General features: G+C 45.0%; 3 protein-coding genes across 10 annotated transcripts; 1 reads left to right on the top strand and 2 right to left on the bottom strand.

The window, feature by feature from the left end:
- The first annotated feature begins 36909 nt into the window (after positions 1-36909).
- LOC100383403 (uncharacterized) lies at positions 36910-54045 on the top strand. Of its 7 annotated transcripts, none has more exons than XR_002263328.2 (12): positions 36910-37448; positions 38186-38358; positions 39241-39346; positions 46648-47757; positions 47828-47933; positions 48014-48218; positions 49052-49184; positions 49899-50003; positions 50812-50932; positions 51874-52079; positions 52162-52208; positions 53792-54045. XR_002263328.2 is itself a non-coding variant. In NM_001176058.1 (10 exons), the coding sequence occupies exons 1-10, from the start codon at positions 37074-37076 to the stop codon at positions 51897-51899; spliced, it is 2460 nt and encodes an 819-aa protein (NP_001169529.1). In that variant the 5' UTR covers positions 37023-37073; the 3' UTR covers positions 51900-52196. The 7 variants fall into 7 exon arrangements, 1 of the variants encoding a protein (NP_001169529.1); XR_002263327.2 differs by having other exon boundaries at positions 53788-54032; XR_555504.2 differs by lacking the exon at positions 53792-54045 and adding an exon at positions 53196-53664.
- Positions 54046-57901: 3856 nt separating this feature from the next.
- On the bottom strand, positions 57902-58989 carry LOC100276284 (uncharacterized). The gene is made up of 2 exons (XM_020541029.3): positions 58654-58989; positions 57902-58525 (listed from the first exon to the last, which is right to left on the bottom strand). The coding sequence occupies exons 1-2, from the start codon at positions 58727-58729 to the stop codon at positions 58398-58400; spliced, it is 204 nt and encodes a 67-aa protein (XP_020396618.1). The 5' UTR covers positions 58730-58989; the 3' UTR covers positions 57902-58397.
- Positions 58990-61568: 2579 nt separating this feature from the next.
- LOC100275698 (uncharacterized) lies at positions 61569-63726 on the bottom strand. Of its 2 annotated transcripts, none has more exons than NM_001149724.2 (2): positions 63135-63726; positions 61569-63051 (listed from the first exon to the last, which is right to left on the bottom strand). In NM_001149724.2, the coding sequence occupies exon 2, from the start codon at positions 62802-62804 to the stop codon at positions 61950-61952; it is 855 nt and encodes a 284-aa protein (NP_001143196.2). In that variant the 5' UTR covers positions 62805-63051; positions 63135-63726; the 3' UTR covers positions 61569-61949. The 2 variants fall into 2 exon arrangements, with proteins under 2 accessions (NP_001143196.2, NP_001335846.1); NM_001348917.1 differs by having other exon boundaries at positions 61605-63044.
- Between the last annotated feature and the right edge of the window lie 8043 nt (positions 63727-71769).

The raw sequence follows: 71769 nt of genomic DNA, 5'->3' as shown, positions 1-71769 counted from the left end.
AGTAGCCCGTGAAGCTTGCCAAGCCCTCGGACCCGGCCAGACTTCACCGGAGGCCCGAGATCGACCTCACCGGACTTCGGTCTTCCGCCGCCGCACGTGGACCGAGCTATCCAGTGAGTCTCCGTCCAATCCCTTGCGCTCATATCTTCTCTGGCATCCCGTGAACCTCCCTGACCCATCTAGTTGAACTATATCGCCATGACCAGGCCGGTCTCCTCGCCGCCGATGAGCATCCCCGCCTGCGCGCGTGGACCGACCGACTCCGGCCATCTCCGACGGCGACCCGCACACCGTTGTGATCCCCGAGACCTCCCCTTCGTCCTCGACCACTTCACCGGAGCAATCTCGCCGCCGGTAAGCCCCTCCGCCCTTTCTTCCGCCGCGGTTACTGTTTGAGGTAGAAGAAGGACCTCGGGTTAGGATTTGTAGAACCCGAGGGGTTTTCTGTAACGTCAGTGACTCATGTGAATAGTAGCCTAAGGACTGATCCACGAAGAAAACTTAAAAACCCGCCAGGGACCCCAGTGCAAAGTGGATTTCCATTAAACCAATTCTGTTATTCTTTTTTTTTAATGACCAGAGAACTTAGAAAACCCATAACTTGATGAATTCTTCATAAAAAGTTGTCAAACCAATTTTGCTAGCTCCTGAATATTATGAACCATCATTTAAAAATAATAAACCCTATGCTTTCTGTTCTAGTTTTTAGAGTTTTAAATTAAAAACAGAAACCTACCAAACCTTGCTTAATTAAGGAAAATTAGTTTTTCTTCTGGGCTGAACTTAAGAAAATTTGTAGATGATCAAACCTCATTTAGACACTGTTTAAAAATAGTAGGAACCCCAGCATTAGAAATTATGATGTGCTTATTCATTTAAAGCTATTTTGCTTAAAACTTAGAGAAAATCAGAAAGGCATTGGAAATAAATGAACAGTGATTAAGATTATTTTTCCTAGTTTACTTATGTAACAGAGAACCTAGGAAAAATACAGAGACCATTAATTTGGACCAGTTTTAAATTAAAATGTTTTATTTAGCCTTATATGGACTGAAAATCAATTATTAGAGTAGCAAAACTATAACCAAAATGATTAATAAAAATCCAGTGGACTTACAACCACCAGAGCCCCACTACAAAAATAAAGAGCACCTCAGCCCAACTTTTTAAGTAAGGAAAATAAATATAAAGTGATAATAAGGCATTTTCCAAATAAATCATGAACAACCCCTATTAATGTGATAATGGGCAACCAAAAATTTGCTAAATCCATAATGAAATAAACTACCAGATAAAAATGCAAACCCATGAAAAAGAAGCAAACTCACACCTATTGCTAGTGTTTTATGAGAAAGGCCACTTAATTCAAATAATGCATACCACCCCTTCCCTTAAGCAAAAAGAGACCAAACTTCAGAATGATTGCTCTTGCACAAAATAATAACCAATAAAAATAAGAACTCTGTTGTTTGATGTTTTTCAAATATAGTGGTAGTAGAAAGCACCCATTTGGCTAGAAACTTGAGAAAACCATAGAAAAATATATAAAAAGTATTAATGACTAGAAATTTGTATCAAGTCATGTTATAACACCTAAAAGCCAGCAAAAACAAGTTCTAGAGAATTGCTCACTGTTAAATAGTAGTTGTAGTTCAAAGCACCCCTTCTGCCCTAGGATTTGATAATTTTGTCCAGAGAAAACTATTCACTTTCTGATCCCCAAATTTTGCGACAGAGAAACATACACCAGTACCAAGCCACAGTAATTTTTGCAGAATTTTTAGAATTTTATAAAGGCAACTTGTAGTTCAAACCCACTCCAAAACATTAAAGAAAATAAAAGAAAAGGAAAGAAGAAATAAACCCCACCTCAATAAATCTAACTTGAGTACTTATCAATTCTCCCTAAGACTTAAAAGGAATTCAGTGGAACCCCAAAAATAAACCTACTACTTACCTTAGCTAAGTTTAAACCAATTTACCAAGTATACCACCCAAGGGTCTTACATAAGTAAAGTTAACCTTGTTTAACTCAAGAAGATCATGCACCTTTGAAGTTGTGATTTCTAAAAGCACATATCATATCATGCATATATCTTACGCATTGCATTCATTAGATTGTAATCTTGCTGACGGAGAGTACGTGCTCATCCCCGAGCAAGGACCTGTCCAAGAGGAGGACCAGGAGCAGGCTTCAGAGGCTGCTATTGAGGATCTCCCTGTAGCCCCAGCAATTGAAGGCAATCCCCGGTTTTTATGCATAACCTGTTAATTATGCTATTTTACTACACTTAATGCTTGTAGGATTGCAATGTGCACTTAAGTGTAGGAGTTGCTTGAAACCTCTAGTTGCATGAACTTAGGATTCCTTTTTGAGATGAATACTAGTATGCTAGGTCGAGTAGCTGCTTGCTAATCAGGATCTCGGTAGAAGTCGAGTGATTTTTCTAGCACTCGCGCGAGGTCAGGAATTGATTGTATTCATCTTGATAATGGGATATGTTGGTCTATGGACTTGGATCTAGGGAGGATGCCTTGTCCATGAGACGGGATAAATGAATTAAGGATTCATGTGTGGATACCTGAGTCAAGCTTTTGAACGTACTAAGCACATGCCGGGAAAAATGGTAACCGGTAAACCTAGTACCTGAGTGAAGCCGGGCGCGGACTTTATCCCTCATGCGACCTGAGACTGGGTCTCCCATGCTAGCTATGGTGGGTACAAGTGCGGTCACTGCACGGCGGCAGCCGGGGTCAGTGGAGCATTGTATGCCAAGGCGGTGAGGCCTGGACGCGAACGGGGAATCGATGGGGACGATTGTCATGTGTGGGGTCAGAGTACCCTGACATGCCGTGTGTTTAGGTTTACCTTGCAAGGTTAAAACTCGATTCGAATCGTCTGCTTCTCGCAGGTAATGAGACTGCTTGATTCCTTGTACTGCATCGAGTAAGAAGTGAAATGTGGTTACATGAGATAAATTGTTGATTGAACTAATTGATTGTTACCATGTATGCTTAGAAGGAGCAAATCTAGCTAAGTTAATGATGATAGAATTTGAAAGGCTATAATTTGCTTTTAGAAACAGCTAGTGCTTTTGGCAAACCAAACCCCTCAGCCAAATAGCTGCATAGTCTAGAGGTAGAGGAGTAGACTCCTCACACCGGTTAAGTCTAGCTGAGTATTAGTATACTCAGCCTTGCTTGTGGCACAATTTTTGCAGGTACCATTCAGGAAATGGTTGATGGTGTGACTTGGCCTACCACCCTGCCACCGGGTTGGACGGTCGAGTGGGATGTTGCTCCGGCAGGAGAGGAGCATGAGGAATAGTGGGCTAGGCCTTGCCCATTTCCTCATTACCGATGACATCGATTATCCGCTCCACTTTATTTTGTGAACTTTATTTGCTACTCAAAAACTCCGATTTATGTAATAACTCCGCACTTAATTTGAGGTTTCATGTTTTATTGTATTTCTTCTGTGACTCACCTTCGAGTGAGATTGTGGAATTTGATCCTGGTTAAGTGGCTCTATTAGACTAGATCTGAGGGACTGACGGGTTATTCCGATTTAAGTGTGTTATGGCCCCTAGGGCGTGACTTAGGCACTTAAGCTGGAATAATTCGGGCGGTTCTACCACAGCTGGTATCGGAGCAAATTCCACCACAGAGAAGGACAATAAACCATGAATACCAATTTTCAAAATCTAAAACTTGCCTAGAAACTGCTATGGATCGTCAGGACTAGATCGCTAGACCTAGGACGAAAGGCCTTAGGCATAGAGGGAGAAATAGGTGGCTAACTAATTAGGCCCCGTGGGCCAGTACTTATATTTTTAAGGATGCCCTAAAAAGGCACCCTATTTTCTTTTGAGAGGCAACGTTTCTTCCAGCATGCATGCATTATAAAACACCAAGAAAAATTAAAATTTGAGCTAACCCCCTTTCTTTAAAGACCATCCGGGCTCTCTTTTTCTTTTTCCTTCCACCATAATCTTTACCATTGATTCCCTTCCGCAGATGAATTCACCCACCCCCGCCAGTGGAGGAGACTCTCATTTCAGCTCTGACTTCTTTTCTCGTGATGGTTTTCCTTCCATCTTGTGGGAAGTGCTTAACTCCGTCGGTTACCCTACGCCCCCTTTGTACACGGTGCAGTTGTATGAGGAGCATCGGGTACCTCGTTGTCGGGTCTGGCTGACTTTGGAGGCTCATCCCCTTCAGCCGGGTTGGCGTTCTCTTGATTCTGAGACGATTGGACTCAGGACGGACGACACCGTTGAGGCAGCAGCCATGAAGACTCTGACGACTTTCTATGGCTACCATCCCCTGGAGATGGTGATGCACCCCTTGGGGCTCTTCCCTGCTGAGAAGAAGGATGATCCCATGTGGTGTAACCGCGTGAGCCATGTAAAGGACGTGTGGGCAATGTATCCTGACTTGGTTGGTAGGGTCACCGTTCAGTGCATGAGTGCGCTGTACCGCCTTCAGGCCCTTCAGAGCGATGCTATGGCACTTCTTGCTAACACCGCTCAGACTGCCAACCTCACTCTCGACAGTCGGGAAGATTTTGTGGTCGACCTATCCACAGAGTTGGTGGAGAAGGATCTGCAGGTGGAAAGGCTGAACCAGCGCATCACCACCTTGGAGCAGTAGGTGGAGATCCGAGACAACACTATCGATGTCTTGGAGAACCAGCTTCACGATGTGCAGAGGGAACTCGAAGAAGCAAATGACCACTTGGACATGCACCACCTAGAGATGGAGGCCAATGAAGCAGGAAGCGAGGGAGAAGAGGCTCCCGAGGAGCTAGGACCAGCCCCTGGTGCCAATGGGACTACCTCCGCGATGCCTCCTTCACCCGTATCCAGTAGGTTTGCAAGAACCGAACCTCGGTAAAACAAATCACTGTGTCATCCATTCTTATTTGCTTGTGATTTGTTTTTGCCCTCTCTTTCGGACTCGTTTATATTTCTAACGCTAACCCCGGCTTGCAGTTGTGCTTAAGTTTATAATTTTCAGATTCCGCCTATTCACCCCCCCCCTCTAGGCGACTTTCAATTGGTATCAGAGCCCGGTGCTTCATTAGAGCCTAACCGCTCGAAGTGATGTTGGGAGATCACGCCAAGAAGGAGATGGTGACCGGCGAGAAGCCCGCTACAAGCCACAGGAAGGCTCCATCGGGAGAGTCCCGCAACAAGAAGAAGGAGGAATCACCTCCTCACAAGTCGCATCGAAGTAGCGAGAAGAAAAAGAAGATGAAGAAGGTGGTCTACTACGAGACCGACTCTTCGTCGCCATCTACCTCCGGCTCCGACGCGCCGTCCGTAACTTCTAAGCACCATGAGCGCAAGAAGTTTAGTAAGATCCCCTTACGCTATCCTCGCATTTCCAAACAAACTCCATTACTTTCCGTTCCATTAGGCAAACCACCGGCTTTTAACGGTGAAGATTATTCTAGGTGGAGTGAAATGATGAAATATCACCTAACCTCACTCCACACAAGCATATGGGACATTGTTTAATTTGGAGCACAGGTACCATTCGTGGGGGATGAAGATTATGATGTGGACAAAATCGCCCAAATCCAACACCTCAATTCCCAAGCAACTACTATACTCCTCACCTCTCTAAGTCGAGAGGAGTATAATAAGGTGCAAGGGTTGAAGAGTGTCAAAGAGATTTGGGACGTGCTCAAGACCGCGCACGAAGGAGACGAGGTGACCAAAATCACCAAGAGGGAGACGATCGAGGGGGAGCTCGGTCGTTTCATGCTCAACCAAGGAGAAGACCCGCAAGCCATGTACAACCGGCTAAAGACCTTGGTAAATCAAGTGCGCAACCTCGGGAGCACCAAATGGGATGACCATGAAATGGTCAAGGTTATTCTAAGATCACTAGTTTTTCTTAATCCTACTCAAGTACAATTAATTTGTGGTGATCCTAGATACAAACTAATGTCTGCCGAGGAAGTGATAGGTAAATTTGTGAGCTTTGAATTGATGATCAAAGGCTCCAAGAAGATCATCGAGCAAGGCGCCTCCTCCTCCGTACTCGAGGCACAACCCGTTGCATTCAAGGCAACAGAGGAGAAGAAAGAAGACTCTACACCAAGTAGGGTCCCCATCGACGCCTCCAAGCTCGATAATGAGGAGATGGCGCTCATCATCAAGAGCTTCCGCCAAATCCTCAAACAAAGGAAGGGGAAAGATTACAAGCCCCGTTCCAAGAAGGTTTGCTACAAGTGTGGTAAGCCCGGTCATTTTATCGCTAAATGTCCATTGTCTAGTGATAGTGACAGGGATAACGACAAGAGGGGGAAGCAGAAAGAGAAGAAGAGGTATTACAAGAAGAAGGGCGCTGATGCCCATGTTTGTCGGGAGTGAGACTCCGACGAAAGCTCCACCGACTCCTCCGACGACGAGGACGCCGCCAACATCGCCGTCAACAAGGGACTCCTCTTCCCCAACGTCGGCCATAAGTGCCTCATGGCAAAGGACGACAAGAAGAAGAAGGTAAAAATCAAGATCCTCCACTAAATATGCAACATCTAGTGATGAGGATAATTCTAGTGATGAGGAGGATAACTTTCTTACTCTTTTTGCCAATCTTAATATGCAACAAAAAGAGAAATTGAATGAATTACTTAGTGCTATTCATGAGAAGGATGAACTCTTGGATAGCCAAGAGGATTTCCTTATTAAGGAAAATAAAAAGCATGTTAAGACAAAAATAGCTTATGCTCAGGAGGTAGAGAAAAATGAAAAATTAACTAGTGAGCTTAGCATTTGCCATGACACTATTTCCAACCTTAGAATTGAGAATGCTAATTTGATTGTTAAGGTTGAGAAGTCAAATATTTGTGATGATTCAATTGTTAATCTTAGAAATGATAATGCTAATTTGATTGCTAAGATTGATAAATTGAATGCCTCTCTTTCTAGCCTTAAGATTGAAAATGAAAAATTAATTGCTAAGGCTAAGGAATTAGATGTTTGCAATGCTTCTATTACCAATCTTAGAGATGAGAATGCCATTTTACATGCTAAGATTGTTGAATTGAATGATTGAAAACCCTCTACATCTACCATTGAACATGTTTCAATTTGCACTAGATGTAGAGATGTTAATGTAGATGCTATCCATGATCATCTTGCTATGATTAAACAACAAAATGATCATATAGCAAAATTAGATGCTAAAATTGTCGAGCATGAACTAGAAAATGAGAAATTTAAATTGCTCGTAGCATGCTTTATAATGGGAGACGCCCTGGCATTAAGGATGGCATTGGCTTCCAACAGGGAGACAATGTCAAGCTTAATGCCCCTCCTAAAAGATTGTCTAACTTTGTTAAGGGCAAGGCTCCCATGCCTCAGGATAACGAGGGTTATATTTTGTATCCTGCTGGTTATCCTGAGGATAAAATTAGGAGAATTCATGCCAAGAAGACTCATTCTCACCATGCTTTTATTTATAAGAATGAGGCTTCTAGCTCTAGGCGTTCTACACATGTTAAATTGCCTAAGAAGAAAACTCCTATTGCATCAAATGATCATAACATTTCATTCAAGACTTTTGATGCTTCTTATGTGTTTACTAACAAATCAGGCAAGGTAGTTGCCAAATATGTTGGGGGCAAACACAAGGGGTCAAAGACTTGTGTTTGGGTACCCAAAGTTCTTGTATCTAATGTCAAAGGACCCAAAACTGTTTGGGTACCTAAATCAAGAGCTAAATTTGTTTTGTAGGTTTATGCATCCGGGGGCACAAGTTGGATCATCGACAACGGGTGCACAAACCACATGACTGGGGAGAAAAAGATGTTCTCCTCCTACGAGAAAAACCAAGATCCCCAACGAGCTATCACATTCGGGGATGGAAATTAAGGTTTGGTCAAAGGATTGGGTAAAATTGCTATATCACCTGACCACTCTGTTTCCAATGTTTTTCTTGTAGATTCTTTAGATTACAACTTGCTTTCAGTTTCACAATTATGTAAAATGGGTTACAACTGTCTTTTTACGGATGTAGATGTTACTGTCTTTAGAAGAAGTGATGATTCAGTAGCTTTTAAGGGAGTGTTAGAGGGTCAGCTATACTTAGTTGATTTCAATAGAGCTAAACTTGACACTTTCTTAATTGCTAAGACTAACATGGGTTGGCTCTGGCATCGCCGACTAGCTCACGTTGGGATGAAGAATCTTCACAAGCTTCTAAAGGGAGAACACATTTTGGGACTAACAAATGTTCATTTTGAGAAAGACAGGATTTGTAGTGCATGCCAAGCAGGGAAGCAAGTTGGTGTTCATCATCCACACAAGAACATCATGACTACTGACAGGCCACTCGAGCTACTCCACATGGATTTATTCGGACCGATAGCTTACATAAGCATCGGCGGGAGTAAGTACTGTCTAGTTATTGTGGATGATTATTCTCGCTTCACTTGGGTATTCTTTTTGCAGGAAAAATCTCAAACCCAAGAGACTTTGAAGGGATTCTTGAGATGGGCTCAAAATGAGTTCGGCTTGAGGATCAAGAAGATAAGAAGCGACAACGGAACGGAGTTCAAGAACTCACAAATAGAAGGCTTTCTTGAGGAGGAGGGCATCAAGCATGAGTTCTCTTCTCCCTACACGCCACAACAAAATGGTGTAGTGGAGAGGAAGAATAGAACTCTATTGGACATGGCAAGGACCATGCTTGATGAGTACAAGACTTCAGATCGGTTTTGGGCCGAGGCGGTCAACACCGCTTGCTACGCCATCAACCGGTTATATCTTCACTGAATCCTCAAGAAGACATCATATAAACTCCTCACCGGTAAAAAGCCCAATGTTTCATATTTTAGAGTCTTTGGTAGCAAATGCTTTATTCTTGTTAAAAGAGGTAGAAAATCTAAATTTGCTCCTAAGGTTGTAGAAGGCTTTTTACTTGGTTATGATTCAAACACAAGGGCATATAGAGTCTTTAACAAGTCCACTGGACTAGTTGAAGTCTCTTGTGACATTGTGTTTGATTAGACTAACGGCTCTCAAGTAGAGCAAGTTGATCTTGATGAACTAGATGATCAAGAGGCTCTGTGCATCGCGCTAAGGAACATGTCCATTGGGGATGTGTGTCCTAAGGAACCCGAAGAGCCTCCACAAGCACAAGATCAACCATCTTCCTCCATGCAAGCATCTCCACCAACTCAAGATGAGGATGAGGCTCAAGATGATGAAGGAGAAGATCAAGAAGATGAGCCACCTCAAGAGGACGACAATGGTCAAGGGGGAGATGCCAATGATCAAGACAATGAGGATGAGAAAGATCAAAGACCGCCACACCCAGGAGTCCACCAAGCAATTCAACGAGATCACCCCGTGAACACAATCCTAGGCGATATTCATAAGGGCATAACCACTCAATCTCGTGTTGCTCATTTTTGTGAACATTACTCTTTTGTTTCCTCTATTGAGCCACAAAGGGTAGAGGAAGCACTACAAGATTCGGATTGGGTGCTGGCGATGCAAGAAGAGCTCAACAACTTCACGAGGAATGAGGTATGGCATTTAGTTCCACGTTCTAACCAAAATGTTGTAGGAACCAAGTGGGTCTTCCGCAACAAACAAGATGAGCATGGTGTGGTGATATGGAACAAGGCACGACTTGTGGCCAAGGGGTACTCACAAGTCGAATGTTTGGATTTTGGTGAAACCTATGCACCCGTAGCTAGGCTTGAGTCAATTCGTATATTACTTGCCTATGCTACTTACCATGGCTTCAAGCTTTATCAAATGGACGTGAAGAGTGCATTCCTCAATGGACCAATCAAGGAAGAGGTCTATGTTGAGCAACCTCCCGGCTTTGAAGATAGTGAGTGTCCTAACCATGTCTATAAATTCTCTAAGGCGCTTTATGGGCTCAAGCAAGCCCCAAGAGCATGGTATGAATGCCTAAGAGACTTTCTTATCACTAATGGCTTCAAAGTCAGCAAGGCCGATCCTACACTCTTTACTAAAACAATTGAGAATGATTTGTTTGTATGCCAAATTTATGTTGATGATATTATATTTGGGTCTTCTAACAAATCTATTTGTGAAGAGTTTAGTAGGATCATGATTCAAAAATTCGAGATGTCTATGATGGGGGAGTTGAAGTACTTCTTAGGATTTCAAGTCAAGCAACTCCAAGAAGGCACCTTCATTAGCCAAACGAAGTACATTCAAAATATACTCACCAAGTTTAGAATGAAGGATGCCAAGCCCATCAAGACACCCATGGGAACCAATGGGCATCTCGACCTCGACACGGGAGGTAAATCCGTAGATCAAAAGGTATACCGGTCGATGATAGGATCTTTACTCTATTTATGTGCATCTCGACCGGACATTATGCTTTCTGTATGCATGTGTGCAAGGTTCCAAACTGACCCTAAGGAAGTTCACCTTAGGGCCGTGAAGCGAATCTTGAGATATTTAGTTCAAACACCTAAGTTTGGTCTTTGGTACCCCAAGGGATCCTCTTTTGATTTATTAGGATATTCCGATGCTGATTGGGCAGTGTGTAAGATTGATAGGAAGAGCACATCAGGGACTTGTCAGTTTCTGGGAAGATCCCTGGTGTCCTGGGCTTTAAAGAAACAAAACTTAGTAGCTCTTTCCACCGCCGAAGCTGAGTACATTGTCGCAGGCCATTGTTGCGCGCAATTGCTTTGGATGAGGCAAACCCTCAGTGACTATGGCTACAAATTTAGCAAAGTCCCTCTCCTATGTGATAATGAGAGTGCAATCCGCATGGCGGATAATCCTGTTGAACACAGCCGCACTAAGCACATAGCCATTCGGTACCACTTTTTGAGAGATCACCAACAAAAGGGGGATACCGAGATAGCCTATATAAACACCAAAGATCAATTGGCCGATATCTTTACCAAGCCTTTAGATGAGAAAACCTTTACCAAACTTAGGAATGAGCTAAATATTCTTGATTCTAGGAATTTTGATTGATTCTTTGCACACATAGCTCATTTATATACCTTTGATCATATCTCTTTTATGACTATGACTAATGTGTTTTCAAGTGTAATCTTATGCTTAGTCATAGAATTGAAAGGAAAATGGAGTATTCGGCAACAACGATGCTTCCACTCAACTCCATTGGTATTTGTCGGTACTCCGCATCATTCTCCACTTTGGTATAATCTTCACTTATATCTATTTGTTTGCCATTTGGGAGAAAGTAAAAGGGCTTGTATTTCACTCACAAGTATCCGTTTCTGGCGATTCATGCCAAAGGGGGAGAAAGTATGAGCCCAAAGCAAAAGGACCGCACCACCACCAAATTTTTAAAATGAAGTTTTCAAATTGATATCTTATTGTGTTCAAAAGGGGGAGAAAGTAGTATCTTCAAAACTTGCAAAACCCTCTTGAATACTAAGAGGAGAATTTTATCTAAAGGGAGTTTTGTTTTAGTCAAAGGAAAAGCATTTGAAACAGGGGGAGAAAATTTCAAAATCTTGAAATTGCTTCTTTCAATCTTATTCATGTACCTTTGACTATTTGCAAAATGTTTTGAAAAGAATTTTACAAAGGATTTACAAAAACAAAACCCGTGGTGCAAATGAGGTCCAAAATTTTAAATACGAAGAAAACCATCCATGCATATCTATTGAAATAAGTATATTGGTTTCAATTCCAAGCAACCTTTGCACTTACCTTTATGCAAACTAGTTCAATTCTGCACTTTTATATTTGCTTTGGTTTGTGTTGGCATCAATCACCAAAAAGGGGAGATTGAAAGGGAAATAGGGTCAAACCTTTTCCAATATGAATTTTGGTGGTTGAATTGCCCAACACAAATTATTGAACTAACTAGTTTGCTCTAGAAAATATGTTCTACAGGTGCCAAAGGTTCACAACAAACCAATACAAAGATAAAAGAAAGGGTTCAAAACAAAGGAGCAAAGTATACCGAAGGCAGCCCTGGTCTGGCGCACTGGACCTATCCGGTGTGCCACCAGACAGTGTCTGGTGCACTAGGGAGGAACGACTCTGAACTTGCCAGCTTCAGGAATTTGGGGAGGCCGCTCCGCTATAATTCACCGGACTGTCCGGTGCAGCACCGGACTGTCCAGTGTGCCAGCGGAGCAACGGCTACTTCGCACCAACGGTCGTCTGTAGAGAACATTAAATGTGCTACAGTGCGCGCCTGCGCGCCGGACAGTCTATAGGACCTGTCCGGTGGCCCCAATTGTCAGAGCTCCAACGGTCGGAACCCAACTGAAAGTCGCCTAGAGGGGGGTGAATAGGGCGAAACTGAAATTTACAAAATTAATCACAACTACAAGTCGGGTTAGCGTTAGAAATAATAATGAGTCTGAGAGAGAGGGCGCAAAACAAATCGCAAGCGAATGAAGAGTGTGACACACGGATTTGTTTTACCGAGGTTCGGTTCTCGCAAACCTACTCCCCGTTGAGGAGGCCACAAAGGCCGGGTCTCTTTCAACCCTTACCCTCTCTCAAGCGGTCCCGTGGACCGAGTGAGCTTCTCTTTTCAAATCAAATCGGGAACAAAGCTTCCCCGCAAGGACCACCACACAATTGGTGTCTCTTGCCTCGATTACAAGTGAGCTTTAATCACAAGAACAAGTGAGAAAGAAAGAAGCAATCCAAGCGCAAGAGCTCAAAAGAACACGACAAATCTCTCTCGCTAATCACTAAAGCCTTGTGTGGAATTGGAGAGGATTTGATCACTTGAGTGTGTCTAGAATTGAATGCCTAGCTCTTGTAAGTGGTTGAGAAGTGGAAAACTTGGATGACTTGAATGTGGGGTGGTTGGGGTATTTATAGCCCCAACCACCAAACTAGCCGTTTGGTGGAAGTTGTCTGTCGTATGGTGCACCGGACAGTCCGGTGCACACCGGACATGTCCGGTGCGACAGCCACGTCACCAGGCCGTTAGGGTTCTGACCGTTGGAGCTCTGATGCTGGGCCCGCCTGGATGTCTGGTGGCGCACCGGACATGAACTGTAGGGTGTCCGGTGCGCCAGCATGGGCGTGCCTGACCTCTGCGCGCGCTGGCGCGCATTTAATGCGCTGCAGGTAGCCGTTGGCGCCTGAAGTAGCCGTTGCTCCATAGTTACACCGGACAGTCCGGTGTACACCGGACACGTCCGGTGAATTATAGCGGACTAGCCGTTGTGAATTCCCGAAGCCGACGAGTTCAGAGTCTCTTCATCCTTGGAGCACCGGACACTGTCCGGTGTACACCGGACAGTCCGGTGATTTATAGCGGAGAGACTCTGCGTTTTCCCGAAGGTGAGGAGTTTGGCTTCAAGTCCCTGGTGCACCGGACACTGTCCGGTGCGCCCGACCAGGGTGCCTTCGGTTGCCTCTTTGCTCCTTTGTTTGAACCCTTTCTCTTGATCTTTTTATTGGCTTATTGTGAACCTTTGGTACCTGTAGATCTTATAGACTTGGGCAAACTAGTTAGTCCAATTATTTGTGTTAGGCAATTCAACCACCAAAATTAGTTTAGGAAATAGGTGTAAGCCTAATTCCCTTTCAATCTCCCCCTTTTTGGTGATTGATGCCAACACAAACCAAAGCAAATATAGAAGTGCAGAATTGAACTAGTTTGCAAAATGTAAGTGCAAAGGTTACCTAGAATTTGAGCCAATAAATATCACTTACTAGATATGTATGGATTGTTTCTTTATTTTTTAACATTTTGGACCACGCTTGCACCACATGTTTTGTTTTTGCAAATTCTTTTTGTAAATCCTTTTCAAAGTCTTTTTGCAAATAGTCAAAGGTAAATAAATAGGATTTTGAGAAGCACTTTCAAGATTTGACCCTTGTTTCAAATGCTTTCCTTTGACTAAACAAAACTCCCCCTTAATAAATTCTCCTCTTAGTGTTCAAGAGGGTTTTTAAGGTATCAATTTTGAAAATAGTACTTGCTCCCCTTTTGAACACAATAAGATACTAATTTGAAATTTACTGAAAATCATTTTAAAATTAGGGTGGTGGTGCGGTCCTTTTGCTTTGGGCTCATACTTTCTCCCCCTTCGGCATGAATCGCCAAAAACAGATACTTTGAGTGAGATATAAGCCCTTTCCTAACTACTTTCTCCCCTTTGGCAAATAAAACATATGAGTGAAGATTATACCAAAGACGGAGAGTGAAGCGGAGCGACGGCGAAGGATGAGTAGTGGAGTGGAGTGGAAGCCTTTGTCTTCGCCGAAGACTCCAATTCCCTTTCATACCTATGACTTGGTTTGAAATACACTTGAAAAACACATTAGTCATAGCATATAAAAGAGACATGATCAAAGGTATATTTATGAGCTATGTGTGCAAGTTTAGCAAAAGAAATTCCTAGAATCAAGAATATTGAGCTCATGCCTAAGTTTGGTAAAAGTTTGTTCGTCTAGTGGCTTGGTAAAGATATCAGCTAATTGATCTTTAGTATTAATGTATGCAATCTCGATATCCCCCTTTTGTTGGTGATCCCTTAGAAAATGATACCGAATGGCTATGTGTTTAGTGCGGCTATGCTCAACGGGATTATCCGCCATGCGGATTGCACTCTCATTATCACATAGAAGAGGAACTTTAGTCAATTTGTAAACATAGTCCCGCAGGGTTTGCCTCATCCAAAGCAATTGCGCGCAACAATGGCCTGCGGCAATATACTCGGCTTCAGCGGTAGAAAGAGCAACCGAATTTTGCTTCTTTGAAGCCCAAGACACTAAGGACCTTCCCAAGAACTAGCAAGTCCCCGATGTGCTCTTTCTATTAATCTTACACCCCGCCCAATCGGCATCCGAATAACCAATCAAATCAAATGTGGATCCCCGAGGGTACCAAAGCCCAAACTTAGGAGTATAAGCCAAATATCTCAGGATTCGTTTTACGGCCGTAAGGTGTAATTCCTTAGGGTCGGCTTGGAATCTTGCACACATGCATACGGAAAGCATAATGTCCGGTCGAGATGCACATAAATAGAGTAATGAACCTATCATCGACCGGTATACCTTTTGATCCACGGACTTACCTCCTGTGTCGAGGTAGAGATGCCCATTTGTTCCCATGGGAGTCTTGATGGGCTTGGCATCCTTCATTCCAAACTTGGTTAGAATGTCTTGAGTATACTTCGTTTGGCTAATGAAGGTGCCCTCTTGGAGTTGCTTCACTTGAAATCCTAAGAAATACTTCAACTCCCCCATCATAGACATCTCGAATTTGTGTGTCATTATCCTACTAAATTCTTCACATGTAGATTCGTTAGTAGACCCAAATATGATATCATCAACATAAATTTGGCATACAAACAAATCATTGTCAAGAGTTTTAGTGAATAAAGTAGGATCGGCCTTGCCGACTTTGAAGCCATTAGCAATAAGGAAATATCTTAGGCATTCATACCATGCTCTTGGGGCTTGCTTGAGCCCATAAAGCGCCTTAGAGAGCCTATAAACATGGTTAGGGTACTCACTGTCTTCAAAGCCAGGAGGTTGCTCAACATAGACCTCTTCCTTGATTGGTCCATTGAGGAAGGCACTCTTCACGTCCATTTGATAAAGCTTGAAGCCATGGTAAGTAGCATAGGCTAATAATATGCGAATTGACTCAAGCCTAGCTACGGGTGCATAGGTTTCACCGAAATCCAAACCTTCGACTTGGGAGTATCCCTTGGCCACAAGTCGGGCTTTGTTCCTTGTCACCACACCATGCTCATCTTGCTTGTTGCGGAAGACCCATTTGGTTCCTACAACATTTTGGTTAGGACGTGGAACTAAATGCCATACCTCGTTCCTCGTGAAATTGTTGAGCTCCTCTTGCATCGCCATCACCCAATCCGAATCTTGGAGTGCTTCCTCTACCTTGTGTGGCTCAATAGAGGAAACAAAAGAGTAATGTTCACAAAAATGTGCAACACGAGATCTAGTGGTTACCCCCTTATGAATGTCGCCGAGGATGGTGTCGACGGGGTGATCTCGTTGGATTGCTTGATGGACTCTTGGGTGTGGCGGCCTTGGCTCTTCATCCTCCTTGTCTTGATCAGTTGCATCTCCCCCTTGATCATTGCCATCATCTTGAGGTGGCTCATCTCTTTTATCTTCTCCTTCATCAACTTGAGCCTCGTCCTCATTTTGAGTTGGTGGAGATGCTTGCGTGGAGGAGGATGGTTGATCTTGTGCATTGGGAGGCTCTTCGGATTCCTTAGGACACACATCCCTAATGGACATGTTCCTTAGCGCGATGCATGGAGCCTCTTCTTCACCTATCTCATCAAGATCAACTTGCTCTACTTGTGAGCCGTTAGTCTCATCAAACACAACGTCACAAGAAACTTCAACAAGTCCTGAGGACTTGTTAAAGACTCTATATGCCCTTGTGTTTGAGTCATATCCTAGTAAAAAGCCTTCTACAGTCTTAGGAGCAAATTGAGATTTTCTACCTCTTTTAATAAGAATAAAGCATTTGCTACCAAAGACTCTAAAATATGAAATGTTGGGCTTTTTACTGGTTAGGAGTTCATAGGATGTCTTCTTGAGGATTCGGTGTAGATATAACCGGTTGATGGCGTAGCAGGCGGTGTTGACCGCCTCGGCCCAAAACCGATCCGGTGTCTTGTACTCATCAAGCATGGTTCTTGCCATGTCCAAGAGAGTTCGATTCTTCCTCTCCACTACACCATTTTGTTGTGGTGTGTAGGGAGAGGAGAACTCATGCTTGATGCCCTCCTCCTCCTCAAGGAAGCCTTCTATTTGAGAGTTCTTGAACTCCGTCCCGTTGTCGCTTCTAATTTTCTTGATCCTTAAGCTGAACTCATTTTGAGCCCGTCTCAAGAATCCCTTTAAGGTCTCTTGGGTATGGGATTTTTCCTGCAAAAAGAACACCCAAGTGAAGCGAGAATAATCATCCACAATAACTAGACAGTACTTACTCCCGCCGATGCTTATGTAAGCGATCGGGCCGAATAAATCCATGTGAAGGAGCTCCAGTGGCCTGTCACTTGTCATGATGTTCTTGTGTGGATGATGAGTGCCAACTTGCTTCCCGGCTTGGCATGCGCTACAAATCCTGTCTTTCTCAAAATGAACATTTGTTAGTCCTAAAATGTGCTCTCCCTTTAGAAGCTTATGAAGATTCTTCATTCCAACATGAGCTAGTCGGCGGTGCTAGAGCCAACCCAAGTTAGTCTTAGCAATTAAGCAAGTGTCGAGTTCAGCTCTATCAAAATCTACCAAGTATAGCTGACCCTCTAACACTCCCTTAAATGCTATTGAATCATCACTTCTTCTAAAGACAGTGACACCTACATCAGTAAATAGACAGTTGTAGCCCATTTGACATAATTGCGAAACGGAAAGCAAATTGTAATCTAAAGAATCTACAAGAAAAACATTGGAAATGGAATGGTCAGGAGATATAGCTATTTTACCCAAACCTTTGACCAAACCTTGGTTTCCATCCCCGAATGTGATAGCTCGTTGGGGATCTTGGTTTTTCTCGTAGGAGGAGAACATCTTCTTTTCCCCTGTCATGTGGTTTGTGCACCCGCTATCGATGATCCAACTTGAGCCCTCGGATGCATAAACCTACAAAACAAGTTTAGTTCTTGACTTTAGGTACCCAAACGGTTTTGGGTCCTTTGGCATTAGACACAAGAACTTTGGGTACCCAAACACAAGTCTTAGAGCCCTTGCGTTTGCCCCCAACAAACTTGGCAACTACCTTGCCGGATTTGTTAGTCAAAACATAAGATGCATCAAAAGTTTTGAATGAAATGTCATGATCATTTGATGCATTAGGAGTTCTCTTCTTAGGCAACTTAGCATGGGTTGGTTGCCTAGAGCTAGATGTCTCACCCTTATACATAAAAGCATGGTTAGGGCCAGAGTGAGACTTCCTAGAATGAATTCTCCTAATCTTGCTCCCAGGATAGCCGGCAGGGTACAAAATGTAGCCCTCGTTATCCTGAGGCATGGGAGCCTTGCCCTTAACAAAGTTAGACAATTTCTTAGGAGGGGCACTAAGTTTGACATTATCTCCCCTTTGGAAGCCAATGTCATCCTTGATGTCAGGGCGTCTCCCATTATAGAGCATACTTCTAGCAAATTTCAACTTTTCATTCTCTAAGTTATGCTCGGCAATTTTAGCATCTAATATTGCTATATGATCATTTTGTTGTTTAATTAAAGCCACATGATCATGAATAGCATCAATATCAACATCTCTACATCTAGTGCAAATAGAAACATGCTCAACAGTAGGTGTAGAGGGTTTGCAAGATTTTAATTCTACAACCTTAGCATGTAATATATCATTCTCACTTCTAAGGTTAGAAATAGTAACATTGCAAACATCAAAATCTTTAGCCTTAGCAAATAATTTTTCATTTTCAATCCTAAGACTAGCAAGAGAATCATTCAATTCCTTAATCTTAGCAAGCAAACCATCATTATCATTTCTAAGATTGGGAATTGAAACATCACAAACATGAGAATCAACCTTAGCAATTAATCTACCATTTTCATTTCTAAGGTTGTCAATAGTCTCATGGCAAGTGCTTAGCTCACTAGACAATTTTTCACATTTTTCAACTTGTAGAGCATAAGCATTTTTGACCTTAACATGCTTTTTGTTTTCCTTAATAAGGAAGTCCTCTTGAGAGTCCAAGAGATCATCCTTCTCATGAATAACACTAATCAATTCATTTAATTTTTCTTTTTGTTGCATGTTTAGGTCGGCAAAAAGAATGCGCAAGTTATCCTCCTCATTGCTAGCATCATCCTCATCACTAGAGGTTTCATATTTAGTGGAGGATCTTGATTTTACCTTCTTCTTTTTGCCCTCCTTGGCCATGAGGCACTTGTGGCCGACGTTGGGGAAGAGAAGTCCCTTGGTGACGGCGATGTTGGCGGCGTCCTCGTCGGAGGAGGAGTCGGTGGAGCTCTCGTCGGAGTCCCACTCGCGGCACACGTGGGCATCGCCGCCCTTCTTCTTGTAATGTCTCTTCTTCTCCTTTCTTCTCCCCTTCTTATCGTCGCCCCTGTCACTATCACTAGATAAAGGACATTTAGCAATAAAATGACCGGGCTTACCACATTTGTAGCATACTTTCTTGGAGCGGGGTTTGTAGTCTTTCCCCTCCTTTGCTTGAGGATTTGGCGAAAGCTCTTGATGATGAGCGCCATCTCCTCGTTGTCGAGCTTGGAGGCGTCGATGGGTGTTCGACTTGGAGTAGCCTCCTCCTTCTTTTCTTCCGTCGCCTTGAATGCGACCGGTTGTGCCTCGGGTGTGGAGGAAGTGCCTTGCTCGATGATTTTCTTTGAGCCTTTAATCATTAGCTCAAAGCTCACAAATTTTCCTATCACTTCCTCGGGAGACATTAGCTTATATCTAGGATCACCTCAAATTAATTGAACTTGTGTAGGGTTAAGAAATACGAGAGATCTAAGAATAACCTTGACCATCTCATGGTCATCCCATTTTTCGCTCCCGAGGTTGCGCACTTGGTTCACCAAGGTCTTCAAGCGGTTGTACATTGCTTGTGGATCCTCCCCTTGGTGAAGCATGAAGCGACCGAGCTCCCCCTCGATCGTCTCCCGCTTGGTGATTTTTGTCACCTCATCTCCTTCGTGCGCGGTCTTTAGTACGTCCCAAATTTCCTTCGCACTTTTTAACCCTTGCACCTTGTTATACTCCTCTCGACTTAGAGAGGCGAGGAGTATAGTGGTTGCTTGGGAGTTAAAGTGGTGGATTTGGGCCACCTCGTCCGAGTCGTAATCTTCATCCCCTACGGATGGTACCTGTACACCAAACTCAACAACATTCCATATGCTTGTGTGGAGTGAGGTTAGATGATGCCTCATTTTGTCACTCCACATATTATAATCTTCACCGTCAAAAACCGGTGGTTTGCCTAATGGAACGGAGAGTAAAGGAGTATGCTTTGAAATGTGGGGGTAGCGTAGGGGGATCTTACTATACTTCTTGCGCTCTTGGCGCTTAGAAGTTACGGATGGCGCGTCGGAGTCGGAGGTCGACGTTGATGAAGTGTCGGTCTCATAGTAGACCACTTTCCTCATCCTCTTGTGCTTATCGCCTCTCCGATGCGACTTGTGGGAAGAGGATTTCTTCTCCTTCCCCTTCCCTTTGTTGGAGGAGCTCTTCTTCTTCTCCTTCCTCTTGGTGCGGGACTCTTCCGATGAAGTGCTCCCGTGACTCGTAGTGGGCTTGTCGCCGGTCTCCATCTCCCTCTTGGTGTGATCTCCCGACATCACTTCGAGCGGTTAGGCTCTAATGAAGCACCGGGCTCTGATACCAATTGAAAGTTGATAGTCGCCTAGAGGGGGGTGAATAGGGCGAAACTGAAATTTACAAATATAAACACAACTACAAGCCGGGGTTAGCGTTAGTAATAATAAATGAGTCCGCAAGAGAGGGCGCAAAACAAATCCCAAGCGAATAAGCAAGTGAGACACGGAGATTTGTTTTACCGAGGTTCGGTTCTTGCAAACCTACTCCCCGTTGAGGAGGCCACAAAGGTCGGGTCTCTTTCAACCCTTCCCTCTCTCAAACGATCCCTTGGACCGAGTGAGCTTCTCTTCTCTAATCAAAGCTGGGAACAAAACTTCCCCGCAAGGGCCACCACACAATTGGTGCCTCTTGCCTTGATTACAATGGAGTTGTGATCTCAAGAACAAGTGAGAAAGAAAAGAAGCAATCCAAGCGCAAGAGCTCAAATGAACACGGCAAATCACTCTCACTAGTCACTAGGGCTTTGTGTGGAATTGGAGAGGATTTGATCTCTTTAGTGTGTCTAGAATTGAATGCTAGAGCTCTTGTAGTAGTTGAGAAGTGGAAAACTTGGATGCAATGAATGGTGGGGTGGTTGGGGTATTTATAGCCCCAACCACCAAACTTGACTGTTGGCTGGAGGCGTCTGCTCGATGGCGCACCGGACAGTCCGGTGCACACCGGACAGTCCGGTGCCCCTGCCACGTCATCACTGCCGTTGGATTCTGACCGTTAGAGCTTCTGACTTGTGGGCCCGCCTGGGTGTCCGGTGCACACCGGACATGTACTGTTTGATGTCCGGTGCACCGGTATGGGCGTGCCTGCCGTCTGCGCGCGCTGCGCGCGCATTAAATGCACCGCAGGGAGCCGTTGGCGCCGCAGGGAGCCGTTGCTCCGCTGGCACACCGGACAGTCCGGTGCACACCGGACAGTCCGGTGAATTTTAGCGGAGCGGCTGCCGCGCGAACCCGAGGCTGGCGAGTTCAGGAGGCCGAGCTTCCTTGGAGCACCGGACATGTCCGGTGCACACCGGACAGTCCGGTGAATTATAGCGCGCCGGCTTCCGAGAATTCCCGAGGGCGAAGAGTTTGAGTTTGAGTCCCCTGGTGCACCGGACAGGTGCTGTTCACTGTCCGGTGGCACACCGGACAGTCCGGTGCGCCAGACCAGGGGTGCCCTCGGTTGCCCCTTTGCTCCTTTATTGAATCCAAAACTTGGTCTTTTTATTGGCTGAGTGTGAACCTTTTACACCTGTATAATCTATACACTTGGGCAAACTAGTTAGTCCAATTATTTGTGTTGGGCAATTCAACCACCAAAATTATTTAGGAACTAGGTGTAAGCCTAATTCTCTTTCAATCTCCCCCTTTTTGGTGATTGATGCCAACACAAACCAAAGCAAATAGAGATGTGCATAATTGAACTAGTTTGCATAATGTAAGTGTAAAGGTTGCTTGGAATTTGGGCCAATATAACTACTTACAAGATATGCATGGAATGTTTCTTTCTTATTTAGTATTTTGGACCACGTTTGCACCACGAGTTTTGTTTTTGCAAATTCTTTTGTAAATCATTTTCAAAGTTCTTTTGCAAATAGTCAAAGGTAAATGAATAAGAGTTTGTAAAGCATTTTCAAAATTTGAAATTTTCTCCCCCTGTTTCAAATGCTTTCCTTTGACTAAACGAAACTCCCCCTAAAAGAGATCCACCTCTTAGTGTTCAAGAGAGTTTTGATATACCAATTTTGAAATACTACTTTCTCCCCCTTTTGAACACAATAGGATACTAAATGATAAATACTTTTTGGAAAGCACTAAGTTTTTTGAATTAGGTGGTGGTGCGGTCCTTTTGCTTTGGGCTCATTTCTCCCCCTTTTTGGCATGAATCGCCAAAAACGGAATCATTAGAGCCCTCTTTAGTGTTTTTCTTCCTCTTTGGTCATAAATGAATGAGTTAAGATTATACCAAAGACGAAGTCCGGTCCTTTTGCTTTTACTCTCTCCCCCAGGGATGAAGTCCTTTTCTTTGATGCTCATTTCTCCCCCAAAGAATAGAGAGTTGCTCGGAGTGATGGCGAAGTATGAGTTACGGAGTGGAAGCCTTTGTCTTCGCCGAAGACTCCAATTCCCTTTCAATATACCTATGACTTGGTTTGAAATAGACTTGAAAACACATTAGGCATAGTACATAAAAGAGATATAATCAAAGGTATTCAAAAGAGCTATGTGTGCAAGCTAGCAAAAGAAATTTCTAGAATCAAGAATATTGAGCTCATGCCTAAGTCTGGTAAAAGTTTGTTCATCAAGAGGCTTGGTAAAGATATCGGCTAATTGATCTTTAGTATTAATGTAAGAAATCTCGATATTCCCCTTTTGTTGGTGATCCCTAAGAAAATGATACCGAATGGCTATGTGCTTAGTGCGGCTATGCTCGACGGGATTGTCGGCCATTTTGATTGCACTCTCATTATCACATAGCAAAGGGACTTTGGTTAATTTGTAACCGTAGTCCCGCAGGGTTTGCCTCATCCAAAGCAATTGCGCGCAACAATGGCCTGCGGCAATGTACTCGGCTTCGGCGGTGGAAAGAGCGACCGAATTTTGCTTCTTTGAAGCCCAAGACACCAAGGATCTTCCCAAGAACTGGCAAGTCCCCGATGTGCTCTTCCTATTAATTTTGCACCCCGCCCAATCGGCATCCGAATAACCAATCAAATCAAATGTGGATCCCCGAGGGTACCAAAGCCCAAACTTAGGAGTATAAGCCAAATATCTCAAGATTCGTTTTACGGCCGTAAGGTGGGATTCCTTAGGGTCGGATTGGAATCTTGCACACATGCAAACAGAAAGCATAATGTCCGGTCGAGATGCACATAAGTAAAGCAATGACCCAATCATCGACCGGTATACCTTTTGATCCACGGACTTACCTCCCGTGTCGAGGTCGAGATGCCCATTAGTTCCCATGGGTGTCTTGATGGGTTTGGCATCCTTCATCCCAAACTTGGTTAGAATGTCTTGAGTGTACTTCGTTTGGCAAATGAAGGTGCCCTCTTGGAGTTGCTTGACTTGGAATCCTAGAAAATACTTCAACTCCCCCATCATTGACATCTCGAATTTCTGGGTCATGATCCTACTAAACTCTTCACATGTAGACTCGTTAGTAGACCCAAATATAATATCATCAACATAAATTTGGCATACAAACAAGTCATTTTCAAGAGTTTTAGTAAAGAGTGTAGGATCGGCCTTGCCGACTTTGAAGCCATTAGAAATAAGGAAATCTCTTAGGCATTCATACCATGCTCTTGGGGCTTGCTTGAGCCCGTAAAGCGCCTTAGAGAGCCTATAGACATGGTTAGGATACTCACTGTCTTCAAAGCCGGGAGGTTGCTCAACATAGACCTCTTCCTTGATTGGTCCGTTGAGGAAGGCACTTTTCACGTCCATTTGATAGAGCTTAAAGCCATGGTAAGTAGCATAGGCCAATAATATGCGAATTGACTCAAGCCTAGCTACGGGTGCATAGGTTTCACCGAAATCCAAACCTTCGACTTGTGAATACCCTTTGGCCACGAGTCGAGCTTTGTTCCTTGTCACCACACCATGCTCATCCTGCTTGTTGCGGAAGACCCATTTGGTTCCTACAACATTTTGGTTAGGGCGTGGAACTAAATGCCATACCTCATTTCTAGTGAAGTTGTTGAGCTCCTCTTGCATCGCCACCACCCAATCCGAATCTTGAAGTGCTTCCTCTACCCTGTGTGGCTCAATAGAGGAAACAAAAGAGTAATGTTCACAAAAATGAGCAACACGAGATCTAGTGGTTACCCCCTTATGAATATCGCCAAGGATGGTGTCGACGGGGTGATCTCGTTGTATTGTTTGGTGGACTCTTGGGTGTGGCGGTCTTGGTTCTTCCTCATCCTCCTTTTCTTGATCAATTGCATCTCCCCCTTGATCATTGCCATCATCTTGAGGTGGCTCATCTCCTTGATTTTGCCCTTCATCAACTTGAGCTTCATCCTCATTTTGAGTTGGTGGAGATGCTTGCATGGAGGAGGACGGTTGATCTTGTGCATTTGGAGGCTCTTCGGATTCCCTAGGACACACATCCCCAATGGACATGTTCCTTAGCGCTATGCATGGAGCCTGTTCTTCACCTATCTCATCAAGATCAACTTGCTCTACTTGAGAGCCGTTAGTTTCATCAAACACAACGTCACATGAGACTTCAACTAGTCCAGTGGACTTGTTAAAGACCCTATATGCCCTTGTGTTTGAGTCATAACCAAGTAAAAAGCCTTCTACAGTTTTAGGAGCAAATTTAGATTTTCTACCTCTTTTAATAAGAATAAAGCATTTGCTACCAAAAACTCTAAAATATGAAATGTTGGGCTTTTTACCGATTAGGAGTTCATATGATGTCTTCTTGAGGATTCGGTGAAGATATAACCGGTTGATGGCGTAGCAGGCGGTGTTGACCGCTTCGGCCCAAAACCGGTCCGGTGTCTTGTACTCATCAAGCATGGTTCTTGCCATGTCCAAAAGAGTTCGATTCTTCCTCTCCACTACACCATTTTGTTGTGGCGTGTAGGGAGAAGAGAACTCATGCTTGATGCCCTCCTCCTCAAGGAAGCTTTCAATTTGAGAGTTCTTGAACTCCGTCCCGTTGTCGCTTCTTATTTTCTTGATCCTTAAGCCGAACTCATTTTGAGCCCGTCTCAAGAACCCCTTTAAAGTCTCTTGGGTTTGAGATTTTTCCTGTAGAAAGAATACCCAAGTGAAGCGAGAATAATCATCCACTATTACAAGACAATACTTACTCCCGCCGATGCTTATGTAAGCAATCGGGCCAAATAGATCCATGTGGAGTAGCTCAAGCGGCCTGTCGGTCGTCATGATGTTCTTGTGTGGATGATGGGCTCCAACTTGCTTCCCCGCCTGGCATGCGCTACAAATCCTGTCTTTCTCAAAATGAACATTTGTTAATCCTAAAATGTGCTCTCCCTTTAGAAGCTTATGAAGATTCTTCATCCCAACATGGGCTAGTCGGCGGTGCCAGAGCCAACCCATGTTAGTCTTAGCAATTAAGCATGTGTCGAGTTCAGCTCTATCAAAATCCACTAAGTATAGCTGACCCTCTAACACTCCCTTAAATGCTATTGAATCATCACTTCTTCTAAAGACAGTGACACCTGCATCAGTAAAAAGACAGTTGTAGCCCATTTGACATAATTGTGAAACAGAAAGCAAGTTGTAATCTAAAGAATCTACAAGAAAAACATTGGAAATAGAATGGTCAGGAGATATAGCAATTTTACCCAATCCTTTGACCAAACCTTGATTTCCATCCCCGAATGTGATAGCTCGTTGGGGATCTTGGTTTTTCTCATATGAGGAGAACATCCTTTTCTCCCCGGTCATGTGGTTTGTGCACCCGCTGTCGAGTATCCAACTTGAGCCCCTGGATGCATAAACCTACAAAACAATTTTAGTTCTTGACTTTAGGTACCCAAACGGTTTTGGGTCCTTTGGCATTAGACACAAGAACTTTGGGTACCCAAACACAAGTCTTGGAACCCTTGTGTTTGCCCCCAACAAACTTGGCAACTACTTTGCCGGATTTGTTAGTAAGCACATAAGAAGCATCAAAAGTTTTAAATGAAATGGCATGATCATTTGATGCATTAGGAATTTTCTTCTTAGGCAACTTGGCACGGGTTGGTTGCCTAGAACTAGATGTCTCACCCTTATATATAAAAGCATGATTAGGGCCAGAGTGAGACTTCCTAGAATGAATTTTCCTAATTTTGTTCTCAGGATAGCCGGCAGGGTACAAAATGTAGCCCTCGTTATCCTGAGCCATGGGAGCCTTGCCCTTAACAAAGTTAGACAAGTTCTTAGGAGGGGCATTAGTTTTGACATTGTCTCCCCTTTGGAAGCCAATGCCATCCTTAATGCCAGGGCGTCTCCCATTATAGAGCATACTTCTAGCAAATTTGAATTTTTCATTTTCTAAGTTATGCTCGGCAATTTTAGCATCTAATTTAGCTATATGATCATTTTGTTGTTTAATTAAAGCCATATGATCATGAATAGCATTAACATCACCATCTCTACATCTAGTACAAATAGATACATGCTCAACAATAGATGTAGAGGGTTTGCAAGATTTTAATTCTACAACCTTAGCTTGTAATATGTCATTTTTAGTTCTAAGGTCGAAAATAGTAGTATTGCAAACATCAAGATCTTTAGCCTTAGCAATTAAATTCTCATTCTCTAATCTAAGGCTAGCAAGAGAAATGTTTAATTCTTCAATCCTAGCAAGCAAATCATCATTATTATCTCTAGGATTGGGAATTGAAACATTACAAACATGAGAATCAACCTTAGCATTTAAACTAGCATTTTCATTTCTAAGGTTGTCAATCATCTCACGGCAAGTGCTTAGCTCACTAGATAATTTTTCACATTTTTCTATTTCTAGAGCATAAGCCTTTTTAACCTTAACATGTTTCTTGTTTTCTTTAATTAGACAGTCCTCTTGGGAGTCCAAAAGGTCATCCGTTTCATGAATAGCACTAACTAGTTCATTTAATTTTTCTTTTTGAGCTATGTTAAGGTTGGCAAAAAGGGAACGCAAATTATCCTCCTCATCACTAGCATTATCATCACTAGAGGATTCATATTTAGTGGAGGAGTTAGATTTAACCTTTTTCCGTTTGCCGTCCTTTGCCATGAGGCACTTGTGGCCGACGTTGGGGAAGAGGAGTCCCTTGGTGACGGCGATGTTGGCGGCGTCCTCGTCGTCGGAGGAGTCGCTTGAGCTTTCGTCGGAATCCCATTCCCGACAAACATGGGCATCGCCGCCCTTCTTCTTGTAGTACCTTTTCTTCTCCTTTCTTCTCCCCTTCTTGTCGTCGCCTCGGTCACTGTCACTAGATATAGGACATTTAGCAATAAAATGACCGGGCTTACCACACTTGTAGCAAACCTTCTTGGAGCGGGACTTGTAATCCTTCCCCCTCCTTTGCTTGAGGATTTGGCGGAAGCTCTTGATGACGAGCGCCATTTCCTCATTGTCGAGTTTGGAGGCGTCTATTGGTTGTCGACTTGGTGTAGACTCCTCCTTCTTTTCCTCCGTTGCCTTGAATGCAACGGGTTGGGCTTCGGATGGGTCGCCAAGCTCGTTGATTTTCCTCGAGCCTTCTATCATGCACTCAAAACTTACAAAATGCCCGATAACTTCTTCGGGGGTCATTTTAGTATATCTAGGATTGCCACGAATCAATTGAACTTGAGTGGGATTAAGAAAAATGAGAGATCTTAAAATAACATTTACCACTTCGTGGTCGTCCCACTTCTTGCTCCCGAGGTTGCGCACTTGGTTCACCAAAGTCTTGAGCCGGTTGTACATGTGTTGTGGCTCCTCCCCTTTGTGAAGCCGGAACCGACCGAGCTCCCCCTCGATCGTTTCCCGCTTGGTGATCTTGGTGAGCTCATCTCCCTCGTGTGCAGTTTTGAGCACATCCCAAATCTCCTTGGCGCTCTTCAACCCTTGCACTTTGTTATACTCTTCTCTACTTAAAGAGGCGAGGAGTATCGTTGTCGCTTGAGAGTTGAAGTGCTCGATTTGGGCCACCTCATCCTCATCATAGTTCTCATCCCCTATAGATGGTACCTGCGCACCAAACTCAACAACATCCCATATGCTTTTGTGGAGCGAGGTTAGATGAAATCGCATTAAATCGCTCCACCTAGCGTAATCTTCACCATCAAAAGTTGGTGGTTTGCCTAATGGGACGGAAAGTAAAGGTGTATGTTTGGAAATGCGAGGGTAGCGTAGGGGGATCTTACTATACTTCTTGCGCTCTTGGCGCTTAGAAGTGACGGAGGGCGCATCGGAATCGGAGGTCGATGTTGATGAAGTGTCGGTCTCGTAGTAGACCACCTTCCTCATCCTCTTGTGCTTGTCGCCTTTCCGATGCGGCTTGTGGGAAGAAGATTTTTCCTTCTTCTCTTTGTGGTGAGAAGAAGATTTCTTCTCCTTCCCTTTGTTGGAGGAGTTCTTCTTCTTCTCCCTCCTTTTGGTGCGGGACTCTTCCGATGAAGTGCTCCCGTGGCTTGTAGTGGGCTTTTCGCCGGTCTCCATCTCCTTCTTGGCGTGATCTCCCGACATCACTTCGAGCGGTTAGGCTCTAATGAAGCACCGCCCTCTGATACCAATTGATAGTCGCCTAGAGGGGGGGTGAATAGGGCGAAACTGAAATTTACAAATATAAACACAACTACAAGCCGGGGTTAGCGTTAGTAATAATAAATGAGTCCGCAAGAGAGGGCGCAAAACAAATCCCAAGCGAATAAGCAAGTGAGACACGGAGATTTGTTTTACCGAGGTTCGGTTCTTGCAAACCTACTCCCCGTTGAGGAGGCCACAAAGGCCGGGTCTCTTTCAACCCTTCCCTCTCTCAAACGATCCCTTGGACCGAGTGAGCTTCTCTTCTCTAATCAAAGCTGGGAACAAAACTTCCCCGCAAGGGCCACCACACAATTGGTGCCTCTTGCCTTGATTACAATGGAGTTGTGATCTCAAGAACAAGTGAGAAAGAAAAGAAGCAATCCAAGCGCAAGAGCTCAAATGAACACGGCAAATCACTCTCACTAGTCACTAGGGCTTTGTGTGGAATTGGAGAGGATTTGATCTCTTTAGTGTGTCTAGAATTGAATGCTAGAGCTCTTGTAGTAGTTGAGAAGTGGAAAACTTGGATGCAATGAATGGTGGGGTGGTTGGGGTATTTATAGCCCCAACCACCAAACTTGACCGTTGGCTGGAGGCGTCTGCTCGATGGCGCACCGGACAGTCCGGTGCACACCGGACAGTCCGGTGCCCCTGCCACGTCATCACTGCCGTTGGATTCTGACCGTTGGAGCTTCTGACTTGTGGGCCCGCCTGGGTGTCCGGTGCACACCGGACATGTACTGTTTGATGTCCGGTGCACCGGTATGGGCGTGCCTGCCGTCTGCGCGCGCTGCGCGCGCATTAAATGCACCGCAGGGAGCCGTTGGCGCCGCAGGGAGCCGTTGCTCCGCTGGCACACCGGACAGTCCGGTGCACACCGGACAGTCCGGTGAATTTTAGCGGAGCGGCTGCCGCGCGAACCCGAGGCTGGCGAGTTCAGGAGGCCGAGCTTCCTTGGAGCACCGGACATGTCCGGTGCACACCGGACAGTCCGGTGAATTATAGCGCGCCGGCTTCCGAGAATTCCCGAGGGCGAAGAGTTTGAGTTTGAGTCCCCTGGTGCACCGGACAGGTGTTGTTCACTGTCCGGTGGCACACCGGACAGTCCGGTGCGCCAGACCAGGGGTGCCCTCGGTTGCCCCTTTGCTCCTTTATTGAATCCAAAACTTGGTCTTTTTATTGGCTGAGTGTGAACCTTTTACACCTGTATAATCTATACACTTGGGCAAACTAGTTAGTCCAATTATTTGTGTTGGGCAATTCAACCACCAAAATTATTTAGGAACTAGGTGTAAGCCTAATTCTCTTTCAAAAGTCGCCTAGAGGGGGGGTGAATAGGGCGAAACTGAAATTTACAAAATTAATCACAACTACAAGCCGGGTTAGCGTTAGAAATAATAATGAGTCCGAGAGAGAGGGCGCAAAACAAATCGCAAGCGAATGAAGAGTGTGACACGCGGATTTGTTTTACCGAGGTTCGGTTCTCGCAAACCTACTCCCCGTTGAGGAGGCCACAAAGGCCAGGTCTCTTTCAACCCTTACCCTCTCTCAAGCGGTCCCGCGGACCGAGTGAGCTTCTCTTTTAAAATCAAATCGGGAACAAAGCTTCCCCGCAAGGACCACCACACAATTGGTGTCTCTTGCCTCGATTACAAGTGAGCTTTGATCACAAGAACAAGTGAGAAAGAAAGAAGCAATCCAAGCGCAAGAGCTCAAAAGAACACGACAAATCTCTCTCGCTAATCACTAAAGCCTTGTGTGGAATTGGAGAGGATTTGATCACTTGAGTGTGTCTAGAATTGAATGCCTAGCTCTTGTAAGTGGTTGAGAAGTGGAAAACTTGGATGACTTGAATGTGGAGTGGTTGGGGGTATTTATAGCCCCAACCACCAAACTAGCCGTTTGGTGGAAGCTGTCTGTCGTATGGTGCACCGGACAGTCCGGTGCACACTGGACATGTCCGGTGCGACAGCCACGTCACCAGGCCGTTAGGGTTCCGACCGTTGGAGCTCTGACGCTGGGCCCGCCTGGATGTCTGGTGGCGCACCGGACATGAACTGTAGGGTGTCCAGTGCGCCAGCATGGGCGTGTCTGACCTCTGCGCGTGCTGGCACGCATTTAATGCGCTGCAGGTAGTCGTTGGCGCCTGAAGTAGTCGTTGCTCCGTAGTTACACCGGACAGTCCGGTGTACACTGGACACGTCCGGTGAATTATAGCGGACTAGCCGTTGTGAATTCCCGAAGCCGACGAGTTCAGAGTCTCTTCATCCTTGGAGCACCGGACACTGTCAGGTGTACACCGGACAGTCCGGTGATTTATAGCGGAGAGACTCTGCGTTTTCCCGAAGGTGAGGAGTTTGGCTTCAAGTCCCCTGGTGCACCGGACACTGTCCGGTGGTGCACCGGACACTGTCCGGTGGCGCACCGGACAGTCCGGTGCGCCCGACCAGGGTGCCTTCGGTTGCCTCTTTGCTCCTTTGTTTGAACCCTTTCTCTTGATCTTTTATTGGCTTATTGTGAACCTTTGGTACTTGTAGATCTTATAGACTTGGGCAAACTAGTTAGTCCAATTATTTGTGTTGGGCAATTCAACCACCAAAATTAGTTTAGGAAATAGGTGTAAGCCTAATTCCCTTTCACCAACGGCCTGGTGACGTGGCTGGCGCACCGGACAGTGTCTGGTGGCGCACCGGACTGTCCGGTGCGCCATACGACAGAAGCCTTCACCAACGACCATATTGGTGGTTGGGGCTATAAATACCCCCAACCACCACTCTTCAAGGCATCCAAGCATTCACTACATCTCATTCAATACAAGGACACAACACTCCAAGACACAAATCAAAGCCTCCGATCGAATCAAAGTCCCCAATTCAACTCTAGTTTTTAGGACTTGTGAGGAGATCGACTTGTGTTCTTTTGTTGCTCTTGTTGCTTGGTTGGCTTTCTTCTTTCTCTCATTCTTACTCTCAACACCTTGTAAGCGAAGCAAGAGACACCAATTGTGTGGTGGTCCTTGTGGGGTCTAAGTGACCCGGGAAATCAAGGAAGGAAGCTCACTCAGTCTAAGTGACCGTTTGAGAGAGGGAAAGGGTTGAAAGAGACCCGGTCTTTGTGACCACCTCAACGGGGAGTAGGTTTGCAAGAACCGAACCTTGGTAAAACAAATCACCGTGTCATCCATTCTTATTTGCTTGTGATTTGTTTTTGCCCTCTCTTTCGGACTCGTTTATATTTCTAACGCTATCCCCGACTTGCAGTTGTGCTTAAGTTTATAATTTTCAGATTCCGCCTATTCACCCCCCTCTAGGCACTTTCACAAACATTTAAATCTTTAGCCTTAGAAATTAATCTAGCATTTTCATCCCTAAGGCTAGAAATTGATTCATTCAATTTATCAATCTTAGCAATTAAACTAGCATTTTCATTTTTAAGATTAACAATTGAATCATGACAAACATTTGATTTTTCAACCTTAGCAGTTAAACTAACATTCTCAGTTCTAAGGTTGGATATAGTGTCATGGAAAATTCTAAGCTCTTTAGTCAAGTTTTCACATTTTTCTATCTCCTGAGCATAAGCATTCTTTACCTTAGCATGCTTTTTATTTTCCTTAATAAGGAATTCCTCTTGGCTATCCAAGAGTTCATCCTTCTCATGAATAGCACCTATTGATTCATTTAATTTTTTCCTTTTATTGCATGTTAAGGTTGGCAAAAGACTAAGCAAGTTGTCTTCATCATCACTAGAACTACCCTCATCATTAGATGTAGTATACTTGGGGGTGGTTCTAGCTTGTACCTTCTTTTTCTTGCCGTTCTTTGCCATGAAGCATTTGTGGCCAACGTTTGGGAAGAGAAGTCCCTTGTTGATGGCGATGTTGGCGGCGTCCTCGTTGGAGGAGGAGTCGATGGAGCTCATGTCGGAGTCCCATTCCCGACATACGTGGGCATCGCCGCCCTTCTTCTTGTAGTATTTCTTCTTTTCCTTCTTCCGCCCCTTCTTGTCGTTGTCTCTGTCACTATCACTAGACATAGGACATTTAGCGATAAAATAACTGGGCTTACCACATTTGTAACACACCCTCTTGGAGCGGGGTTTGTAGTCCTTCCCCCTCCTTTGTTTGAGGATTTGGCGGAAGCTCTTGATGATGAGCGCCATTTCCTCATTGTCGAGCTTGGAGGTGTCGATGGGGAGCCTACTTGATGTAGACTCTTCTTTCTTCTTCTTCGTTGCTTTGAATGCGACGGGTTGCACCTCGGGTGTGGAGGTGTCGCCTTGCTCGATGATTTGTTTGGAGCCTTTGATCATCAATTCAAAGCTCACAAACTTTCCTATAACCTCCTCGGGAGACATTAGCTTATATCTAGGATCACCATATATTAATTGAACTTGCGTAGGATTATGAAAAATGAGTGATCTTAAAATAACCTTGACCATTTCATGGTCATCCCATTTTATGCTCCCGAGGTTGCGCACTTGATTCACCAAGGTCTTGAGCCGGTTGTACATGGCCTGTGGCTCCTCTCCTTGGTTGAGGACGAATCGACCGAGCTCTCCCTCGATCGTCTCCCGTTTGGTGATCTTGGTCACCTCGTCCCCTTCGTGCGTCGTTTTGAGGACGTCCCAAATTTCTTTGACCGTCTTTAACCCTTGTACCTTGTTATACTCCTCTCGACACAAGGAGGCGAGGAGTATAGTTGTGGCTTGGGAGTAAAAGTGCCGAATTTGGTCGGCCTCGTCCGAATCGTAGTCCTTGTCCCCTACCTTCGATACTTGCACTCCATACTCAATCTCATATGCTTTTGTGGAGTGAGGTTAGATGATGCCTTGTTTTATCACTCCACATACAATAATCCTCACCATCAAAAAATGGTGGTTTGCCTAGGGAACGGAAAGTAATGGAGTGCGTTTAGAAATGCGAGGATAGCGGAGGGGCATCTTACTATACTTCTTGCGCTCATGGCGCTTAGAAGTTACAGATGACGATTCGGAGCCGGAGGTGGAGGGTGACGAAGAGTCGGTCTCGTAGTAGACCACTTTCTTCATCTTCTTCTTGTCACCTCTCCGTTGTGACTTGATGGAGGAAGCGGACTCCTCCTTATGCTTGTGGTCGGACTCCCTCGAATGAGTTCTCCCCGAGCTTGCAGACTTGTCGCCACCGGTCACGATCTCCCTCTTGGCATGATCTCCCGACATCACTTTGAGTGGTTAGACTCTAATGAAGTACTGGGCTTTGGTACCAATTGAAAGTCGCCTAGAGGGGGGTGGATAGGCGGAATCTGAAATTTACAAACTTAAACACACTACAAGTCGGGGTTATCGTTAGAATTAAATCTGAGTCCGAAAGAGAGGGAAAACAAATCAACCAAGAAATAAAGCAGATGAACACGATGATTTGCTTTACCGAGGTTCGGTTCTAAGGATGAAAACGGGCGGATACGGACGGATAGTATGTCATCCTATATCCTACCCTAATATATTTTAATCGGATCCGGGATCAGATACGGATATTTGGAAACGGGACGGATATGGATACAGAGACCGGATATTTATTCGAGCGGATAAGTGATAGATTCGGATATTATTAAGTCGGATACATCTGGATAACGGATACTTTACCGGATAATACATACATTGCTTATCATTCTCTATAATTAAGTTCGTGCATAAAATAGTTGAGAAAACATTAAAGTTTATTAGAAAACATAGATATTAAACCTTTAAGATTTATTAGAATTTTCGTAAATGGTCTTAGAGAAACTATTAGATCATATAAATTCTAATACATTGCGGATGAGTCAAACATATGTACCAATTAGCTAAGGCTCTGTTTGTGTTGGTAGAGTTTGTTGACATAGGCTCGTGCATTACTGGGTACCATGTATCTGTTTTTATCTTTCTTATGTAAACAAACTAGAACCTGGTGAACCCTACACTACCTCCTGCTAGCTCCTTCATGTACAGGGAGTCAGGGATGCACAGGGGCTGAAACCGCTTTGATGTAAACCAGAAGATCGAGCCACGCGGCCTTGTGATGCTGTCTCACTGTAGCCGGTGTGTCTGCAGGAAAAAAAAAGGAGAACATTCCCTAGTCATCCCCACCGGACAAAGGCCCCAAGTATCAGCTGTGCGACTAGAGTCCTGGAACTTGTGAACGCGAACGTCTTTGCCTGGGCCACTAGTCGCCCTGGTTGATTGCCATAGTGGGCTGTTGGGCCATAAAAAAGTTACCGGGTACCCGAGAGCCGGGTACCCGTATCCGCTCGTGGGTTCCGGGTATTTGTCCGGTATAGGTCATCCCATATCTGTCCTGTATCCGATCAGACTTTATTCGGGTACTACCCATATCCGTCCCAAATTAAAAAAATACTCGTATCCGTATCGAAAAAACGTCCCGAATTAATACCCGTATCCGATACCCGTTCCGGGTACCCGATCCGTTTTCACCCTAATCGGTTCTAAAGAACCTAGTCCCCGTTGAGGTGGTCACAAAGACCGAGTCTCTTTCAACTCTTTCCCTCTCTCAAACGTCCACTTAGACCGAGTGAGCTTTCTCTTTAATCAAACGGGTCACTTAGATCCTGCAAGGACCACCACACACTTGGTATCTCTTGCTTTGATTACAAGTCACTTGAGAATAAGAATGAAAAAAGAAGAAAGTATGATTGCAAAAGCCAAGCGACAAGAGCGACAAATAACACACAGATCACTCTCTCTCTCAAGTCACTAATCACTAATGATCACTTGTCTCAATTGTGGAATTTGGAGAGATTGAAAGCTTTGATTGTGTCTTTGACTGAATTGCTAGCTCTTGTATTGAATGTGAAGGATTGGAGTGCTTGGGTGTCGTGAATGGAGGTGGTTGGGGTTGTATTTATAGCCCCCAACCACTTCCTAGCCGTTGCCCCCTTTCTACCGACCGCGGACGGTCCGTGTCTCTGGTCCGGACGGTCCGCCCCTGCACATCAATAGCTGAAATCGCAACGGTCAGCAGTAACGACTATATCAACAGCTACTATGCATTAAATGCGTCGTCAGATGTCAGATAAAGCAGTCACGGACGGTCCGGTCGTGCACCCCGGACGGTCCGCGAGGACGCTAAAATTACATTTTACTGAACCCGTCACCTTCGGGTTTTTTCTGGTTTTCACCGACCGGATGGTCCGCGCCTGAGGCCGGACGGTCCGTGCTTGGTCTCGGACGGTGCTCGCTTCTCCGTCGGACGGTCCGTAGTGTAGACTTGTGTTTTTGCAGTGTTCCTGTCCGAGGTCACCTTGGTGCCGCGGACGGTCCGCCGCAAGAGCCCGGACGGTCCGCACTTAGGTGTTTTCCAAAAAGCTTCTCCTGTCCGGAATAATCTACGGTATTCCGGATAGTCGACTTAGAATGGTTGTAGATGAACTTATGCACATGTGAAATGATCAACTGGGCAAACTGGTTAGTCCACGAGGTTTGTGATGGTCGTCAAACACCAAAATCGATTATAGGAAATATTGAGACTATTTCTCTTTCACCAACCTCGTCTCCTGGACCACCAAGCATCTGCCTGTCGTCTCTCGCTCCAGCGCTGAGACCAAGTACCATGTTGTGGCTAACGGCGTGGCCGAACCTTTTGACTACGCTAGCTTCTCCAGGAGGTCCACAACCCTCTCCAGCGTGCCGTCCTCGTCTACATTTGTTGCTTCCGTTTTGAAATCTGAGCCTGGTAGAGCAAAAAATTGGAAATTAGTTGTCCATATAAGCCCACATTTGTTGCTTCCGTTTTGAAACTATCTCAATTTTCCTCGATACGTTTATTGCTTTCTATGCATAAAACAAATCTTACTCACGACACGACACTTGCCATGGTAGCACTTCAGCTATATTCACTGCAAGTTACCCAACGTTTTCAGCCATTTCTAGGACAGTACATTCAATTGCAGTTAACTGGGGTTTCCGTATTCGAACTTTAGCGAACCTTGCCACTTGGGTGTGTAAACAAAATTTCACCAATACATGATTTGCGCAAAAGGGAAAACAATGTCTCCTGCCAACGGTAAACAACTGTGAAATGCATGGAAGGCAAAATTTTAAGCAACTTTGGAAAGAGTCAGCTAGAAAGGGTGGAAGCTTCTATTTATGATGATTTTGTCCAAATTTGTTTTATACAATATTGCACCTGTGTCCAACTCAATAGAAATCACTCAATAGATGAAAATATATAGAAATAACTCCCTAATTTTCTTATAATTCTTAATATATATTCACTTTATTTTTTTATATTTATCGTATCGTTAGCATCTACGGAGGAGTCCTGCCTCACATCACAGTTCATCGAAAATCGTAGTTCTTGACAAATGAATCATGAACTCTTGCGAGTGGGATCACTTTGCTTTTTTTTTTTTGTAGTCGATCTATCCAACAAGCCCGGCCGGAGGTTTAAACTTATCAAATCACGTGAAAAGATAGCTCGCCGACGCTGACGCAGTCCGGAAACGCGTCGCCCAGACGCCCACACATCCATCCACAACGGTAAAGCCGCCGCGGCGATGTCTTCCGCACCCCCGCCTCCGCCGTCTCTGAACCCCGAAGTGCCCCCGCGCATCGTCCGCGCCCCCCCGCGCCGGCCTCCTCCGCGCGCGCCCGGTCCGCCGCCTTGGGCGGAGCGTCGGCCTGCCGTGTCCGTCGACCTCGACCGCGGCCGTCGCTCGGTCCGCACCGAGGTGGACGGCGTCCGCGCCGCGTCGCTCCCTGCGCGACACCGCCTCCGCGTGGAGGGCAACCGGTGGCAGCGGGACTGGAAGGTGTCCGAGGTCGTCGCGCGCTTGCTCGCGCTGCCTCATGCCGACGCGGACGCCGTCGACGCCGTGCTCAACTGCTGGGCCGGTCGCTTCGCACGCCGCAACTTCCCGCTGCTCATCAGAGTAAGCCCCATTCTCTCCCTTTTGGTGTTGATGCTACTATTGGCCAGTAGTGTGGCATTCAAATGGTCAAATGGCTCGAGAGGAGCAGTACGCGGTGAACTTATAGTGCAGCATCTATTTCACCTAGTTACGTTGAGTTCTAGTTGGTATCGATGCTAACAAGTTCATTCTCAGTTGAGCTTATGACCATTTTCGCTATGCAATGATTACAAATTTACAACCACCACTTTTATTTGTTGCTAACATGCTATTAGATAATCAATTTACCGTAATAGTGCAAGTATTCTGTAGCAACTATCTTTAGTGCTTTATATAAGGATTAAACTAGGGACTACGGTAGCCCTGCGTCTATTTGCAGGTGGCATCGGTAACTCTGCTTATATTTTGTTTTGTCTATGGATTTTATAACTGTGCACACTAGCTCCATTTACTTTGCAGTATTTGTTGCTATGTTTCTCAGATAGGCATTTACAACTTTGATGTTCACTATCAATATGTCTCTAATCTACAGCTTTCTCAGTCACTTCAGAAAATCTAGTTGTTCTCGCAATACTCAATTGTTGTCATATTTTTGTGGGTGTGTTATTAGAGACTGTATTATAGAACACCTTAGTAGCTGCTGCACTTGCAAGTCATGGTTCTTATTTTGTAACAAACCAAACATCTCTATAATTTCACTGATTACATGTTAGCCTGTTCCAGTGATAATGCACTCACACAGTTTGTGTCACCTGTAGGAAATTGCAATTTCTGGATCCTTGAAACATGCTGTGCATGTGTTCCGCTGGATGAAAAATCAGGAGAACTACTGTGCTCGCAATGACATTTATGGCATGATGATTAGGTTACATGCTAGACACAACAAGGTTGATCAAGCACGTGGCCTGTTCTTTGAGATGCAAGAATGGCGGTATGAGTGCATATGTCATACTTTCAACACCTTATGACCTTAAACAATGATTACCTATTTACCTATTCTTTTTTTTCACCCTCACAAGAAGTCACAGACTCATATAAGTTAATTACAAATAATAAATTTGCTGTAGAAGTTCTACTGATTCAGCAAAGTAGATTTCCGTTCACAAAGTTCATGATGTTGATTTGTTTTGACTTTCCTTATTGCACACTATTGAAGAGAAAATCCATCTTATGCTGCTGAATCACCAAACTGATTCAGAATAGGATACTCGCTGTAGGCCCCCACATATGATTGTGGTGTATTGTGTGAACATTATGCTATTAGTAATATTCTTCAATGTATAATGATTAATGACCCACTCTGTAATGTGGGACCATCAGTAACAACACAGGTGCAAGCAGTCAGGAGCAGCCGCGTTAGGGTAATCAGCAAAGTTTCAGAGTTTGTTCAGTTTCAGTTAGGCTCTCGATTCAAGGAGGATTCCGTTTATTAGAAGATATTGGTTGTTAGGAGATTATGTTTGCCTAGAGATAAGTTTCAGGCCTCTTATGTAATATAAGTCCTTGATGTATTTTGGAAACACCAAGCAAGATTAATCTACTCCCACCAACCTCTCTCTACCAAGCGCAGAGAAGTTGGGGCTTGACCCCAAACCTCTGTTTCATCTTGTTTACCAGCTACATTCTTTTCCGTTCCATGCTCCTTATTTTCTACTGTTATTATATAACACCAATCAGATATGTTGCTTAAAATATGGTTTACATGCAGATGCAGCTGTTGTTCTTTATTTTCTTTTTGTTAATTTGGTGAAATGGTAGCCTTCTCATTATCTATTCACTCTTGGTATGCTTTACACTAAAAATATATCCACAGGTGCAAGCCTAATACTGATACATACAACTCTTTGATCCATGCTCATGCTCGAGCTGGCCAGTGGTGTTGGGCCATCAACATTATGGATGATATGCAACGTGCCGCTGTAAGTATTCTCCACAGTTATATTATTCATTCCATCATAATTCCGTACATGTTTGGATGTGCTCTGTACTTTCCAAATGCTATAGAGCAACTTGGAGAGTTTTCTTGATCATATCTCATGATTGCTTTTAGATTGAACTCACTACAGGCTTGCTAGCCTTGTGAATCAATGTAACAAGTTATTGTTGCATTATGAATTCATAATCTTCATTCTTCGTAGCTAGATGTTCGTGGGAGAATTTCTTTTCTTTTATTTCCTCTTTCCTGACTCAACTGAACCAAAGATGAGAGCTTTATAGGCCGAGCTGGCAGAATACTCACGTATCACCACTGTCTCGAGCACTTCACAAAGATCCTGAAACTCCTCAATAACTCTTAACAGAGAGCACCCTTCTCATATCAGCTATCCACTGGTAAATCCTTAACCAACCTCTTGTTCGCAAGGCGGCTGGGCAGGGCCGGGCCCTATGCACGTGCAACAAGTACAACCGCACAGGGCCCAAAATTATGAGGGGTCTAAAGGGCCCAAAATTCTGAGCGGCCTAAAAAACTTTTTATCTCAATAAATAATATGTATCAATAAGCAAACTAACATTACACCATCTAAGTTAAACTCAGTTAGCAGCTAGATTGTTACTTTTCAAACACATCTATTAATACGTATGTTTATTTATATGCTCTATTACAATATAATTTCGTAAAAACGGATAGATTTAATATAAATAGTTATAAGAGTTATCTAGTAAACATTTTATAATTCAGAATACATGAATTCTATTACAATGTAATTTCGATTATATTTTTTCTATAAAATAGGGTCTCTTTTGAAGTTTAGTACAGGGCCTCTAAATTTGCCGGCCCGCCCCTGCGGCTGGGTACTAAATAAAAAGCAGCAGGAGGTATCTTTGATGCCTCTCCCCTCAGCCATCTATCCTTCCGGAACAGCGATTGGCACCATCTCCCAACTCAGTATGCCATAGCCATCAAATTCTGAACCACGACACTTACTTGAATTGAAAAAATAGTCCAAGGCCTATTGGGATCTGTTTTCTGCAGCCAAGGCCACCATGCTTTAAGAGCCCACCCAAGGTTCCATAAGTCACTAATCTTGAGACAACCGAGATCCTTCGGCCGAGTAGACCTTAGACCAAGCCAAAAGACAGGGGCCACCCCTGGCCTCTTTCCTTCCTCTCCAAAGAAAGCATTTTCACAATTTATCATTTGCTTTGATGGCCCATGAAGGAAGGTCTAGAGCCATAGTTGTACAGATCATTTTTGCCGTCATGACATATTGCACATGAATGACTCTACCAGCCTTGGACATAAGCTCCACCTTCCATCCCAACAACAAGCTAACCACCCGATCTATTAGGCTATCTCCAACAGCTTACCCACCCCCATACCCATATTCAAACTCCACTATGAGAATTGCGAACAATGCAGTCTACAATGCAAAACACTGTTTTGGGTGACCACATGGGTGAACTGCTGGACACGGTCTTATGGACTGAATTTTGGTCCCTTGTCAGCTTCTTGAGTGAGAGAGGCAACCCAAGGTATTTGCAAGGAAACTCAGAGATAGTGCAAGGCAGCAGTTCTTGGATACATTTCAATTCCTCTTCACCACAACGGATCGGGAACACAACTCTTCTGAACATTGGCCTGTAAAACTGAGGCTGATCCAAATAGATGAAGAATGTCCAATACCAAATTAATGTCCGAAGCATCTGGCCTTAAAAACACCACTACATCGTCCGCATACAAGGGAATATGGTTTTGCACATTCCTAGCAGACAGCGGCTGAAGCAAGCCCTCCTCTGAAGCTTGCTGCACTAACAGATTCAAAACATCCATAACCAAAATAAACAGTATAAGTGACAGGGGATCGCCTTGCCTCAGCCCCCTCCGATGACAAATACACTCCCTGGGCAGGCCATTTATAAGAATCATGGTGGAAGAGGACGTCAACAACCCACTAACAACACACCAGATCTTCAATAAGAAAAGCCCATGACACCGAGTCAAATGCCTTTGAGATGTCCAATTCAAGAAGAATTCGAGCTTGCCTTTGACTGTGCAAAAACGTGGCCGTTTGCTGAAATAGCATGAAGTTGTCTAGAATAAATCTCATCTTGATAAAAGCAGTTTGGTTGGGAGGAACCATATTTTACAGCTGGCCCGCTAGACTGTTAGCCAGCAATTTAGCCATTAATTTAGCGAAGCTATGTGTAGAAGGGAATAGAATGGAGGGAATCACCGCACACCATTGTGGGTGGGGAGCCTTTCATATATATATATATATAGCCAATAGGCATACATGGAAGTTACATACATGGGAAGCTATTCCCTGTACGAGGAAACAATCCTAGGCTATAGATAGAAACAGTCCTAGGCTATACATGGCAGCTAGCCTATCTAGGGGATTACAATCAATCACTAATCAGTCTCTAATTGATCCTAATATATACATATCCTAATACCCACCCACAATCGTAGTGGAAGCATCACAGACGCATAGACTGGTCCGAAAGTCAGTGAAGAGCTAGACGGGCAGACCCTTGGTCATGATATCGGCGAACTAGTGCGTAGATGGGACATGAAGAACATGGAACTGTCCCAGAGCTACCTTCTCGCGAACGAAGTGGATGTCGATTTCGATGTGCTCGTGTGGCGGTGATGGACTAGATTGGCTGCCATGTAAACGACGCTCACATTGTCACAATAGACAACCGTCGCACGCGGGATGGAGATGTGGAGCTCATGTAGTAGCTAACGCAGCCAGCAACGCTCAGCAACAACATGGACCACTGCACGGTACTCCGCTTCGGCACTGGAGCGAGATATAGTCGTCTGACGCTTGGAAGACCAAGACACCAGGTTGTCGCTGAGATAGACGCAGAAGCCGGAGGTGGAGCGGCGTGTGTCGGGGCAGCCACCCAGTTGGCATCGGAGTAGGCTGTGAGTTGATCGATGGCGCCGAGGCCCAATTGCAGACCTGCTGACAGAGAGCCCTTGACATAGCGCAGGATGCACTTGATTAGCGCAAGATGCGGCCCGTGAGGGTCGTGCATGAAGAGGCAGACTTGTTGGACAGCATATGCTAGGTCCGGTCTGGTCAGAGTGAGGTACTGGAGGGCACCAGCGAGACTCTTGTACTCTGAGGGGTTGGCGACTGGAGCGCCCTCGGAGGCAGACAACTTGGTCCGAGCATCCACCGGAGTAGCTGTCACGTGGCATTCAGACATGCCAGCGCGTTGGAGGAGATCAACGGTGTACTGCCGCTGGGAGAGGAACAGTCCACTGCTGTCCCATGTCACTGAGATGCCGAGGAAGTGGTGGAGATCACCGAGGTCTGTCATGGCAAACTCCGAGGAGAGGTGGGAGGTGACGTGCTGGAGAAGAGTCGATGACGACACGGTGATGATGATGTCATCGACGTAGAGGAGGAGGTAGGCCATGGCGTCTCCAGCCTTGTAGACAAACAGGGAGGCATCCGATTTGGATGTGGTGAAGTCGATACTACAGATGAAGTTGGAGAAGCGTTGGTTCCAAGCTCGCGGTGCCTGCTTAAGTCCATACAAGGACTTCTGTAGCAAATAGATAGAGTTAGGTGCAGCGGGGTCGACGAAGCCTTTCGACTGCTCGCAGTAGACAGTCTCTTTGGGGTTGCTGTGGAGGAAGACATTCTTCACGTCGAGCTGGCGCATGGGCCAGCCTCGGGACGCAGCAATGTTGAGGACGGCGCGCATCGTGGCCGGCTTGACAACCGGGCTGAATGTCTCGTCGTAGTCGACGCCTTCCTTCTAGGAGAAACCACGGACGACCTAGCGCGCCTTGTGCTGGGCAAGGGAGCCGTCAGAGTGGAGCTTATGTTTGAATAACCACTTGCTAGTGACAATGTTCGCACCAGGTGGTAGAGGTACTAGGCGCCAAGTACCGTTGTCGATCAGTGCTTTGTACTCGTCCGCCATCACAGCGCGTCAGTTGGGATTGGCGAGGGCACTACGATAGTTCGCCGGGATGGGCGAGGTGATGGAGGCGGAGAAGCCGAAGCGCTGGACGATGCGGAGGGACCTTGCCTATGAACGTGTCACAGGTCGGGTCTAACCCGAGCCGCTGGAGAAGTAGGGGACGATGCTGGAGTCGTCGCTGGTGTCGCTAGGGGTGCAGCAGCCACAGGAACCACTGCCTCAGTGGCCGGTGCTGCTGGAGGCTGGGCACGAAGAGTGTAGACGGTGTTGAAATGTTGGCCGCCTGTAGGAGGAGCCGTCGGCCGCCCATGGCCGCCAAGTTGTGGCCCGCCCGCAGAAGGAGCCGCTGGAGTCCCATGGCACCTAGCTGTGGCCCACCCACAGGAGGAGCCAGGGGGCTGAGCTATAGTATGGCCGGGTCTAGGAGCGCCGGGAGCATATCCTCGCTACTGCCAGCGAGCGACGGAGTAGTGCTTGCTGGTGACGTCGAGGAGGTGAGGCCATGCATCAGAAAATCAAGTGATGACGGCATGGAGACCGCCGATGGTGCTGCCGAGAATGGGAACACGGACTCGTAAAAAATGACATGGCGTGAGATGATGATGCGGCGAGTGGCCATGTCAAGACAGCGATAGCCCTTGTGGGAGGATGGATATCCTAGGAAAACACAAGGTGCGAATTGTGGGGCGAGTTTGTGAGGGGAGGTGGCAGTAAGGTTCGGATAGCAGAGGCATCCAAAGACGCGAAGGGAGACGTAATCTGGGAGTGTGTTGTGAAGTATTTGGTGGGGTATTTGGTTTTGGATGGAGGAGGAGGGACACCTGTTGAGGCGGAAGGTTGCTATTGTGAGGGCCTCAGCCCAGTAGGGAGGTGGCATGGATGCATGGAGGAGCATGGTGTAGATGTTGTTGGTAGTGCGGAGCATGCGTTCAGCCTTGGCGTTTTGTGGTAAGGTATAGGGACAAGAAAGACGGAGTGTAATGCCATGGCTAGTGAGGAAAGAAGTGGTGGCGTGGTTAGCAAACTCGATCCCATTATCTGCTTGGAAGGATTTAGGCGTGGTGCCAAACTGTGTCTGAGCGTATGCAATGAACTCAATCATGTGGCGGTGGACCTCAAATTTGTGATGAAGCAGAAAGGACGAGCAGTAATGGGAAAAATCATCAAGACAAGATAATATTTGAACACAGAGTTGCTTAGCACGGGAGATGTCCACACATCACAGTGAAGTAAATCAAAAGGAGCATTGGTTACAGATGTGGAATGACTAAATGGGAGTCGCACATGCTTGCCAAGTTGGCAGGTATGGCAGAGGCATGGCGAGCTCTTATTGTAGGAGATGACCAACATGTTTCGTAGTTCGGCGAGGGTGGATGGACTGAGGTGGTGGTGCCATAGGGACGACATGGTGGCCTGCAGGAGGGAGCCTGTGTGGAGGGGTAGGTGTATAGGTCGCCACCACTATTGCAACAAAGAGTCACGCTCCCTGTCTGTTGGTCCTTGACAGAAAAACCACAAGCGTCAAATTCAATCGGGCAAGCATTGTCACGAGTGAATTGACGAACAGAAAGGAGGTTGCGCACTAGATCAGGTGCAAACAGAACATTGTTAAGGCGAAAAACAGAGTTGGGGGAGGAGAGTGTGGATGTGCCACAATAGGTGATGGGTATGGTGGTGCCATTGCCAACTGTGATGCCGGAAGGAGGGGGGAGACGGGACATGAGTATACCATCCGAAGACGACATGTGAGCTATGGCGCCGGTGTCGAGGACCCAGGGAGAAGACCCCTGGAGGGACATCTGATTCAGGGCGGCGATGAGGCCAGCCTGATCCCAGCTGCCATGCTGTGGCAGGGATGGAGCAGAGATGTCGGAGAACTGGGCGGGGGTGAGCGCAGTGTGAGCTTGGGCCTGAGTGAAGGAGCCGATGATTCCAGGGCCGTGCCAGGGAGGGTTCGTCGCCGGCGGGCGCCAGGGCTGCTGATGCACCCCGACGGTCTAGGGGGGTAGCAGTACCAGGGGGCTGCAGGTGGTGCTAGGGACTTGTGCCCACCCCCGAATTGGGAGTCGCGCTTGCCCTTCTTCCAGCGGCCGCCGTCACCCTGACTGCCGTCGCTGCTGGAGCCACCGCCGGTGGTGCTGGAGGTGGTGCGACAGCCTGTGCCGCACGAGGTGTGGGACACGGTCTGGGCCACAACAATGCCCTTGTTGGCGAGGCGGAGCTCCTTTAGCATGAGCTTCTCGCGAGTGGTGGCGAAGTCTGGCAGCCGGTGCGAGTTGGCGATGTTGTCGGCGGTGCTGGCGAAGCGGGGGTTGAGGCCGCAGAGGAAGTTGAGGACGAGCTTTGGGTCGGTGATGGTGCGGCCAACATCGCGGAGCGCGTCGGCGGTGGCCTTCATCCGCTGCGCGTAGTTGTTGATGGAGGAATTGCCCTGAGTCATGGAGCGAAACTCGTGACTCAAGAAGATGGCACGTAGAGCCTTGTTGGCCTCGAAGAGGCGCCTGATGGCGACCCAGAGCTCGCGTGCAGTCTGGTTCGGCACCACAACAAGGCCAATGATGTCTGGCCCGACAGAACCAAGGAGCCAGCTGTGGACGCAGGCATCGGCAATGCCCCAAGTAGGATCAGTGGGGCGGGCTTCCTCTAGTCTGTCGACGTGCGGAAGGAGGGCAAATTTCCCGCAGAGAGAGGTGAAGAACGGTTCCCACTGATTAAAGTTGGGCTTTGCCAGTTCGAGGGTCACCGGGATGTGATTCTTGACGTTGATCGTCGCATAGGGGGCGACAAACACGGTGGGAGCAGGGATGGAGCCCTATGTATTTTAGTAATTGCCATTAATTCATTACTGGTGTTGGTTCAGGGGTAGCTCCATGTAGCTTTGCTACAAATTTAGTTTTATAATGCCACAAATCATCTCATGCACATCAAAGATATGTACTTGCTGGTATATTTTGCATGTGATTTCATTTTTTATGTTGTGCTTACTTTCCATTCTAAAACATCTATTGATGATTAGAAAAAAATGCTACCATGGTCCTAATACATGCAGCAGTCGGTTGTTTTAATCAAAATTTGGGAGTTGTTGCTGAAAGTGAATATGTATCACTAAACCAGAATAGACATTGAAGATTACTATGAAGATATGAATTACTGCTTGAAAAAAACTAATTGCCTGAATTTAACTGCACATGCTTGTAAAGATATTCTACATAATTAGCATCTGAATGTTCCTGGAGTGACATTAACAAATAAACATCATTGGAAAAAAATCCAAGTCATTATACATTATGGTGGTTTAGTTTACTCCTTTAAAAGATACTTTTTGTTGCAGATACCTCCTAGCCGAACTACGTATAATAATGTTATAAATGCATGTGGAGCTGCTGGTAACTGGAAGAAAGCTTTAGAACTTTGTAAGAAGATGACTGAAAATGGTGTAGGGCCAGATTTGATCACACACAACATTGTTTTGTCTGCTTTTAAGAATGGAGCTCAGTACTCAAAAGCCATAGCTTACTTTGAAATTATGAAATCCTCTAAAGTTGCCCCTGATACATGCACTATGAATATTGTGATCCATTGCCTTGTAAAGATTGGGCTGTATGGGGAAGCTATTGAGTTGTTTAACTCAATGAGGGAAAGAAGAACAACATGTCATCCAGATGTCGTTACATATACTAGCATAATGTATTCTTATTCTGTTTGTGGGCAAGCTGAAAATTGCAAGGCGGTCTTTGATATAATGGTTGCTGAAGGTGTCAGACCTAATATTGTATCCTACAATGCACTTTTGGGTGCTTACGCCTCACATGGTATGCACACAGAGGCCTTGGAGACTTTTAAATTACTGAAGCAAAATGGGTTGAGACCTGATATAGTTTCCTATACCTCCTTACTTAATGCTTATGGTAGATCTGCACAGCCTGAGAAAGCTAGGGAGGTCTTTAATGAAATGAGGAAGAATGCATGCAAGCCAAATAAAGTCAGTTACAATGCACTTATTGATGCTTATGGATCTGCTGGAATGTTGAAGGAAGCGATTAGTCTGTTGCATGAAATGGAGCAAGATGGCATTCAACCGGATGTTATTTCAATAAGTACTCTGTTAACAGCATGTGGCCGCTGCAAGCAGCTAACTAAAATTGACATAATTCTTGCAGCAGCTAAGTCTCGAGGGATCCAACTAAATACAGTTGCTTACAACTCAGGCATCGGAAGTTATTTAAGTTTGGGAGATTATAAGAAAGCTTTGGTGTTATACACGTCAATGAGGGCAGGCAATGTGAAGCCAGATGCTGTGACTTACAATATACTCATTAGTGGATCTTGTAAATTGGGAAGGTATGTAGAGTCTCTGAAATTTTTTGAAGACATGCTGGACCTGAATATTCATTTGACCAAGGAAGTCTACTCATCCGTGATTTGCTCATATGTCAAACAGGCAAGTGTTGCTGGATTGTCTCTCTGGTTCACTTTAAAGAACTAGTATTCTAACAATGGCTTTAATTCAGGGCAAATTAACTGAAGCAGCATCTACTTTTAATTCTATGAAAGAAACTGGTTGCTTCCCCGATGTTTTGACATATACGACATTAATTAAAGCATATAGTGATGATGGTAAGAGTCTTCGATGATAAAATATTTCATTAGTTTTAAATTATCTAATCCTGTGTTTCGTATGGATCATAACTCATAAGGGAGCTGGAGGAGAGCATGGGACCTATTCAAAGAGATGGAAAATAATGGCACACAGCCAGATGCTATTGTCTGTTCATCCCTCATGGAAGCATTGAATAAGGGAGGTCAACCTGAAAGGGTCCTTCAGTTGATAGAATTCATGAAGCAAAAAAAGATTCAATTGAACCAAAAGGCTTATTTTGAGATAATATCTTCATGCACCATGTATGTTTATCCACTGTTTTAAGTTATATGTGCACTCTTGAATTGGTGACTAGGTTGATTATTATTGAAACAGTGTCCACTCTTCACTATTTTGTTGAATTGTTAAATGGATTTACATTTTGCTGCAGCGTCACAATGTTTAGTTGTACTACATATTTAGGTGTGGGTAACTTTCACTCCTGTTATGTACATAGTATTATGTGGCTGAACTTTTTGAATTACCATTTGTATTTTACCGTGTTACCATTTGAGATGCATCTACCTGATTGTTGTTTTGGTGTCACCTCGCCAAATATACACAATTAGTTAATATGAAGAAGTAGTACTAAAGTCGTATATTTGTTGAGATAGCAGGGTAAAACATTGTCATGGCTAAAATGTCTCATTTTGTGTTAGATCAAATCTTGTAACTAACAAGGAATGTGTTGAGGCTACTGGAACTATTCGTTTGCTTACTCTGTTCAAATGATTGTTCAGTTATCCAGCAACATCCTTTTTATTACTTGTTGGGCATTTGCAGTTTTAGAAAGTCAGCCTCTATACCAATAACTATTATCATCTAGATCAGGTCATGCTTATATTGTTTTCATGGATATTTGCTTACTCTGTTCAAATGTTGTTCAGTTATCCAGTAACATCCTTTTTATTATTTGTTGGGCATCTTCAGTCAGCCTCTATACCAATAACTATTATCATCTAGATCAGGTCATGCTTATCTTGTTTTTATGGATATTTGATGCAAGTAGTAGTTTGATGTTCTATTTCTTTTGAAAGATTACTAGTCCTGTTAATTTAACTAGTGGGAGTGTGAGACTTTTACTGCTTGGCAACAGGTTACGAGACTGGAAAACAGCAAGTCAAATAATTGAACATTTGGATTCCTCTCTCTCATCTATTTCTTTTGGCACACTCAACCATATTTTAAATTTTCTTGGAAAATGTGGCAGGACAGAGAGCATGATGAAGGTATAATTTCTTTCCTTAAGAAGGTGCCGTTGTCTAACATCTTTTTCTATAATTTTGCAACTAAGACAATGCCATGGAAATAACTATCTTTTTATCATTTATTTTCATTACCCATTTACCTGGCAGAAACTGCTCTGGCACCATAATGTTTTTCTGCAAACTAAAAATCATTTGATCAACATGAAAAATCCTGATACTCCTTGTTTCAGAGGAATTAATACTGTCTGATGTTAATCTTCCTTCAATGTTACTATATTGGTTTCTTAATAGCACCATTGTGTGACAGCAAGATATAGCCTCCATGCACCGATGTACAACCTATGTATTGCTGGTCTCTACCAAATAAATGATTTTTGCATTAAGAATAATATTGCCATCTTTACTAGTTCTGAATAATCACATTTTTCTTATGAATATGCTTTGATGCTTGAGGAACACGCCGACTTGTTCATAAGATTTGTGGGAAAAACTATTTCTGCAGTGATGCTTTGTCTGTTGGTCGTGCATTTCCTGTTACTGCTCCTTGGACTCTTTAGGGCCTATTCGGTTTCATCGTAATCCATGTGGATTGAATAGGATTTAGTGAGTTTAAATCCATAGCAAGTCAAAGTCTCTGCTATTTTTTTTCCCAATCTCATCTAATCCATGTGGCGTTGGAATAACCGAACCAGGCCTTACAGGTGATACTTATTGTTATGATTTTCTATCATGCAGCTGTTCTATAAGATGGTGACTTCATGCTCTACTGTGGGCCTTTCTACTTATACGATTCTGCTGAGAAATCTCTTAATTGTGGGGAAATGGAGAAAGTATGTTGAGGTACACAGGGCCCATCGCTAGGCAGCTATACTATCTCATTTGAATAAGAGTTGATGAGTCCTTCATAAAAGATTCCCTTAATAAATAGATTTATATTTGCTAAGTTCCATTTGCAACTTGCTAAATTGCGATAAAATGTTGATGTATTAAAGATCTGTATTATTTATATTTTTTTCTCGAAAGCGCAGGAGAACTGCGCCTCATAATATATTAAGAAGAGGTAAAAAGGGGCCAAGAAAGGCCAGTACAAAACAACCTCCTTACGGAGGCCAGTAAGAAGCATACAAAAAAGAATCCATTAGACTCTACTTAGCTCTCAGCTAACGGTACAGCTAGATGGCAGAGCCCCTTGGCACCAGCGATCTCCCATTGCATCCTTTCCTCTGTATTATTTATATTAAACCATAATGTCTACTTTTTTTCATTTGACATCTTTTGTCTTGTTCTTTGTTATGAAACACTGGTAAAAGAAGACTTGAATAGGGCATGAAAATCAGTTATCCATGTACCTGAACCTTGACTTGTTATGTTGGGTTTCAACTTTAGCCTACTCTAACTTGCTTGGTACTAAAATGCTTTGTTATTGTTGTCTTTTTTGTGAAGCTCTATGACCTGTTAGAAAAAATGAATTATGGTAAATTATTCATGCAATCTTCTGCCTGCAGCAAACTGTAACATAAGCATTTTAAGCTAGGAGTTGATTAGTATTTGACTAAAAAATATGTATGAAACAGGGGGAAAAGGTGGACGATTACAGGTGTCCAATTTAATGACTTTTCTAATTATTGTTTTTGTTTCGTCCATGTAGGTTTTGCAGTGGATGGAAGATGCTGGAGTCTGCCCAACACTCTATATGTATCAAAGCGTGCTTCCATATATCTGGAGAGACAACAGTATGGACTATGTTACTCTCATGCAAGAAAAAATAAGTATGACACTTCCCAATCTAATCATTGTTTGCATGAAAAACATGTTATTCTTCTTTGATCTGATAATATATTTAAATATTTAATATTTATTTGCATTCATTATTGCCCTTGTTAAATCTATAATGTCCAGCTTGAGGACTTTGATGCATTTCATCTCATGTTTTGAAATTTCTCGAACTAAGCTTCTGTGAAACACAAATACTGTATTTTGTTGACCGTCATAGTTCAATTACTGTTCTTCTTTTTAGGCCTTTGTATTTTGATGTTTTAATTTATTTCATATTATTAATTCATTTTTTCTGTGAAGTGTTATGTTTTTTTATAAAACTATTCCTGATCAAATTAGTATTATAATATGATAGTATACTGATATAAATCAGGAGGAAACAAGATGCAACATGCAACTACTTCAATTAATACATGTATTAAAGAAACAAAAAAACATATATTTAATGTATTAAAGAAAAAATATTTTTAATTACCAAATTACTCTTATGACAAACTAGAGCGAGATATAAAAACAAACAATGCGTTTTCCAAAGTCCCATAGTACCATTGCACTTGTATTGGATGTTTGGATTCATTTTCTTCCTTTCAATCTTCCATTTATCATATACTCCTTCAATGTCTATGAATGTATGAACCTGAACCAATGGATTTTAAGGGTTTGTTTTACTTTGCTCTGTTGCCTATCATGCCTTTTGATTTCGTTTTACTTTACATGGTAGTGAAAACCTCGTCTGATGCAACATACACGTATGATGCATTAGAGTGACTTTCATTGATCAATTCATCTTTAGACGCTCTTCACTGTTGTCTACTTATTCTATATGCTCTTCAGTGTTCTCTTTTCTGTTTCCATTTCTCCATGTGATTACCGGAGCATTGCATGATTTGCATCATGTTTTCCTGTATGACCCATTTTAGCTTGTTCATTCCAGATGCATTGAGAGAGAAGGTAACATGAGCTTCAGATATGCATTTGCTCGCTTGGTATGAACTATGAAGTACTAGAAGTCCATAACCGAATACTGAAGGTAGCTTTAGAATGACACTAGCAGGATTCAGGTAGGACATAATTGTGAGTCTGCCTGCCCTAGTCGGGATTGAAGCAACGAATCCCTCTTCAGAAAAAAAAATGGATATGGTAAGAGTTTTCTAATATAAAGTTCACAAATATTCCCTCTGTTTCTTGCTATAAGCTGTTGCCTTACCAATGTGCTTCTTAGGCACTTCAAGAACTTAAGAAACGACATGATTCTATAGTTGATAAAAGGTAAGTCACATGTGAAAAGAATGACCTCATGAGTCATTTGCTATGGCTTCTAATGATCACAGAAATTGGGCCATTTGTTGCTCGTATAGCTTGGCTTAGAAAAAACCATGTTACTCTCGTAGTTCGAACTCATCTTTTTTCTACGACATTCTAATTTATCAATGCCTTGGAAATAAACAGCTTTCCCATCTAGTGTTATGGGGCGCGTTTGTTTGCCCGGACGTAGTCTGCTCGAACAGGAAGGGAAGGTGACTAGGTGAGAGCCGGTCAGACCGTGTTTGTTTGTCTCAACAGCTCCCCCACGCAGCATAGGCAGGGGAAAATGCTCAAACCGTTCTCTCTTTTTGAAGAAAACAAGTACACCAGCACATTTGTAGAGCATCAACCAACAATCCAACATATTACAAAGTTTCAAAGTACAATTTAGTTTACTAATTTGGTTCACATCACTCATAAGTACGGCCCTAGAATTGTTTTACTCCACTAACGTACCCTACAATTGTTTAACTTGACCAACCTCAACTATATGACGATGCTTTTTTTTAGCTGGCCTATTTTGTTGGTGCACGTAAGGGCATGATACATGATGGGTGATGCCAATTTTTGAAAAAAAACTATGAAGCTTTTGCTATTCGCCTCCCTAATCTTGATTATGGTGATTTTTCTGTCAAAAAGATGATCAACAAGGTTTGAGAGTTCAACAAATTTATGAAAGACTTCAGACTTAAACTTTAAAGAATAAATTCGTGAGAGTTTACTGTAATCGTCAATGAGGCTCACAAAGTATTGTTTGTCTCCAAGAGATTTAGGAGCATCCCCCAAACATCAAAATATACAAGTTTTAGATGATGACTCAAAACACTATTAAATTTGAAATAAGGCAATTGATGACATTTGCCTTTTTAACAAGTATCACATACGATATTAATTATTATTGGACTCTTTAGAACATGATAAATTAAAGTTATTGATAATTTTTTACTATAGGAGTTGATGGGTGACCAAGATGACTATGCTACCGTGCTACGGATTTACTGACTGCAAAGGCCTACTTGAGCGAATTCAATAGTAGGGGATATATCATTGTGAAACCGTCCTCTAAGTAGAGGTCTCCTAATGACCTAATCCTTGATAAAAAAAATACTCCCTCCATTCATAAATATATGACAACATTGACTTTAAAAAAACTTTGACTACCCATATTATTCAAAAAAATAATAAGTTATTATTTTTTGTGATTTGTTTTATTATTTAAGATAGTTTGTGCTTGACTTAAAATTTTATATTTTTGAATAAATATTTTAAATATAAGACGAGTGGTCAAAATTTTTAAAAAAGTCAATGGTATCATACATTTGTGAATGGAGGTAGTAGTTAGGATAATATTCAAGAAAAGCTAAGTTATGGGAGAAGCTAATTTATGAATAGAGATAAGATTATTTTGTGACTTCAGAAACATACCATGTGTTTGGTTACCTGCGTCTGTCGAGTTTCTGTAGCCGCGGATTCCCAAAGCACCTTTTGTTTGTTTTCCTGCATAACACAACCGGGCTCTAAACATGCAAAAATCGTTTCTCAGCCAGGCTGGTCAGATACGCGCACGAGGAGTGTAGCTGGTGGAGCAGGCCGCGTGCATACAACCTTGGTCTGGCATGTATTCCTAGAACACTTTTTATTTTGTTTTTCCATCGTATATTTTAATTGAAATGTATATTTTAATTAAAATGTTCAATCACTAAACCAATTTTAGATCTGTGTTCTTGATATTTTTACGAACAAAACTAGACTACACTTGCTATATAAATTTTAAAGATTTATTTATTTATTTATTTTATCCCATCTTTATTTTGGTGCGGATAACCAAATAAATGATGCACTTGGTCTGAATGTACTTGTCGGAGAGGGAATTCTCTGGCCGGGTGGCGGAGTGCACCCGCCCTAAATCCTAAGATGAGGAGGGGGCTTAAGCGTTTTACCTGTCTTGCTAAGCGAACATCAAGCACATGAACACGTGAGGATTTAGAGTGGTTCGGGCCGCCGGAGCGTAATACCCTACTCCACTGTGTGTTGGATTGTTGTGGAAGCTTGAGCTTTGTGTGTAAGCCTGAATGACTTGCGTATGAGTCCTCTCACGTTACATGTCTCCCCTTTTATAGTTCAAGGGGGGCATGTACAATGGTTCTAAGCCCCGACATGTGGGCTCAGGGACAAATGGAAGGATGGATCTACTGCTTGTCATGCCCGTGTAATCTCCGTGCACCCTGACACCTGAGATCTGCGTAGCCTCGTCGCGCAGGAGGAAGCTTCTCGTATAAGGGATGAGTACAGTGCACTGCGCAGCACGGGCACACTGTTTCGACAACGGACTGGACAGGTGCGCAGTCTGCAGGGTGGCTCTGGCGCTGTCTGCCAGCGGAATGGACATGACGCAATAAATGCCGTGGGGGCACATCATCTGTCAGAAGGGTGGACAGGCGGTGTGTCCTCTCCGCAAAAAATGCGGAGGTCGTGCGGCTCAGAGCCCTTATGTCATGCTCCGCCCGCTGGCCTACGTCACGGACAATAAGCCATGTGGTTGCATTAGACCCTTGGTCGAGCGGGGGGTGGAGGCGCCACGGCTAGAGCCAGGACACGCGTCAGTCCTGGACCCATGCCTAGGTTATGACACTCCTTTTTCCTGGGATCTTGTTATGGGCTGTCCGGAGCTCACTTGATGGGGTCCGAACCCCATCTAATGGCTTCGGGCTGCTTTACTTCGGAGTCCGGGTCGTGCGCACAGGGGTCCTGTGTCTTCTAGACCCGATGGCGTTGTCTCTGAGAACGCCACCTTAACTGCCCACAAGATACCCCTAAGGCTGTTCTCCACGCGGCTAAGGGTAGCCACACATGTATCGTGCCTTTATACCGTAGTAAGGGGTACCCCTAATCCAGGGTATCGATAGTACTAATACAAACAACCAAATAAAAGTCTGCTGCATGGATCTAGCCTGACCATATGAGCTTTACTCCAAGGGATGGCAACGGATAAACTATCCGCGGATAGTGTCTCTGGACATCCATATCCGCGACTTATATCCGATATCCAAACCCATACCCGTTACCCGCTACGAAAAATCCATGGATATATTCATTTGCCCACTACACATACAACATATTTAAATCTAGCAAATTTAAATATAATAACATATTTGTCCAACAAATTTAAATATGATAAAAACATACAACATATTTATCCACATCCGTTGCCATCCATAGTGGGGACTGGGGTTGTGGGCTTGTGGCGACGGGAGTACGGGACTTGGGCTGGGCCGGCTAGCTGTGGTTCCAAACTCCAGTGATCCCATATGTCAGGTTACTTTAACGGATATTCGGGTATTCGAGTATGGATACTGATTTTTCGTATCCGTTTTAAAAATATCCACGGATATCAAATGCTACCCGTATCCGTATCCACGGGTACAGGCTCGTATCTAAAACCATGCCAATGGGTTTTTTTTATCCGCGGGTACGCGGATAAATCACATCCATTGCCATCCTACTAACTCCTCAGGTACTGGCCAAGTTGGACCCGGTTGCCATCATGACGTAACCAATCACATGGATAAAGAATATTATTTAGCTTGAGACTATGACTATAGTGTTAACAAGTAAATGCTCGATGTGATTAATGTACATACCTCTTCTATTAGCAATGTGGATTTGATCATGACCCTTATACTTGTCTCGCACCGTTAGTTAATCAAGTTTGCCTGAGATGTGATCTGTAGCCCTAAGTCTATACCATAGGATGTGGTGGTCCCCTCTGTATATATGTCATATGGAACATAATTTTCAGCAAAATGGTACCAACATTCTATTGCAATATGACTCCCTTTTGCCACAAACATGGCATTGGGGGTTATTATCCTATTTCCCGTCGCTTCTGAGACACGTCCACCATTGCGCTCATGACCTCTTGGACCATGACCTCCTCGATTTTTTCCTCTACTGCGTGTGCCTTCTCGTCCGCGACTATCTACATTGGTTGTTGCGTGATAGTTGGTGGGGTAGTTCCATGCGTTACTCAAAGCTGAGCAACTATGAATACACCTCGCCAATGGTCACAGTTGTCTTAATTTACAAGTTTAAAGACAAGAAAGGTTTAGATTTGGTTGTTACATGTTTATACCCTTATCTAAATCAAATAAAATCTATCGTTTAACTTTAGAAAGTACGATTAATCATGTGTATACAAAGAACACAAGCGAATATAATCTAAATTATACTATTTCAGAGTCCACACGTTGAACATGAATACACGTGGGTTGAGTGTACACCAACCGCCACCATAGGGCCAAAACAGAGGGACAAGACATGCAATATCATTTGAGATTGATGGGGTGGGTGGAAGGTTAGTCAGAGCAACTCTAAATGTGTTTGATTTGAGGTTAAAGTAGGATGAGACGGGACGACACCGTTCCTTCGGTTTTTTGGGATCACGCTGCCACCAAAAATTACTCCAGTGTTTTATCTCGCTCTCACGTGATTCTCATCCAAATACTATAGAAACTTTGGCCGTCCCCTTTCATCTCTCCTTGTACATCCAACCAAACACATCCTAAAAGACTATGATCTTTCTAATCTATATAAATAGAGATTAAAAAAACACCCTCCAACAGCTTATTTAAATGGCTGTCCAAATATATTCATCTTCTATTCTAGATATCTCGCTAGCCAAATATAGAAAATATGAATGACTCTTTAAAGTGCAAACAAGATATATAAAAGATGTTGGAGATAGAAAAGAAATAGAAAGTAGTCTTTAGCAAATGACTCTCTAAATGATAATTTTAAGAGTGAAATTTGGAAAGACTCTTGTACTCCATTTGGATATAGATATTGGTGCACAAAATTGAGAACTGAAATCGGCTTTCCTGAATTCTATCGTTTGGTCGCACATGGAATTGATATTTAGAATCCGAGAGCCAATTCCATGGAATTTGTAATATAACTAGATTCTCTTTATCCCAATTCAGAAAATCACTCCTCTGTATTGCGTGGAATTAGACCATCTAATTCTAAACTCTAATACAGTGACATCCAAACAACAGATTTGGAATTGAATCGGAGTATTGTAGATGCTAGTGTGGACTTTTGCCTTGCTTGCGTTCCAGAGGTAGCTAAAAACGCGCGATGGGATCAACCGTTTTTGTGCCGCTTCGTCACCGAAACGCAGCGGGTTCGGGTTGTCAAGCTGCGGATCGAAGGCGCCGGCTTTGTGGCGACGGCACGGCCTGCCCTGAACGTAACGCTAACGCGTGAAACGAGGCGAGGCTTTCCCCTGTCCCTGTTCCGCTGTTGGTGTCGGCTCGATGGGCTCCCTGCCCGCGACGGGCACGGCGCGCCCGTCAGGCGACGGCGAAGTGGCGGCAACTAACCTAGCAAGCGACGTTGACAAACGAACGATGCGATGGCATGACCATGGCCCGGCGCGGCCGATCGATAGCCACCCGCCACCGGACGGGATGGACATGTGTGGATGGATCCCTCGTCGTCACCATGCCTGGCGCCCGCCCGCGCTGCCCGGGCGGCTCTGTCGCCGGCCGGCGCACACGTGTGCTCCCGCGGGGGGTCAACCACCACCGCCCCATGCCTGTGCGGCTGTACTAGTAGTACCAGTGCTTCGCGTGCGTAGTACTCCGCATCCGTATATATATACACATCATATATATATATATATTTTTCTTTGGCTCTTTGTCTTTTGTATTTACAAGCTAGACAGATGCACACGCGGCCCATTGACCCCTGATCACCACACCAGACCGGCAGACCGTGCCGTTCCTTTTCCAAAAACAAAGCGAAGAAGGAGAAAGGAAAAGGAAGAAAAAACCGCTCCGCAGTGTCGGTGAGGGAGAGGGACGCCTGCTCTGCACTGCACCTGCTCTTCTGGAGGACGGAAGAGGCGGCAGCGCAGGATGAACGGAGGAGCTCATCACCTACGACGCACACCATCTCCGTGTCCGTGGATCAAATAAAGACCACACGTGTATCACGGCTGAAGAAGGTGAACTATACCGGCCGCCGGCACTGGTCGTGGTCGTCATCTTTATGTATGTGCACACACCGACAGTTTCATTGTGTCGGTCGAACTCGGACCAATCAGTCGCCTTGCTCAACGGCGTGGGCGCGGCGGCCGGAGGGACGAGCGAGTCAGTGATGGTCTAGGCGCATCGGCGGCGGGCGGGAGTGGGACGAGTCGACGAGGATGGACCAGAGGATGTGCACGTCCTCGCAGGGGCACGACTTGACGTCCTCGTACAGGATGTAGATGCCCCTTCCTGCTCATCACCACGCAGTCAGAACACGGATGGATGGAATGAACCAGCCACCAAAGAGAAAACGAGCGCTAGCTGGAACAAGAACGACAGAGGCGGCGGGGTAGACGGAGGACTGGCTGGGCACGTACTCTTGCTGTGCGCGGAATGCATGCGGATCCAGAGCTTCTTGAGCGGCGAGAAGAGCGACCGCATCCACGCCGCCATGGCCGGCCGGGCGGCGGCCTGCTGTGGTTGTTGTTTAGCTTGCTTGGTGCGCGGACGCCGGCCGGGTGAAGTCACTCGATCTCAAGTCCGCACCGCAGCTTTACTTGCACTGTTCCTTCATTCCCTACCGCCGACGACCGCGCCTCCGCTCTTAATAGTCACCCTCCCTCCCGGTGCCGCGTCGCTGTCCGTCCATATCTCCTCCGTCCCCACACCCAACACAAATAAACAAGCGGGCGCGCGCGCGCGCGGGAGCCTTTCGCTCGAGAAAACCAAAAGGCAGGCCTGGTCTCTGGTTGGTCTACCGCGTCGTCGTCGTCATCACATCAACAACAGTAAACGGCCACGTTGTTCATCCGCCGACCGATCGATGCCTCGATGGACGCCTGCTTCGCCTTTAGTTTATTTTGCGTCATGAGTATATATATATTGCATTGTATTGTATGAGCTATCGAGCTATACGTACGTGCTCAGATTCAGTAACAGCCGTTTCTGTCGTCGGCAGAAACATGCGGTGTGAAATTCAGGAGCATAAATAGCACCCATCTTATTTTCCACGTACGTACACAAAAGTGTCGGCGAGCAAACAAAGCCATCGCAATCACAAGCAAAGCAAAGCACGGCGGGCGAATTCTTCTCCGTCGGTGAACAGGAACACATCAGTGCGGTCCATCCAGATGCGATGCGAACCAGGGATGGTTTCAGTATCTGAGGAGGCGATGTCGGGAGCCAAGCTTAACCGGCGGGACCTGTGTTCGCGGCGCGCTTTCCTTCCTTCCCTCGCTTCGCTGACATAACGACCAGCCGAGCCGACGGTCGGAATGCCGAGTCAATCAAATCTGTGCCCCCCCCCCCCCCCCCCCTGCTCACCTCGCCTGGGATATCCTTTGCTTATTTGCTAGTGCTTCTACAAAATGGGGGGTCAGGTCAGTCTTTGTCTTGCGCGAGGGCATTAGGATTTTGGATTCTATGCATTATTCTGATGTGATTTGGTCTGACATCAGCACGCGAATCAAACTAGGCGCAGATGAGCTAACCCCCATGGAGCATTAAAATTTGCCCACTGCATTTGCCGCGTACTAGTGTGTTTAATTCTGGTTTCTGGATACTGAAGCTCCAGAAATTTATCTGGTAATAACGCGCAAACCCATTGGTAGGGTAGGGATGCGCAAGGTGTTTGGAGCTGCACTCACGGGATTACACAATTGATCAGTGATCGATCGATCGATCACCCCCCATAATGCTTTGGTAAAAAAGAAAACGGTTGGAATAGAAAAGGAAAGCAGATGGCCACCATTACCTTCGATGGAAAATATGGCGGTGCGGCAGTTTTTCCCCACCTAACTAAACGCCATGCATATCCCATATATGTACCTCGTTTTAAACATGCGAGGCATGGAAATTGCAAGGCCTGCTCCGCTGAAGTGCAAGTGCAGGCACCATTTCATCAAAAGGTGTAAAGGTGAAATAGCTCTCTTCTGGTATACAAAAACGTATGGGTATTAGTATAAACTACTCAGCAGTTTCTCTATGATAACATAAATAAGGAACTACGCATGGTGAAGAAGCACGCCACGCGTGCTAGTAACTGAGTACTACCATTATTACACTTTTGGGGAAAATGAAATGATATAAAAAAAAATAACCATTATTATCTGTTATATAACGATGCAAACTTGGTACAAAACCTGCTGAAGCTTTTTTTCCAACTAAGGGCTACTTTAGGGATAGTTTGGGAACATTGTTTTTCCAAAGGATTCCAATTTTTCAAAGGAAAAACAAACTAATTTTCCTTACGGGCCGTTTGCATCACTTTATTTTAGAGGAATTAGAATTCACTCAATAAAGTAACTTATTTACTTTGGAATTTGACATTCCACCACTTTCCAAAGTTCAGATATAAGCCTATCTTAAATTCATGGGGTGGAGGATGGAAAATAATTTTATGCCTTAGTAGAATTTGTTTCTACTCTGTAACTTACATGACACTCTTCGTCTCACTCCTCTATAGTAAAAATGTAGCACATAAAATATCTCCGATATCTTGCTAATAATAGTATACAAATATATTTTGCATAACACCGAATTAGCTTAATTGATATATGCCTAAATTACTATTATTAGAATGAAATTCAATTCCAATGATCCAAACGGGGCGTTAGGAAAATTGGAATCACTTGGGAAAATGGTGTTTCCAAACTAGCCCTTAGCAATCCCATTTTCTCAGGGGATTTCAATTTTTCCCAAGGGAAATTAGTTGAAAATCCCTAGGGAAAAAAAGGAGTTACCTCTACTCTCCCTCATTTTAAACATGCAATATTGCAAGGCCTGCAGAAGTGCAGGTACCATTTCTGGCACTCTTGGATATTTGATCAAATGGTTTAAAGCTGATAGCATAAAAAAATACAAAAATATGAGCACTTGAGTCCTCCATCCTATCTAAATACTCTCCTGCTATATCAAAATTATATTGATATTGGAATCTCAACTTGTAAACAAGCATTACCACAATATTATCAGGAACATGAAATCCTTTTACAGAATATTGTCAGTCATGTGGGAAAGCTGCATTTCTAGCATTGTTATTCTATTTTTATCACTAGTATATGTTGGGTTTGGATATCTAACTTCCAGTTCTCAGCTGTACCCAGTAATCTAGCTCAATTAGATGTCTATCCCTTGATGTGCAATACATTGCGCGTGCGGGCGTTGTGGGGGGAGTGCAGAATGCTCCGAAATGCAAAGTTATGAATGAACTGATTGTCACCATTATGCTTCCGTGAAAACAAAACAATGGAATAGATAGCAATTTGCTATATGGTGGGCTGGTGGCAGATCTGCTCAATTTAATGCCATATGTACCGAGTGTAATTTTAAACACGTGAGTCGTGGCATAACAATTGCAAAGACATCAGAAGTGTAGACATCATTTTCAATATTCTATCCTGAACTTCCCATCAAAAAGTATAAATTGTGAGACATTATGTCAAATGACCTGAGCACCAGAGTCCCACATCCTATCTAACTAGCTTTGATGATATATCAAAGATCATATGCATATTCAAAATCTCAACTACCGCTAGGACAGCATATGTAACAAGCACAGAATTCTTGCCAAGGATCTTGTTACACTTGCTAGATCCTAGATTCCTACTCTTACTAATTCAACATTAAGAGCAGAGTGGTTGAAGAAACCTGCCATCACGTTTCAGCCTAGTGCTTACTCAGTCTTCCACGCTTTTAATATCAATGTGAAACCAAGACGATGTGCTTCAGCCTCCTTTTCATTCTGTGAGCATGTTCTGAACAAGATTTTTTCCATGGACTGGCCTGATTGAAACAAAAATACAGCGCATCCATTTGTGGAACCAAATAGCCAGTCATGCACATCCCATAGCACCTCCACTGGAAGTCCATCGACATAAATAGTCTGGTTCCCTCTGAATTTCCATGCCAGCCTCTTCAAGTGCAACACTTTCTTCTTGTCGATCCTAATCTCTAGGCAGGGATCCCTCACCCCTGCCATGTCACACTCTATGGAGATGTGATGAATCTGACCAATGTCCAAAAATCGAGCTTTCGCGGAATACATCTTCTTCGCATAAATGTGCTCTTTCCTAGCTATCATGACTGCATCACAATGAGAAGCATCTGACAAAACCCGGTGATCCTCCTCCTTGCTTAGGTTACCTAAAACAAGGACAACTTCAAGACCATAGAGCAGAGCAACATGGAAGCCTTCGAGTGGCTCTGGCCCTGCTGCGAACTTTGCAGCTGACAGGTCCCAGATGATCTCCACATTGCCACTATCCAATTCCATGACCTTGGAACCCTTCCTCTTGGAGAACAGCCAGGGCTTCACCTCTGCCTTGCAGAGGCAACGGTTGGAGTAGTCATGGATGGCAATGGCGAAAGCCTGCCCCATGGCCACCTTGCTCCAAGTGACGGTGACCACGCAAGGCTTGTCACGCAGGCGTGCCACGTACGCAGACTGCACGAAGTTCTGCCCACTTGAGGAAGAGGAATGCGCAACCTGGACGGCACTTTGGTTTAGGCAAGATGCAAAATCTCTCATTGTGACGATTCTGATGGTCGCAAGCTGCGACTCCCTCAGTGCGGTGCGGCTTTTTGACGAACACCACGTGCGCAACTGTCCTTTTTTCTGTCAGGAGACTGGTTTCTGCATTTGGATTCTAGGACTCCTAAATCCTCCAGGGACCGAAGCAATCTTGGATAGGATCCATCACAATCTCATCTTTGCAGACGATATCACAAGATAACACCTGCCGATTTGCCAAATGTACGCGTGTTCTACCTGAAAACTGAGATAGCAAAAATCAGAACCCGGACCAGAAAGGCGCAGCCTATGATTCCCAAACCCAACCAACATAAGATAAAAACAAACCTTTTCCCAGGAGAAATCGAGAACCACTAGCAGGCAGCAGCACAAGCCCAACGGAGGACGAAATGACCAGACGGGTAGTGCACGCCAACGAATAGGCACAACGAAAGGGGAAGAGGCGGACAGGCGCCAATCCAATGGGCGGCCGTTTTGCCTGTGAGTTCACCTGACCCCGACTAAAAGGAGCTCACTCACCTGCTCCACAACAGGGTGTTCCCTCAGCAGCAGTAAACTAGTCCCGCTAGCAGGCGCGGCTCAGCACTAGCCTCTCACCCTTCCCTTTCCCCCATGGTTTAGCACGTAGCGGCGGCGTTGGAGCGACCAAAAGCAAGCTGGTGGAAAGAAGAGGACAAGCTGGGAGGACGAGGAGGGGAGGGCGACCACCACCGGTACACGGTACGGGCGCGGCGTTGGGGAATGTGGGCAGCAGAAAAGACGCGGACGCGGGCAGCATGCTGCCGGGACGAGGTGCAGCTGCACTGTCCAATCACTGACAGGTCGCCCTCCCGGCGGACATGAGAGCTCCGCAAGATCCGCTTCTCCCGGGGGAGATCGTGACACCCCCGTGCGCCCCCGTGTTTTAGGGAAACGTTTCATGATTGCTACAGTTGCGGGAGGTTTTTAGGGTTCGGGAGCCCGGCCCAAGTAGGCCCATAATACCATCACGGGCATGATTTCCAATAGCGATGATTGCTAAGAAGGTTCAGAAGTATAGCCGATTTCCAATAGCGATGAGCTAAACGACGTATACGATTGATTGAAATTAGTTCAGTCTTTGTAAATTGAAATCACGTCACGTCTCTTCAGATAATCAGTGGCGGAGGACGAACCAAAATTAAGGTATTGCTAAAGTAATAATGAAAAATTTTCATAACACGGTTTAAAGCAATACATAGCTATAAAATAAGTGATGAACAAGAGTCATGGCGATCATAATATATTTACATTTAAATGTTAAATAGCGAATAAAATCTGGAAAAGAGAAAATAGACTAATAATGATAAATGAAAATAAAAAATGTGAAACAAGTGAAATCATATATCTTCAGTTGAGTCTAATTCTAACCAGTGAAAAGTTGTTGTACACATCTACACTTGATTTTACACGGTTGGTGAGTAGCTGATGTGGAAGAATGAGTTGAACGGATTGCTCGGTTGCGCATCGCATTTCAGTTCTCAGCGTGTGAAACTAGCTAGGTGTTCTCGGATGGATGTTTCAGTTTTCAGGGTGACTGTAAATGTGGGGGACAGATATCTCACGGGTCCACTAGAAGGCGAAAACCCTTGCGTGGGCCCACAAACCAGTCGCCCCGCAAGGTCGTCACATCGTGGGTCGGGCAAAGACTACAGTTAAAATGGACCGACCCAAGAAGGCGAGGGCCTCGCGCCCGGATCGTTCGCGGATTAGACACGATCCCATGGAAGTTGTTCGCTTTTCCCGCGCCCGACGTTGTAACATCCAAAATTATGATTTTTGAGATTAGTAAAAGAAATCAAAGGAAGCTGTCCTAATAAATAATTATACTATGGAATTCTTTTTAAAATCAATGTCAGTTAAAATAAAATACAAACATAAGTTCAGTTGTAAGTTTAAAGAAATGAATAATAAAAAGAGTTTCAATTTGTTAGGATGGATTATTTCCCTTCAAGTACAATTTTTTTAGTAACTCTTGATAAAGATTTGCTACTGGGTAAATATCTCTGTTACTAAATATATATCTAGAGGTATTCATTTAAATATAAGAAATAAATAAACTAAAATTTCGCATTCATGCTTGGAGTACTGACTGTGCATGTATTTTGAATTTTAAAACTGAGAACTGATTTGAATTTGGAATTTAATTAGAAAACAGAATAAAAAGAAAAAGAAACAAATTGCTTACCTGAGTAATGGGCCGAATTTCCGGGCCGAATTTCCCCTCCATCGGCCCACCTAAGCTCTGCACCAAATTCACCTGCCGTGGGCTCCTCTGTCGTGTGGGCCCTCGGGGTTCTTCATAATCAACCCGCGGTCCACTGCGTGGTTAAGCCTGGGTCTTAGGAATATTTCTGTTTTAGTCCCTGAACTTCTCGGTAATATTGCGCCCAGTCCAGGATCCTTAGTAAATTCAGAAATTAATATAGAAAATGGATTTTGAGTATAAAACAAATCCAAGGAATTGTTTAATTCATAGAAAATTCATATAATGTCCAAATCAGTTCATTCCAATTTCTATAATATTATTGTTTATCGCATAGTACCTCTGTTTTTGACATGAAAGTCACATTAAAATTTATATATTAATTAATCTTATATCAAATACATAAAACCTTAGTAAATTCATAACTCCTTCGTTTTAACTCCGATTTGATCCATTCAAGTTGCGTTAGTTTTGTATAAATATTTACTACGCAGTAACAACATTTATTATACCATGTCTCATTATTTTATAATTAGATTTCTATTTAACCTATGTTGGATACTCTTGTTAATCTGCTTATCATAAAAATCTACTAGAATATAATTTATGGTCAATTTATAACTTAGATGAAAGTTGAGATAGTTATTTATAGAATAATATCTTATATGATTTATATTAACCAATTTATATTATAGTTTAACATTTTAATCGCATAAATCCTCTATAAAATCATAACTCCTTACTAGTAACTCCGATCGTAGTAGTTCTCGAGCCCGCGATCCCGTAGCTTCGCGTAAGTCATTATTATTCAGTTTGTACTTATGTTTGGTGTGATGTTAATTTTGTCTATACCATGTCTGCTTGTATTGCTACGACTAGTAGTGAGGTTACGAGGATCTGAAGAATCACCCTGGTAATTGGAATCTCAAGTGCCAAGCAAGTTGTGCCCTTGATCACTTCTTTTACCCAGTCATGTTCTGATTAATCATAATGACCTGCATAGGTTAATTTTGATGGGACCCAATAGGTTACCCCAGTTTGACTATCTTTATACCTTGATTACCACCACACTTTTTGGGTAGTACCTGCTATTGCTTTATGTGGTTATGGGTATGGAGATACATTTTATTCATGATTATACTTTTATTATCAGTTGTTATTTACTGTTCATGATAAGATCATTATGTTAATTGGAACATGGAGAACCACCCGGGAAAACAGTGCTACCACAAGGGTTTAATGGGACGCCCTTGGCTGATTAATTAGGAAAGCTAGTGGATGACTACCTTACCCGAAAGGGGCAAGGGCAGTAGGGGAGTGGTCAGTGTAGGGAGGCCCTTGGGATGATTTTGCTGCGATGGCGGTCATGCGAGGGATTCCTGCATTGGAGCTTCCTATAAACTGTAGCGGGTTTTCTGAAGCTAGTGGAACTTTGTAAAGGCCTCGTAGTGTTACCCTGCCTCGCCTCCTCGGTAGAGGTGTATGGGATTGGCCATTGTGGGGGACAGATATCCCCCGGGTCCACTGGAAGGATAAAAGACCTCACGATAGGCCCAAGGGCTCAATAAATCGTAAGGTCATCCCTTCATGGGCCTGGGGAAGAACGACCAGTGAAGCAAGATCGACATTAGGCCGGATCGGTGCGAGCCCGGATGGCCCAACGACATTGAGCAAGCAACCACAACAGAGACCCGACTTTCCCGCGCTGGAGCCCCGTACAACGGAACCAGGCGAGGATAAGCCGACAGAACTATAGGAAGATAGACTCAATCAGTTCACTATCTCATAGGTGCGTATTGTTATCACGTCCGCATGTATTGCCTCACGGTCGAATATATAAGGCCTAGGGGGCACCCCTTCAGAAAGATCGATCTCACTACTTAGCCATCCACCCCAACTTTCTACTCTTTAGCGTTAGAGAACTCCCTTGTAATCCACCACGTAAAGCATTCTCACCAGGACGTAGGGTGTTACGCATCTCAAAGCGGCCCGAACCTGTAAACACTGTCCATTGTTCCTCATGCATCCGGCACGAACCATTTAGCTACAGTCGGCGACACCGCCCTACTCCTAAAAACACCTTGAGGGGCAACCCCGGGTGTGCGGTCGGACCCAAAATACCGACATCTGGCGCGCCAGGTAGGGGGTGTGTCGCCGATCTAAGCTAGCTCAATGGCTGTCACCTTCCACCGCAAGATCACCCTCCGCCCCGGATCTGTGTTCTGCTTTGGAACTATCTCATCCGTAGCAGATGAAGAAGGAACTCTACATCGCATCGCAGATCCGTCAAGGAAGTCTCCTCTAACAAACTCCGAGAATATCGGAGTAAGGAAGGAAAAAGCACGACCTCCAGCTGCTCCGAAAAAAGATCGCCTTCAGCAAGCCAGGGGCCGAGGGCCCGCTGACCCGAAGAACTCCACTGTCTACTTCCCCAACGAAAGAATGGACACAAATCGCAAGGAAGAAAGAAACAAACAAAACCGGGAGGAAGCAAGCTGTTCTTTCCGTGCCTCTGTCCTCAAAGGAGAGCGGAAAGAAGATCGCCACGATAGCCGCACCATTCTACCCCGACGTTCTTTTCATCGGGAGAGTGGAGTTGCCCCCCGTCTCCGACGACGAGCCGACCGCACCCGGAGAAGAACCACCTCAGCGGGAATCCCGTCGACGGAGGAACCGGCGCCGAAATATCCGGCGACATCATGAGGCCGGAGAGCGGGATCCAGAGCAGCCTATCTCGCGAGACGAGGTCTCAGAGATAGGAGAAACTCCGGAGGAACGCGTCTTCAGAGAACGAAGGAACTCCCGACGGCGTGATCGCCGACGAGCTCAGGAACAAGCCGAGCAGGAGGCAAGGCAACGTCGGGAAAATCCACTCTTCGGGCACAACCTGAATCCCGACTTCGCCCGAGCCATGAACACGTCGAGTGAGGTCGGAGGGGTACTAGCTCGGATAGCTGATGGACTCCCTCGGACTCCCGACGCCGAGGGCTATCGACGACTGTTCACCCAGGCAGCCAACCATCTTCTACCTCTCGCTCACCCGCCGAACGACCTACGACACGCCATCAACAGCCGTCGGGACGCGCGAAGCTCCATCAATGCTTCGCGTGAACAACGACATGAGAACGAGATCCGCCGCCGGGAGGAGTACGACAGGGATCATGGCATCCCAGCTTGGAGTCAGGCCACCAGAACTGAGTCGGCAACGGCCTCGACTGGCGGTACAACCCAGGGACGGTCGAGGAACCACAACAACTACTCCCCTCCCCGGGACAGACATCCCCGACGACAAGAAGACACGTGTGGAGTGTCTGCCCTTACTCCACGCCTTAGGGCCATTCAATGGCCCCCTAACTTCAAGGTATCCAATGTCGACAAATATGAACCTAAGCAGGATCCAGGAGGCTGGTTGGCCGTCTACACCACCGCTGCTCGAGCTGTCGGGGCGTCCGAGGACGTGATGACCGCATACTTACCCATTGTCCTCGGGCAAGACGCGCTACAATGGCTGCGACATCTACCCCGACACTGCATCGACGATTGGAGCGACTTCAGTCGATGCTTCACCGCCAACTTTCAGTCCCTCTCCGACAAACCAGCGCAACCGTGGGACCTCAAATCCATCAAGCGCCGGGGGGACGAAACTCTCCGGTCGTACCTCAAAAGGTTCCAGACCATGAGAAATCGTATCCCCGAGGTCACGGAGGCGGCCGTGATCGAGGACTTCTACAGAGGATCCAACGACTCGGCCTTCGTCCGAGCCATATTGCAGAAGGCGCCGACTATCTTCGAGCAGCTGTTCCAGGAAGCCGACCTCTACATCACCGCCGACGAGCGAGCTCAGGACCTCATCGGGGGAGCGAAGCCTGCACCGGCAGCGCCACGACGCGACACGAACCAGCAACCCGACAAACGCTGGGAGAAGAGGCCTCACGAAGAAGTGCATGCCGCCGGACCACCTGCCTCTCGCGCTCGAGGAGGACCTCGCGGAGGCAAACACACACTGGACGACATCCTCGATGCCCAGTGCCCGTACCACAAGGACATGTGCCACACCCTTCGGAATTGCAGAGACTTCAAGCACTCCGTCGGACACGACCGGCCCTTCCAACCTCTACCTCCTCCGCCGCCGCGGGGAGGACCAGGAGAACCGCGACAACCCCAGCAGCAGGAGGAGGGAGGAGGTGGAGCCTTCCCGCGCGTTGACAGGGAGGTCAACGTCATCTTCGGCGGACACGGATCGCAGGAGAACATAAGACAACAAAAGCTCAACGATCGCCAGATATTGGTGGCGACCACCGGTCCTCCCACTCCGTACCGATGGTCGGAGCACCCGATCACCTTCACTCGGGCAGATCAATGGCTCAACTTTGACCACCCAGACAAATATCCGCTCCTCGTCGATCCGGTGATCCGAGAGAGCAGGGTGAAGAAGGTATTAGTGGACGGGGGGAGCAGCATCAACGTCACCTTCCCCCGGACGCTCCAAGGCTTGGGAGTTCACCTCAAAGAGCTCCACGAGTCAGACACTCCTTTCTTCGGCATCGTGCCGACTGAAGGGGAATACCCGCTGGGCCACATCTACATGCCCGTCACCTTCGGAACTCCGGAGAACTACAGAACCGAGTTCCTGAGGTTCGAAGTGGCGAACTTCGACTGCGGGTACAACACCATCATCGGGAGGCCGGGATTGGCAAAATTCATGGCCATTCCGCATTACACGTACATGATATTGAAGATGCCAGGACCACAAGGAATCATAACTGCGCGCGCTGACTTCCTAGGCGCCGTAGAGTGTTTCCGTGTGGCCATCTAGGCGGCCCTCACCACCAAACCATCGGTAACTTCATCAATGCAGGCAAACTCTAAGCCTGAGGAAGACCTTGCAGCACCTACAAATGAAGCTCAAGCCGTGACCTCTATGCGGCTGACCGAAGAAACCAAAAGGATCAACCTTGGGTTCGCTGATGAGCGCAAGACTGCCATCATCAGCTCCAGCCTGGACGACAAATAGGAAGGCGTGCTCGTCCAGTTTCTGCAAGATAACCGAGACGTATTTGCATGGCAACCTGCGGATATGCTGGGAGTCCCGAGGGAACTGGCCGAGCACAAACTGAAGGTCTATCGCCAGGCGAGGCCGATTCGGCAAAAACTACGTCGCTTCACGCCCGACAAGAGAGAGGCCATTCGCGCTGAGCTGGCCCGCTTGGTCGCGGCTGGGTTTATTAGAGAGGTGTTACATCCCGAGTGGTTAGCCAACCCTGTTCTTGTACTCAAAAAGAATAAAGTGGATTGGCGCATGTGCGTCGACTATACGGATCTCAACAAACACTGTCCAAAGGATCCCTTCGGGCTTCCTAGGATAGATCAGGTGGTAGATTCCACCGCTGGATGTTTTGTGCTGTCTTTCCTGGATTGCTACTCTGGATATCATCAGATTAGCTTGGCAAAGGAAGACGAGGAAAAAACAGCGTTCATCACTCCGTTCGGTGCTTTCTGCTATACCTCCATGTCGTTCGGCCTCAAAAACGCTAGAGCGACTTACCGGAGAGCTATTCAAACATGCTTAGCCGATCACTGGGGCAAGCATGTGGAAGCCTATGTAGATGATGTGGTAATCAAAATGGAGAACTCGGAAAATTTCATCGAAAATTTACAACTGGTTTTCAACAGTCTACGGTGATATCGATGGAAGCTTAATCCCGAAAAATGTGTCTTTGGGGTACCAGCAGGAAAGCTACTCGGATTTATTGTCAGCCACCGGGGAATTGAAGCTAATCCGGATAAGATTGAAGCTATCATGAAAATGGAGGCACCACGATCACAAAAGAAAGTTCAGAGACTTACCGGATGTATGGTAGCCCTGAGCAGATTTATATCCAGGCTGGGAGAAAAAGGCTTACCATTTTATAAGCTACTCAAGAAGGTGGATAAGTTTCAGTGGACTTCAGAAGCACAGGAAGCCCTAGATGCACTGAAAAAATTCTTGACGACACCACCAGTGTTGAAACCGCCACGGCGAGCCACGTCAACTCAACCGGCTGAAGATTTGCTGCTGTATATCTCTTGCACGACTCACGTGGTAAGCACCGCGTTGGTAGTCGAGCGAGCAGAAGAAGGACATGCCTACCCAGTGCAACATCCTGTTTATTTCATCAGTGAAGTTTTGGGTCCCTCAAAGAAAAAGTATCCTCAAGTTCAAAAGCTATTATATGCAGTACTTCTAACTGCCCGCAAGCTACGTCACTACTTTAACGACCACAAAGTCATAGTAGTCACTGGTTTTCTGATAGAGGATATTCTTCACAACAAGGAAGCCATTGGCCGAATAGCTAAGTGGGCCTGTGAACTGGGATCTCATGACATCGAATTTCGACCTCACACTGCCATCAAAACTCAAGCATTGGTTAACTTCGTATTAGAATGGACTGAACAACAAATGCCAGAGAACCCAGAAACCGTAGAAGTATGGCGAATGTATTTTGATGGCTCGTTGAAACTGCAGGGAGCAGGCGCGGGAATTCTCTTTACCGCACCTGGAGGCGAGCAACTCAAATATGCCCTCCAGTTGCTATTTCCAGCCTCCAACAACGCAGCCGAATATGAAGCTCTGATTCATGGACTGAACATTGCTATATCACTAGGCATCAAGAGACTGATGGTATACGAAGATTCTTTGGTAGTCATAAGCCAGATAAACAAAGAATGGGACTGTTCGAGCGATTCAATGGGAAGGTA

This window comes from Zea mays, chromosome 7, assembly GCF_902167145.1.
Source record: "Zea mays cultivar B73 chromosome 7, Zm-B73-REFERENCE-NAM-5.0, whole genome shotgun sequence".
NCBI classification, from domain to species: domain Eukaryota; kingdom Viridiplantae; phylum Streptophyta; class Magnoliopsida; order Poales; family Poaceae; genus Zea; species Zea mays.
The sequence above is the reverse complement of the archived record's forward strand: the minus strand, read 5'-3'. Positions and strand labels throughout refer to the sequence as shown.

Coding starts and splice junctions, on each gene's coding strand:
- LOC100276284 (XM_020541029.3), bottom strand. CDS start 58,729: ATGGCGGCGTGGATGCGGTCGCTCTTCTCGCCGCTCAAGAAGCTCTGG. Junction 58,526..58,653: donor GCATTCCGCGCACAGCAAGA/GTACGTGCCCAG, acceptor GGTGATGAGCAG/GAAGGGGCATCTACATCCTG.
- LOC100383403 (NM_001176058.1), top strand. CDS start 37,074: ATGTCTTCCGCACCCCCGCCTCCGCCGTCTCTGAACCCCGAAGTGCCC. Junction 37,449..38,185: donor ACTTCCCGCTGCTCATCAGA/GTAAGCCCCATT, acceptor TGTCACCTGTAG/GAAATTGCAATTTCTGGATC. Junction 47,934..48,013: donor TAAAGCATATAGTGATGATG/GTAAGAGTCTTC, acceptor ATAACTCATAAG/GGAGCTGGAGGAGAGCATGG.
- LOC100275698 (NM_001149724.2), bottom strand. CDS start 62,804: ATGAGAGATTTTGCATCTTGCCTAAACCAAAGTGCCGTCCAGGTTGCG.